This window comes from Vanellus vanellus (assembly GCF_965231255.1).
Source record: "Vanellus vanellus genome assembly, chromosome: Z".
NCBI lineage: Eukaryota > Metazoa > Chordata > Aves > Charadriiformes > Charadriidae > Vanellus > Vanellus vanellus.
In genome coordinates, this window is record NC_138908.1 from 57495113 (window position 1) to 57566715 (window position 71603).

Below are 71603 nucleotides of genomic sequence, written 5' to 3' on the forward strand. Positions count from 1 at the left end.
CAGTCCCATCTAGGGTCCCCCAGGTCCCCAGTAGCTGATTTGGCCTAAACCACAACACACATACATATCTTTTCCTCTGTAAAGCAACAAGCAGTTCTGAGTCATAGCAAGTGTTGTGCTGTAAAGCTATGCAATTTGCAGCCAGCCTAAGGGTTAACAGTCTAACTTTAACATTGAGGTTTAGTTAAGCACAGATAATTTTATGACATAATTACTCTATTGCTAAAGAATCTGCTACCTGGGCAACACATTGCCCTTCCTATGCTTGGTGAAACTGGAACATTTGGAAAAGCTGTCACAGATTCAAAGTTCAGAGCTTTAAGAGTTCAAAGATAATAAAGCATTAGATTTTTGAAGCTGTGACAATACTTCCAAATTTTTACTTGGGCCAATGCTGGAAATCTGAGCTGTGCTACAAACTTCTATCTTTAATTAGTGTAACCTTTATATTTTTATTCTAGTGGCTAGTAATCTCAGCTTGTACATTTCACCTTTCGGATCAGTGGCTCCCTGTATTTATGGTAATTATAATTTGGAGAATTTCTAGCTTTTTCATTGCATAGGTGACAGACAGGAGGAGGTAAATTCTTCCTTGCGCACATAGTTATTCGTAATGTAACTTTAAATTTAAAAAATGTAGTAAAAAAAAAATTATTTCCCATTCTACTGTTTTATTTAGTACTTCATTAGCTGAAAATAAAATTTTGGAAAGCTAGTAAATTATACGAAGGGCCTCGCCCTCTCCCATCCTCCCACCCTGGCAACTCCCAAAGCTGTTCTTTTGATGTATGCATTCAAAATAGCCATTTATCTTTTGAAGTGCCATCTTACAGAGCTGGGGAAAAGGTTTGTGTTTTTTTTTTTTATTGGTTGCTGTTTGTTTTGTTTTAAAGGGAAATAAAACCTTATTTAGGAAAAAAATACTTTATTTTTCAAAAACATGTTTAGATAGATTGCAACAAGAACAAAGTACAGAACAAAAATGACTCACACCGCCTGCAATAGTTAATAAAACACTAATCAAATACCTAACTTTTTGTCAAAGTCCTTTTGGGTCCAATATACATTTTTCATATTACAGAGGTAATGCCCACTTTATAGTGGCATCAAATAAAGCTTGTATGATCGTTACAACACAGTCACTAGTATTTACTCTCTCTATATATACCATCTTTTGACATAGTTTTATTTTACTCCAGACACACTGAATGTAGTTTGAAGTAAAATATAAATTTCTTTCCTCGTGTCAGGAGTTCAGCATTAACTTCAGCAGGTTTGCCTGGAATCTACCAAAGGCCTTTGTTGGGTAAACATTTATATCCTGGTAGAAACTTTTTGTACCTGTCAATCCAAGCAGTGCCCATACACCATTATACCCTCTTTCAAAAGGGAGCAGCTGCCCAAAATGTGATGGCATAACTGAATATATTTTTCTCCCTCAAAGCCTACAGCTTTTTTTGCTACCTTTCACAACTAATTGTGAACTGTAGTGTGTGGCATGCCAAACAACCCTAAAAACACTATATGTGATAAGTCAAAACTGTCAAGGGCGTTTCTCCTCCCATGCCCATCTTTGCAGAGGAGAAGAAAACAAGTCAGTAGAGGCTGTGTTCTCTTCTGCAGTATTCCAACATTAAGGAAAATTAAAAGACAAATATTTTTTTTCTTCCTGTGAAACTGTAATCTAGTCAGCATAAGCAGGAGTGAAGCATTTGACAAATACTATACGCATGCAATGTATAAACAAAAAATTATCATCACACCTTTACTTCTATTTCCATGCCAATATTGTCTCTGCAATTACCTCAAGAATCTAATGTTTCTGTTGTGATCATTTCTTTTGCACTGCAAAGCTCGTCTTGATCCATCTTGTTTTTCTGTCTCTACCTAAACCTTTCAGAAAAATCTAAGAGTGAAGTATGTAGATAAACAAAACTAGAGCACCCACTGCATTAAGGCTTGAGGGCAAAGGGATGTAAGAGGCACTTGTGCCCCTTTGCAGTGGAATACAGTGCAAAGAGCCCCAAGCCAGCTGACTCCAGCCAGCCATTCCCTGCAGCACAGAATACTGGCATTGCATTTATAAACAGCACAGGTCTAAACAGCATAAAGGCAGCTTTATTGTTTACATGCAACAGGCTTGGGTACCTCTGCACTGGAATCGTCACTGGTTTCCCTGTGCCAGAATAAGCACAAGGCAAGGCAGATTTTATCAGATCTTTCCAGTGTTTTCTGTCATCCCATTTCATGAAGTCTGCAGGTGCTTCTTATCTTATAGTTTTGCTAAGGTTGGAAAATCCAATGCCAACACACGTCATTAAGACTTTCTCCCCACCCATGTGCTCTTCCTCAGGGGTCTTTGTTTCAATTTTAAACATGATCTGGAAGAAGCTTCTCAGGTGTCGGAGAAACTCAATTCTGAGGAAGAGAAAACAACAGAGTTTAAGAAACAAGAGAGAAAGTCCATTACCAGTATGTACTAACGCTGATTCCAGCAACAACAATAGTGAATAAACCATGAAAATATTGTTTAGTACAGAGAAACAAGCCTACAGGCTCCAAACATTCTTCTCTCTTGTGCTGCAGAAGTGGTTAGTGACCCCTGCTGAAACCAGTGCACTCTCTGTGTGAGCAAAGAGAGGAGGAATGCTGGGTAACATAGCAAGATGAAATGGCAAGGGAAGAAGAAAGAAAGGAGAAAGAAGAGGTGTAGCCAGGCAAGGTCACTTACTCATGATGTTGAGTACTAACCTGTGGCACTTCCCCCCCTGCAATGTTTAAAGCAGAAATAAAAGATAAACAGGGGCAGGCAAGAGGCAGGCCTTGGGTGCACGCTTCAAAACCAGAGACATCAGATCCTAAAGCGCATATTCAATTTGTATTACTAACTTGTCCACTTCTTAGTTAAATGTTTCATTAGGATCACATTCAAACTCAGAATTCTTCCTGTTTTCTCTCCTGATTTTCAGGAAAAAAAAACAAACAAACTTTACTTTCATCATTTTAGAATGAGAGGCATGAAGAGACTAAACAGGCACAGTGCTCCTGAACACACACTGACTGAAGGGTGACAGGAAAAACTACTGAAAAGTATAAAAAAAGAACAAAAATAAAAACAGCCAGGAAAACATTCCTAGTGGCTTCCCCGAAACAGGGAACAAGCAATTACACCAAAAGGCTACAAATATAAAACTGGTAATTGCCCCTGACAGAAGTCTGGTTTCTTGCAGTCATGGCCACAAGCGAGTCTGCAGTCTTGAACTAAGGTTTAGACTCCTGCAGCAATTGGTATGTGCCCTTCTTAGGTTAAGTCTAACCTTTAAAGAAAGGGAATGTGCACATCCAGTCCACACATTTGTTTGGCTGGCAATCTGGAAAAAGCCCCTGCTCTGCATACTGAGAGCATAATCGCCAGCTAATCACACTTACATCATTACACCAAATCAAGAGAAAGTACCCACAAAATGGGAAGCAGGAGACCTACAGGGTAGGACTGTCCCCAGTGCAACATCAGGAGGCTTCTGAAAGCCTCCTGGCAGCTCCTATTCACAGAAATTGTGATTAAGCACAACAAGAGTTGCAGGAGCAAGAGCTGCCTTATCCACCTCAGCTGGGCATGCTGCTGCTCCTGCACTCCAGTACCTGTGTGGGGAGAGGAGGGAAACAGCAGGAGTCAGACAAGGAGAGGCTGCTGTTACCCACATTGGTCTGTGCTTAGCAAGATCTCACAGTTATTTCGGGGGCAGCCAGCTGGATGCCTCTGCAGGGTGAACACAGGCACACGGCTCCCCATGCTATGTACACCTTTCTACTTCATCCTCCTGGGCTGGTACCTTGCCTCAGCACAGGCACCAGTGCTCTTATCTCTCAAATGGATTAACAGCTGAAGGAACAAACTGAAAAGCGCCTTTTCTTCCACGCCTCCCCAAGTACAAGGTGTCTGGTTCCTGCTAAAATAGGCAAATGGGCATACGCTGGCACCAATGCTTCAGTAAAGCTGACAGACAACAAGCTCTGTACCAGTCTCCTCCCTAGCTGGGTCCTCTTCCCGAGCTCTGGCAGTGTAACAAGAAAGCAGCCAAGCCCAAAACAGCAGGAGCGGCGTGCTGAACTGCAACGAGGGCACAGAATGAACTGTACAAATGCCAGGGGCAGCGTGGAGCCAGAGGCTCGGGGAAAAATCCCAAAGGCTGATCCACAAACTCTGCAACATGTTGGTGGGATCAATTCAGTCTGTACCTCTCTGCACATACAGGGACCACCATGCTAGTCTTACCTCTTCTCCCTTTTGAATAAAGGCAGAGTGACAAAAAGCAAGAGAGCTTTGCCACAGTCCCCTCATACAGAGGAAAGTTTCACAGGAGTGGGAGCGGAGACTGCCTGGGGATGTTGGGGGAGAATTTAGGAGCAGCAAGAGGACAGCTCTGTCTTGCAGCAGTAGAAGCACAAGTGGTAAGAGCCCTGGAAATAGGAGATAAAGAGCAGGGAAAGGCAAGGGTATGTGACAGAAGTGCAGCAGAAAGCAGGTTTATATTAGCACCTGGCTGATACGGGTTGTGTGTGGGAAGGATTGCAACTCAAATCATAGTGAGGCTGCACCAAACATACACACACAGACTGGGAGGGGGTTAGAGATACAGAGAAGTTATTTTGCTGGAAATTTAGCCTGTGGTCAGGCAAGTAGAAGGCAGAACTGAACGCTTTTCCTTAGGCCCAGGTACAGCTACACGAGCTACACAAGGGGCCAGCTGTTTTTAAATAAAAAAACATTGTATTACCAAGGGAAAAACAAGACAAAAAAAGGTCTCTTTGTCTAAGTGCTGTCTTTCCCCAGAAGCCTGCTAAGCAACACCAAAAAGTACACAACCACTTCACGTGTCTTAGCTCGCTGTCAGGGCAAAGCGACCACCTTGCAGATGAGTGCGAGAGAAGACCTGTGCCTCAGCAATGCCTTCTTGGCACGACTACCCTGAGAACAGTGCAGGGCACAGCCTGGCAGCCCCGGTACTGCTCCCCACCAGGGACCCTACGCCGCCAGTGCCCGGGGTGGGTCCAGTGCAAGCCAGCCCTGACCTGCAGCTGCTGTCCACCACCACTCTCCTTCATGTACCCCTGGCCGATGCCAGTTCACCTGCAGGCAGTTTAGCCTGTTCTGCACGACTGATCTCTGAGAGCGAGGTGGCAACACGGCCAGCACCCTGCATTTGATTTTAAGCTCAGCTTGACAGAGAGGCGCTTACTTCTGTGAAATCCGGAGCATAAGATGAGAGAAGGGAATCCAGATGGCTGCAGGCCAAAGTGGCCTTCTTGCGACTGGTGTCCCCAGCACCTCTCAGGATAGCCCTGCTCATGGTGTTGCCCACCCCCCTTCCCACCGCCCCATGCCATTAGCAGGGGCCAAGGATGTTTCCCATGGAAATACCCAAATTTGGGAGACACTGCCTTATTCTGACAGACACATTCCAAAGCACCACGTCCCCACATGGTGCCCTCATCCACCAGCTGAACTGTCACATTCATGCTACATTGTGCTAGACAGGGAAGCCAATCTAGCATAACATGGCTTATAAATAGCTTCGGATTCTGCAGGGTGAAGGTGTTGAATGCAGAGATGTCACAGCCGCAGGAGAGAAAAGAAGGGACAATGAAGTGGAACGTGACTGTACTGCAGTTTACTTCAAAAGCCTGCGCATTCGATGAGTAGCTCGGGAGCCAAGTTTCCCAGCCCTTTATGATCTGCCTTAGTGAGGGCACGGGGGTGCTGCAGACAAAGCTGCGTGATCTCTGAATAGATCCTTGTAGGACTGATGAGTCACAGGTTCTCACAGAATCACAGATTTTGTGATCTCATGTGACACACACTGCTTCAGGATCTCCACTCCAGACCTTCATCCCTGTCGCATACTCCTAGCTTGGAAGAAGTGACGATCCACCAATTTGAAATCAGCCTGTTTACAAAATAAACTAGTGTGCTTGCCTGATTTTCATAGCATAAAAAAAAAAAAAGACAAAAAAAAAGACTGGACAATAACAACTGATTTGTTTGTTTCACATGCTTAACTGTACACTTCAAACACTGATATCTACTCTTTGTAAGCCCTTCACATGTCTACTTACTTTACAGTGGATTAATTTACCCCTGTGCCACAGGAGGCTTCCCTGTCTTCTGCTCAAAATCTGATGAATGTTGTTTCAAAGATACCAGGGGTTGAGAATAGCAGTTAGGCAACTTCTAGCTCTCATGTGATGGCACCACCATTCTTCAGTTATCACAGTACTGTACCTTTCATGTATACAGCACCGGTACCATGATAACCGAAAAAGGACAGTTCATAGCCTTTTGTTATTTGATGCCATTGTCAGATAAACAACCCTCCCTCCATTTGATTAAAGGAAAACTGCTCAGTGTCCAGGAATAACTGTGATCTAGTTGATCACTTGTCAGTCTGATAGAGTAAATGAAATTTTTGATACTGGATGCCCTTCCCCTAACCTGTGTGCTGCAACTAGCAATGTAAGAAATATAGTCTTTTTCTATCCTCTGAACCACTACCAGCCGCAGACAAAACTTTAATAAAAATTGAGTCTGAATGACTAGACAGAAGTCCACTGCCTGACAGGGCTAAAGCTTTGAGGTTGCACACAGCTCCATTAATTGAACTCGTAAGCTGTTTCCTACAGACAATCACGGCTTTAGCGTTTGGCTAGCCATTTGAAACATGCCATTTAATGCCACAGCTCAGAGAGAACACTAGGAAAACACAGTACTGTATGCCAGGCAACAAAAAGCACACTGAAGTACACACACAATCCAAGACAAAGAACCAACAAAAAACCTCATCTCTGCAATTCTCAGAACGCGCAATAATATAGAACAGTAAGGGAATCATCTTCTAACGTGTAGAAATAAGCACTAGGTAACTTCCACCACCTGTCTCATTTGAAGATGGGTACAAGTTGTTCTATTCATAGCCACAGGAAAAGTTTTCCCTATACAAAAAATAGCTATGCAATAAAACCAGTGAATTAAACAGGACTGGGTAATTAAACTGAACACAACAACTTACGTGTATGGAGACAGAGGTCCTAACAGGACTTTGGAAACATCCCGTTGTCCAAGGGTCATGAGGAGCAGAGCAAGGCTCTGATTTGTTGAATCTACACAGCCTCCCTGCAAACCAAAATGTTTTAATAATTAATCTCTGTACAAACCAGAAATTGGGATGGGAGGAGAGTAATGAAGGAGACAGATACACTTAAAAGGCTGAATTACCGCTTCCAATTTTCAAGGGCCAAAAAGATAAAAATCTAGATTTTGTAACAATAACAAATTAATTTCACATGGCAGGCTGGGAAAGGAACAGAACTAAACCAAAACCCAGTAACAAGGTCACATTAAAGATCCCTCCCATCTCTCCCAACCTGTTCTCTTCTAACAGCACATAATGTAAGCACTGAAGAATTCCTTTGCAATAAATTGAAAATAGGTATTAATTCTAGTTCATGTGCATTTGAAGATACCATGAATTGTAGCACCTTATGGTAACTATGAAGTTACATTCAGACAAATAGTTCAGCATTAACAGGTGCAAAACAGCAACTTAGAAGTTGTTTCACACACATCCACCTAAGCACTTGCGGCTAACTTTTGTGGTTAAAGGTAAAACACTTTCCTCCCCTTACTTGAAATTGGAAGATTTTGTTTTATTGCTATGTGAAAGAGCCATGCATAAAATTATGTATAACTACACATACTTTTGTACATATTTGACTGTAATAAGTCATACATGCATGGTAAATTGCTTTGTATGTGGAAGGTGTTAACTATGATGCACATGCAAGTTAGAATTGGAAGGGTTTATTTACAAAGCTTGAACATGAGTTAAAAGGGATACTTTCAGTCAAGACTGCTGTAGAGAGAATTTACCAACTATTACTATGCAAACACATTGAAAATAGAAAAAATATCTGGCATAACATTATTTTGGACTGTCCTCATATTCATCCTGATCCACAGCCATATGAAATCAGTGAACAGTTTCCTGCTGGATCAGGCCTAATGCTAAGCCCTCTGAATAGGCTCTCTAGAGAGAGCAAAACTAAAAATTCATCCTTTTGAAACCAAATTCTCTAATGAGGTAAACTGACCTTTGTGGGCAAGGAGTAACCTGTCATCATTTCAAGACATAACACCATCCAAAAAGGCAAGGGAGGGGCAAAATAAGTTTTGGACTATGTAGATTATGAAAACACAAAGATGTGACAACCTCAGCACATTTACTCAGTGAGAGGGCAGAAAGGAGGACCTTTCCAAGGAGAGTTACTGAAGGTTTAATTCTCAAGATGGCCCTGCTTCAGTGTGACAAGTCTCAGCTCTGTTCTTCTGGAACAAGCCTCTGCACTTTGTGCAACTAATGATACACCACAACGAAGGAAGTACCTTTATTATGTGCAGTACTGTGACCTAACTCCTAGCAGCATGCTTTTACAGCAGCCCTTGCCCTTTTAGCTGCATGGACCTGCCATGCCAAAGTGAAGTTCACGCATTCAACCTAATGTCCTCTGTGGGACTGATAAATATTGTGCTTTGTCTTGAGCAAATGGCGTACCTGCAGAACTTGCTGGTGCAATCTAGAGCCACAGCTCTCACCAGCTGTATTTGCCAATCTGAGCCATGTACAAGAAGTAGATGAGAGTTCAGTAATGAGTATACCTGACACAGGACTTCCTGTATTTGTAGTTCCATTAACAATTCTTTATCACTTGGATGAAAACATTACATTTTCTGAGCTTGTTTTTGTTTTTCTAAAGCTGAAAAAATTATACAACATCTATTTTTATGACCATATTTATACAAAAGCTTCAAGCAGCATGGAGACAACCACATCCTAAACGATATAGCAAAACATGATGCATCCATCATGTCCCAGCTGCTTACATAAGCTCTCTTGCTGCAGTGAGTCAGTCATCCCCACTATTGTTGTGCATTAGCAATGTGCTGTTATGCCCATTCTCACATAGGCAGTTGCCAGAAGGGAAATTAAGTGATTTGCTTGTAATCTAATGATGACAGAACAGTAACTTGTGCCAAATGAAGGACATACTGCTCCCAAGAAGGCCAACTTTTTTCTCTCAATCCACCTGCCACTTACTCAAGAGTCCAAAATAAAAAACAACCCTCCCACGAGAAATGGGATGGGCAAAGTCAGAGAGCCAAAGTACTGACATTTGTTCCAAAATAGCTGGCACTTGTTACCAACCTAGGATGCAGCTTCTAGTCCATATTAATTCAGTTTATGGCAGTTTCTCCATTATTGTTTCTATTGACGACAGAACCAGATCCAGCTGGACATGACAATTAGAGACAGATCACTTAAAATCCCATCCATTTTGAAATGTTGTTATACAAATACCACAGCTGACATGCAATACAAATATCACAACTCTGGGTATTGGACAACAGTGTTTCAAGCAGGATTATTTTTCTCAGCTTGACCCCAGCTTTGATTTAGTTTTGGTTAATTTTAGCATACACACAATTTTCTCCCTTGCCTATGTGTTACATATTTGCATGCCTCAATAATTTGTAATGTAACGAACAGAGGGTCTTTTTGGTTTCTTTCTTTGTTTGTTTGTTTTAGAAGAATGGAGCAAAGCCTTGTCACACTGAAGAAGGGCCATCTTGAAAATTAAGCCTTTACTGAAATGCTTCACTCACTTTAGCTCTAGTTAAATAAAACAAACAGCTTTACCCTTCCTGCCCCCCCAAGCACCCCTAACAACTCAACCTTTTTTCATTGAAAAGCTCAGTCTTAAATAGGTATTGCATCCTCCCCTATTTCTCATGATCCACAAGGAATATAAATATTCAGTCATTTTACAGTTCTTCCAGGCCTCACCATTCTGCCAATCACCTGCTATATAAAGCTCCCATAACTAATGCCTTTCAAAGACAAGAGGAAAATCTTTATTGGCCTTCTACAATTAAGCTTAGGTAAGAACTGCATACGGATTTGTAAAGACAATGCCAGCCAGTCACTCCATGCCCCCTTTTCCAGGGTCACTGTAATTAGCGCTGTGCCACTTATTATTAGTCAATTAGCTCTGACATCTTTCCATCAACAAGTGTACATAAAAAAGATCCACTGATTCCAAGAATCACATGCGACCTTTCTTTTTTTTTTTTTTTTTTGAAGGCTGAGTAAAAGGGATTGTTTAGCACTTAACATAGCAAGACTCAAATGCTTAGATTTCCTAGGTGGTAAAGTTCACATAAGAGCAAGCATTAAGCAAGCCCTTTAAGAGATGTCCCTGGGCCCCTTTAAACAGTAATGAACTCCAGCAGATTTGCAGGTGACCCCGACAGCTAAAACCCTTCTACAGAGAATTATCTCCAATGCTCCCAGGATGCTCTTTTCTGGTCAACCCTCCCTGGCTCCTGCAGCACAGTACCTACAGGCAAACACATGGATGGAGACACAATCTCATAAAGAGAGGATCTAAACATAGGGAGATAAATTCTCCCTTGAGCCCTGTATTCAGTGAGTAGCTGGTGTAAAGAGAGTGGGACTTAAAGAGTGCCTGTTCAGAGCAACCTATTCTTGCCCCATGCAGATTTCCAAAATTTTTGCTGTTTCACCAGACACCTTATCTAGGCAAAGAAACTTAAAAAAAAAAAATAATAGCATCTTCAAACTAAGCAAACATTGCATGCTTTGCAACATGTTTTTATATCCTCTTTGAGGTCAACACCAGATCAAACTGACCTAAGCTCAAAAAAAACCAACCCAAATCTCCTCCCCCAAAACACAGTAAGTAAGCACTAGCCAGGAATTTGGAAAGATGGGTTGTGTGAGCATGTGTGTCATACATAAATTCAAGTGCGCATTCCGAAAACTACAGAACAAACCCCATCGTATTGCCCATGACAAAGCGAGCAGGGAATTAATGAAGACTGAATAAGGTCTGAGCACTCCAGTGGATACTGGAGCTTGACACAATAGCCAAAAATGCTAACAAATAGGAACTTCCACTGTGTGCTGCTGCAGTGGAGGACCGCAAGCAGTCTGTATGCTGCCGAGCACTTGTCAGTCACTCTTGGACTGAAGCGACCCATGCATAAAAGCCTTCCAGGAGCACCGGCGGTACCATAGCAGGCCACAGCTAACAACCTCACTTACCCAGAATCTGAGCTTCAAAGACATTGAAACCTCATGGCCTATCAGTGTATCTCATTCAAAAACTTGCCTGACCCTGTTTCCTCCTCAAATGCTCTCCTTCTGTTGTCCTGAGATCCTCACTATCCTGGTGCTTTGCAGAATTTAACTCATCTCACTCAAATGGCTGCAGTACACTAAAGAAGAAAATTACCTGGTTCAGGCCATTCCAGCCCTCTTCATTTCGGAAGTTCTCTAACATCCATTTCTGAAGAAAGTACAATACCTGGACAAATTCCCTCACTAGTTTCAATCTGTCAAGTGCTCTATGTTTTCAAATGAAAACAAAAATACCTATTGCTGGTGATAAAAGCATGTGGAAATTGGATTTTTGATACCTCCAATCATCTGACTACCTAAAGGTGTTTTCCAAGAGATTTACACACAGCAACAAATGTACCAAATTTTAGGTTGGTTGGTTTTTTGGATTTTTTTTTTTTTGGGGGGGGGGGGGAGGAAGTGGAAAGATTTTACAATTCACCTTTTGAACAAAAATAGCTAGCTATCACTAGGTAATTGTAGAAACAGACAGATATTTTAGTCACTAGTTGTGATTGCATTCTCCATGCATGCTGGACTTTCAAATGCAAGGGGTCTGGACTTCTACCCAGGTCTTCCTTCTACCCAGGAAGAATATTTGTTTGTGGCGTTCCTATGAGATAAGAATCCTGAGCTAGAAAGGGAAAGTCCTCTAGCAACAAGGTGCATATACTGAATAAACAAAGACAAAATATTAATGGTAGACTGAAACAAGGGGGCAAGTTGGTAATTCAGACAGATGAAGGGTATGCAGCAGGGAAAGGAAAAGGTAACATGGGCACAGACGAACAATCTACTACAGGCATGGATGTGATTTATGAGGCTATGGGTATTTTTAAAATTGACTACATTAACTGAGACAGATCTCATTAATGGCATATTTAATACTTTGCAAAGTCCTATCAAGTTATTCCAGTTCAGAGCAATCACTTTTTTTAAAACAGTGAGTACAATTTGTAGATGACTGCCTCCTAAAGGCCAAATGTGTTTTGTCAATACTAATAGCTACTTATTTAACATTTGTGGAGATGCACAACAAAAGCAGGTACGTTCTTTAATAAATCAGAAACTCACTACGATGCTAATTGCCAAATCATTTGTAAGACTGAAAGCTGGTCATTCACTAAAAGTTTCACCACAAATGAAAAAAATTTTAATACAAGAAAAAATTACACTGCAGAAGACTGAGATGCACTTAAGATTCCTGTCCAAACACTGTCCTAGCTCCTTTCCAACAAATCATTCAGCCAATTCCTCATGCAACCAACAGATCTCAGCACAGTTGACTTTGTCATCATCACCATTAAGCAGCCACCATTGAGGCTAGCTGCCTTTTTTTTCCCCCCCCTTTTTCTTCCTCATATGTTCTCCCACTCATAATGCCCCATTTCAACCACTAGTTTAAGAGCATCGACTCTATTACTCCTCCAACTAAATATTAAAAAAGGTAAACTATGAAAAAAACGTTATCAGTGAAACCAACTGAATTCTGCTGAAGACAGAAAGCAACAAAAGAAAAATCTGCCACTGCTATGATTCATATTAACATCTCCTGGACATGGGAAATAACATGGCCCAGTAAGTCATTACACTGCTAACGGAACCCATTAAAACCACTCCTTACCTGGATGAAGACACTGGTAGCATCACATCCTTTCTCTGTTTGGATCTGAGCCCGTCTGAGGCTGCCCCCAAACCACCTCTTCCTTTACCAATATGTTATTACCTCCTTTCCCTACAGCTGCACACAGAAAAACATATTGGCCACTTACCCTGTAGACCTCCTCAAGCAACAGCTTAGCACAATTCTGGCCAAGTTCCTCGGGAAGCACAGCTGCTCCCTGGCCCTGAGGGTTTGAGGCTAGTTCAGCACTGAGAATAGTGCCGTTGATGGTTTCTGCAGTAAGGCACATGCCAAAACCTGGTGATCTGAAAGAAAGGGAAAAAGTACATTTGGTTTAGGGCAAAAATAGAGTAATGAACCAAGAACTACTCCCAGCCAACCTCCTTGTCAAGTCAACAAACAGCTCTGCTCACAGGACAATACTGGGAATCTGAACTTGCTGACAAATCTCCTGTTCTATACATTTGATTCACCCTGGAATAAACATTAACAACAGTATTTAAAAGTTAAACCCAGTACCACTTGCCCCAAACCCACTGTGCTGGCTATTCCTGGCACAAACTCTTCAAAAAGGAAAAAAGGAAGGAAAAATATAAAGGCTAAAACATCTAAAACTCAGAAATATCCCCCTCTATTAAGGAAAAGAGTGTCTTTCACATTTATTTAATTCATGTTAATGAATTCAACACTTCAAAGGTATCTGGAGTTTCTTCTCTGCGACATTCAAAACCAAAACTAACTTTCTTTAGGGATCAAGCTCTTTACCTGGAAGCTTCAATATTTAGCAAGATTAGACCATAGTCATTGTGGCAAGCAGGAGAATAAAAAAAGTTTGATCCTCGTTATTTGTATTTCTAAGCACTTCTTTTCCCTTTCAGTTCAATACCATACAAATCATAACAGTGTAAGAATTCTGAATGTACAATTTGAAGAAAGAAACAAAAAATTCAGAGCTTAGGCTCCTACAAAATGCTATTGTGAGAGTAAAGAAACATTTTTGCTACAAGAAAGTCACAGATGGCTGAGTACAGCTTGCTAAGAAATCAGAAAGTTGTAAGGAAGGGAAAAAAAAGTCACTAGATTGTCTTTTTTATAGGCTCTGGAACAGCATCAATAGCTAGCCATTTAAAATAAGGCTAACTTAACTTCCCACAGTTCTGGACTCCTGCTGCCTTTGTCACCCAAACTTTTTAATTAAAATAGTCCCACTGACCCAAAACTGTAAGGAATGTCACCAGCATCAACAAACCACAAAAATCAAACCCCAAACATCAATACAAACAAACACTCCCAGTGCCAGAAATACAGCAGTGCCTCCAGACGCATTAGGACGGGAATGAAAAGATATCAGTGGTTCCCACCCATATTTAACTGCCTGCACTTGCTGAGCAACACAGAAGGTATGTTAAAGATGTTTTTCTTCTCCTTTTCTTCCTCTGAGACACAGAGATCTAGACAGCATGACAAGAACAGGGTCAAAGATGCTATTTTTTGGACAAGTATCCTTTAATAACTATACCCACTGGCAGATTTTGTTAGTGTTCAGAAGCACGTGGCAATCTGCCTAAATAAGAATGAAAATCATCCAGTGCCGCATGTATGTGCAGACAATATTAGGAAGCATCTGCACAAACTTTTTGCTGCAAATGCTCAAAATAGAACCTGGAAGTTTCTGTTTAGAGAGACATTATAGGTGGCAGAAGACGCTCAAATAACATATGCCCTGAAGGTTTTGGCACTGTTGAAGGTATATAATTCAACTCTTCATATTCTGAAATTGAGACTTGGTTTGGGCTGGGACAAATAGGCTGAACTAGTCCTTGCTGGTCTTACTCATCACCAGAGGCAGCACTGGAAACAAGGCATATCGCTTTCCTTCCTTGTCTTGCCAAGATGCACACACACAGAGCCACTGGGAAGCAGGTAATAAGAAAGCTTTGCCAAAGTGCCACAACGTTAAATACTGCAATTGTACTGGCACCGTAATTATGCTGAATGTGACAGCACAGCAGCATTAGAAGCTACATGCACCAGCAAGGTGGAGAGGGATTCAGTTCCTCTTTCCATGCTATTATTTATCCCTCTGCTTGGGCTACCCATACAAGTAGTGAATCTAATTCTGCTGCCCCAATTCATTTGACTTTTCCACTTTTGTTTTTTATGTGTCTATAAATAAGACCCCAAAAACTCACAGCTCCTGGAAGCTTTCACAATTCTGATCAGCGCTAACAGTCTGGAGCCACAAGATTTACTAACCCGGGGTATTAAATAGGATGAAGGACTAGAAAAGAGGAAAACTACTTAAAAGCGAGTCATCAATTTGTAAACTTGCAACTAACAGGTTTCCTTTAAGGTAATATTTCAAAAAGCAGAAACAGTGAATGGGCATGCTTGCATTTGCACATACAGACAGAAGACAAGCAAATTAGTTATCCAGAACTCCTTCAACCTTGACCAAAAAGTGACAAGAGTACAATAAAGCTGACAGATATCAGTAAAATTGTCTGAATCCATCCATCACTTCTGTGTTCTGCTGGCAAACAAAATCTGTGGAAGTATAGTAAATTAATGTCTTAATTTTCCAGTCCTCACTAGTGAAAGGACACTTTTTTAGCTATTTATGTAACAGTAAAGCAGAAGACAACCCATACAGCTCAAACACTTTCCAGAACAGTTTGGTCCCATTGTTAATACTACCATTTCCGTAAGAAAGTGTATGGTCAAGTCTGAATTCAAGTTTTCACAACATACCATGACGCCTCTGATCTTAATCTCACTTCAAAGCAACAGGCTGAAAATTGAAGTGAGCTCAAGTTGCCTTTAGTGGCAATAAAGATGTACTACATTCCTTGTTAACAAGAACAAACGATCAAAAAACTACACACACAACTGCTATCCCTGTACCACGAGTAAAACAAATGTATGTAGTGAATAATTCCACTTTTTTTTTTCCCCCTGGAATTGAAATATTTATTTCAAGTCAGCAAAATAGAAGATCATGGTCTAAAATTCATTAAAAATACAGATCACAACACCCAAGCAGATGAATCAATGCAAAATTACATTTCTGTTCCCTGTGAATATTGGATACTCACTTTCCAGAGCTGACCCCCTTCATATGATCTGTGTAGATATAAATGTCTGGGAGGAATTTATTCAGGATGCTCCTTGCAGATTCCACCATTCTGTTTGCCATCTGTGGTGACACTCTGACAGAGTATCTACATTTCCAAGCTAAGGAATTAATTGTGGTCACAAAAGAAATTTAAACCAGAGACTGAACAAAAGCGACCAAGAGATCCCAATGCATTATTTCGGAAAATATGGTTTTGTCCTACACATCCATTCATGAGCGCTGGTCCATTTTGCTGTACTTAGGGAAGCACACGACTGTAGAAAGCACTTAACGCACTTTTCACTGATATACCTTGAAGTGAGGTACAAACAACATGTACAGAAGAACAGCTTATTATGACATCTACCTTAAAAATGCCCTTCAATAATTTTAAGTTCCTGTTCCATCATCCTGTGCTTTCCTATGATGGAGGAAGCCCTGTGTGCTCTGCTCCTCATATACTTATATGAAGAGTGACGGGTGAAATTTTTCTGAGTTAGCAACAAGAAATCCTGTCTTTCTATTTCTATCAGGGAGAAACTGGGTAGATGAAATTAAAGACAAATGTTTTAACAAATGAAAAAAATAATTTTAAAAGGCTAAAAAAGAAAAGGCAAATTTTTGCTCTCTCCAACTATTTTGCAGTGCTGTAAGGCTATCGGGTTCACTGGTTCTCTAGTCACTCAGCCTGTGAGGGTAACAGTTCCAGGGAAGAAGAAATTACCACCTTCCTGCTCACCTCAACACACCTCTTCACAGTACACAAGAGATGAACTGCCTTTGTGCCCTTTTACTCAGACGCTGCTCCGGTGATATTCCCAACAGATCTTCGAATGTACAAAACTCTTTGTGCTCCACATTCCACCCCAGCTATATATAATGCAGACTCATGCTCTGCACATTTAACTCCCCATCTGCACCTACATGTGCACAGCAATGCAGAGAAACACTGTCAAACCCCCCAGCTGGCAGAAGATAATTTCCTTTTCTACAAATTTCTATTGCATGCTCTTGTGGAGTAGGTAAAACAAAAGCTTTAAGATCTTAAGGACAAAACCAGTAAATAATAATCAGAAAACTGATTGTTCTGCACAGTTGGTAAGCTCAGTATTTTGGATGACTATGAAAAGTTGCCGCACGACAAGCTCCCCGGCTGGGAGGAAGCAGAACTGCTCAGATGAACCTTGAAGGGACAAAAATGCACACATAAAAGACCCAAGCACTTATTCTTCCAGATGTTTTGTTTTGTATTGGCTTGAAGAACCACTTAGCGCGAAAACTAAAATGAGACTGCTTCTAAACAGGCTTACTAAAGGCAAACCTTTATCCCTGAGAAGAAGCCCAGGAAAAGGAAAGAGGAAGTTCAAAAATATGTAGTTCACACACATTGACCAAATCCAGTCAAAGTGGCCCACAATGGCGTTGTGTATTAATGTGAATTTAGAAAGGTGCCGCTAAAGCTATGATCACTGCTTCCTCTTCACACAGAAACAGAAGACTGAACTAGTTAATACAGAGGTAGATGGGGGCATAAGGAAATTACTTTCTTGGTGCAAAGACCATGACTAACACCACCAAAAGCACACTGAGCTGCCTCCTTTGTTATCCTACAGCACGCATACCCAGTAAAGTTGCTCTCACTTGGCAATGCTGCACTCATCCAAATGCTGCAGTTGGAAACAGAGGTCAAGGCATGCTGTTTTCACACAAAATTATGACGGTATGCCGTACAGTAAAAGGAGGAACAGACTGCAAGTCTGCACCTCTGGCAGGAAACCTGCCCCATTCCTGCTTTTCTTTTGAGTAATCAGAGCCAGATCATGTTTAGGACTCATAATCACAAACTAAACTACAAGTTGGCAAATGCCCAAGAGAGCACAGAAGCTCATGAAATACAACCTTTAGTATACCTTGCCAATAAGAAAATAAAGGCAAAAATAAAGGCAAAAATAAAGGCAAAAATAAAGGCAAAAATAAAGGCAAAAATAAAGGCAAAAATAAAGGCAAAAATAAAGGCAAAAATAAAGGCAAAAATAAAGGCAAAAATAAAGGCAAAAATAAAGGCAAAAATAAAGGCAAAAATAAAGGCAAAAATAAAGGCAAAAATAAAGGCAAAAATAAAGGCAAAAATAAAGGCAAAAATAAAGGCAAAAATAAAGGCAAAAATAAAGGCAAAAACCCTGACCAAAACATTAACTAGATACACCATTGTTTGCAAAAGTGACTACTCCACAACAATATTTTGTGCCCTTATCTTTGTGCAGAAGTAAAACCTCCTCCACTTCCATCTCCAATGGTACTACTGAAGGCAAAGAGCTAACAAACTTCTCATAACAAAACAAAAAGCGCAGTTCACACGTGTGTACTGCAGTGTAAACTGAACTAAAAGTTAAGCTGCCATCCAACATTCTGCTAGACTCATTAACAGCCAAGATGTCACCTATTCAACGCGTAACAAAGTGACATTTGTTATTACGGGATTTACAAACAAGGTGAGATTCTTTTTAGTGCTGCTACATTATGTGATGGAAGGCGTTTTGTTTTTCTTGCTACTGAAAAAATTTTAAATACTGCTGTTCAGTTTTAAGCTTATTTACTTGTGTACTGATGCTTTTTGAACAGCAGTATTCAAAACACAGTAGTTTTGAGACATAGTCCTGAAATCTAGTTGTGTCATCCCTCTGTATAATGTCACCTTGTGTTATCTGGATATATGCTCAGCAACATGGGTGCACTTCACAGAATCACGGAATGGTCAGGGTTGGAAGGGACCTCTGGAGATCATCTAGTCCAGCCCCCCTGCCAGAGCAGGGTCACCTACAGCAGGTTGCACAGGACAGCGTCTGGGCAGGTTTTGAATGTCCCAAGTGTGGGAGAGTCCACCACCTCCCTGGGCAGCCTGTTCCAGTGCTCTGCCACCCTCAAAGTAAAGAAGTTCCTCCTCATGTTAAGATGGAACTTCCTATGTTGAAGTTTGTGCCCGTTATCTCTTGTTCCATCACTGAGCACCACTGAAAAAAAGACTGTTGTCACCTACCTGGCACCCTCCCTTTAAGTGTTTATAAGTATTGATAAGTTCCCCCCTCAGTCTTCTTTTCTCTAGATTAAAAAGAGCCAAGTGCCTAAGCTCCAGTCCCCTAATCATCTTTGTAGCCCTTTGCTGGACCCTCTCCAGCAGTTCCCTGTCCTTCTTGAACCGGGCAGCCCAGAACTGGACACAGGACTCCAGATAGGGCCTCACCAGGGCAGAGGAGACGGGGACGATAACCTCCCTCGACCTGCTGGCCACACTCTTCTTGATGCACCCCAGAATGCCATTGGCCTTCTTGGCCACCAGGGCACATTGCTGGCTCATGGGCATCCTGTTGTCCACCAGTACTCCCAGGTCCCTTTCCACAGAGCTGCTCTCCAGGAGGTCAGCCCCCAACCTGTACTGCTGCATGGGGTTATTCCTCCCCAGATGCAGGACCCTACACTTGCCCTTGTTGAATTTCATTAGGTTCCTCTCCGCTTCTGCGACTTCAAGTTGGGGGACTTACTTTTTTAAGGCAAACTCCTTTAAAAGAAGAAAAAAGAAAAAAAGAAAAAAAGGATACGCAGTTCCTCTGATGCGCTTGATTTTGCCAGGGTCTGTGAACTGAATAGGCTGCAAGACCTTTCTCACCGGGCAAGAAAACACTATTTCTCCTCCCCCTTTGGGAGGCATTCCTCTCCGGTTGATCTAGAAACAATAATGGAAGAAAAAAAGCAGGTTAGTAAAGAGCACAAAGAATGTACTTACACACTCAAAAAATGATAGCTTTTATTTCACATATAATAAAATGTTATCAATAGGGGTATTGCATGAACAGAGGCGAGAAAAAGACATCCTAAAGGCAGAAATGGATTTTGCACCAAACCTATAAGCAAAAATTTATTTATTTTCTCCTCCTCTCTCACAAGTACAGCAGGGCATGGCTTCTCAATGCAAAACTAAACCCAACCAAACAAACAAAACCCCAACACCTTTAGCAGGAAGGCAACATTGGCTTAAGACTGGTCTCTAACAGCAAATCTGTACCTCACTGCTGAAGAAAGCCTGGAAGTGATGCTTAGTATGTATATGGCGGACCAGAACACATTTATTCGCATAAACAGGCCAGGCCAGCCCAAGGGTGTCCCACCGCCCCAGCCAGCATCCACAAGGATGGGGATGGGACATGGGCCCATGGGTGGGTCTGGCTCAGGTGGCACATGGCCAGGGAGGGCAGGGCTGTGGGGAGCTGGGGACTGGCTCTGCTGTGGGGTTGCTGAAGCAGGGGCTGACAGTCCCAGGAGGATGACATGGGGTTCTGGGCCATGGGCGGGGGGCGGTGGCCAGGGGACAGGCAGAACTTGGTAGAGCAAGCAAAGACTAGTAATGCAGATAAGGGAAGAGTGTAGTTTTTAAAGAAAATTTTTTTCCTGTATTTTCCAAACTGGAAGCAAATCTCAGTGACCCAAACACAGATCCAGCTTCTCTACCAGTGAAGGAGGCAAAAGATCCTACTATTACTCCCTAGTCTTAAGCATAGGGCAGGAAGAGCAAGTGGAAGGAAAAAGAAATTAAATTAACTGAAGAGGAACAAGAAAGAAAAATGGCTTCTTAGCTTGCAAAGATCTTGAAGACTAAGAAAAGTCACTACCTTCTCTTTACCCTCTCTACCCATAGCCTTTGCACCTCTCTTCTACCACATCTTCAGTCACTGTGTAGCTGGTATGCCATTTAAAACATGCTACGAACAAGAGGCAATTTTAGAAACGTGTTCCTTTAGAAATGAGTAAACTGTCTTACCTTGATTTCCAGACTTTCACCATCAATTCCAAATTTCTTCAGTAGTGGTAGAGCTGTAGCCTTAAGGACATCAACCTACAGAACACAGAATTAAAAAAGCAGACTCTTTATTGGAATTACAGAAGTCAGTAATTTAAAAGTCATTGCATTATGAGGTATGTAACAAAGACAAGGCTTCTCCATACTAGGTATTCTATGGGAACACATGGGAATGCAGCATAGAGAGCTTCAGCTACTCTTAAGACTACCACAGTATCTCATTACTCAAACAATTTGCAAGAATAAATTACTGGGAGATGGAATTTCTTATTCTGGATTTCTTCCTCAGCCTGATTTTTATTTCTATTATGGTTCAGCTACAACAGCTCACCTGTTTCTCTGAACACAGACATTGAAAAAATTATATTCTTCTGTCATTGCTAAAAAAATCCTACAGCTAAACAAATGATGATTGTGAGAACCTTTGCATTTTGGAGCAGGCCCTTGATTTGGCAGGAAGAATCTCATCCTTTTGTCAAGAACTTCTTTTCATCTGTTTCTGAGAATCAGAAGCTTCTAGGTAACTTCTGTTGAAATACTCAGAAGAATCTGAAGTGGGTGACACATCATTCACACACTCCCTTTGAGCTAGATGCTTGCTAGATCCAGGTCTGAGCAGGATTTTCCTTGCCATTGCTCCTCCTAATTGCTGACCTGAGACAACAGCGACTGTGATCTTCCCTCTCCTGAAACTTCAGTAGCATTGCCGAAGGTGACAAAAATGATTTAGCGGAGGAACAGCACAGGGAGTTAGCCAAGACAAGCAGCTTGCGAGAGACAGGACCAGGAAAGCATTACCAAAGAGGAACTAAATTCAGGTGAAAGAAACAGGCATGGGGCAGACAGCAGTCGAGGAAGCAGAAGAAAAGCACCCTCCTTCCCATGCCTTCAGCCAGAAACCACAATTTTTGAGTTTCATTCTCTGTGCTGGCGGACAGTGAAAGCCACAGACAAAGCAGCAGCACATACCTCACCTACAAAGCTGTGAACAACGTGTTAGAGCTACCTGAGCAGCTACAAGTGTATGCTGCACTTCTCATTCTTCAAATCCTGCTGGCCAACTGTCCTGGTTTCGGCAAGGATGGGGTTAATTTCCCCAAGGAGCCGGCAGGGGAGGCAAGTATTCCATCCCACGTGACCCATGCCCCGCTATAAAAGGAGCTAGCCGGGGAGCGGGAGTCAGTCGCCACTCGGGGGCGGGCTGCGGCGGTGCGGGTCCGGTCGGTGCGCTTCGCGGCGGTACTGTAACCGCGTTCTTATATTCCTTTACCGGTGTTATTGTTTTTCTTTCTTTCTTTTCTTTCTTTTTCCCTTTGTCTGTTCTGTTAAATTATAATATTTCAACCCACGAGTTTTGCCCTTTTCTGCTGATTTTTCCCACGGCTGTGGGAGTCGAGTGAGCGGCTGCGTGGTTCTCTGTTGCTGGCTGAGGCCAAACCACGACACCAACATACTTTCTTTCTTACAGAGAAACGTTTGGTATTGTTTTTAATGGTAGTATCAATATTTGAATGTCTTTGTTAAAAAAACCCTACAAGTCGGTCAATTATTTTTTTATATTTATATAGTCTATATTTTTTTTACAGCCCCTATATTTTTTTTTTACAGTCTATATTTTTAATTCAGCCCCTCAGTAGTATTCAGTAATCACACAAATTTGACTTTTAGAGCAAAAACCTTTACTAACATGCATGTACACACAGAGACACATGTGCATACCACTGGTAGAAGTTCCAACATGCTGATCTGGATCTGATCTTTAATTGACGTTAAAGTAACACAATATTTCTCCCTTAGTTTTATGGTTTGAGAAACCCATAACAATTCATTGTTTAGACAATCATTCTATCACCTGATGACCCCTCCCCAGCCAGGAAGGGGAACTGGGGGAAAAGCAAGGAAACCTGGGGGTTGAAATATAAGCGGATTTAATAGAATAAGACTAGATAATTAACATTAATAGCACTAAAGAACCAACATTGATCCTGATACCAATATAAAATATGCACAGATTATACTCAGCCAATTCTACCAGTAGGAGGCTGTGCACTCCCAGCAGCGGACAGTAAATGTGGGACACTGAGAGCACTACAACTTCAGGAGGAAGGGAAGGGCTCAGGGTTCTGGCACCTGGGTGAGAAGTTCTCAGGATGGCAGCCGTCAAGGGAGACAGAGAGAACTTCGCAGCAAACTTCTAATTTATATTGACTGCGATGTTCATGGTATGAAATAACCCCGTTGGCCAGCTTGCGTCAAATGCCCAGGTCTCGCTCCTCCTCACCCCTGGCAAGCTTGAAAACACTGAGCCTTGAAACCCACACACCATAGCTGCCTATAAAGTAAATATTTTCACAAATTCAGACACTAGAGTCTTCTAAAAGTGCAGTCTTCCCAAGTATTAGAAGATAAATTAGTCCTGTGTCACTCAAACCAGCATACTTGGGAAACAAAATATACCAGTAAAAAAAGAAAAGCTTCACTGTGTAGGTTAGGAACTCCCTTTTCCTTCTTCATTTCTACTCTTGCAATTCTGGACTGAAGTCTTTATCTCTGGAGAAAGCACATTATGCCAGCATTAGGAAGCCAGATCAATTTTGGGTCTGGTTTGTCTGTTTTCAAAAATTTCAAGACTTGTCATAGTTTTTAGTCCTCAGACAAATTCCAGGCATGATACTTATCAGGTACCAGACAGACACATAATAAGAGACTGTCTCTGTTCCAAATTTGCAGCCTAAATAGAGAAGGTAATTTCCAGTATTTGAAGAAGTGGGAAAGGCTGTTCTGCTTAGCAGACAAGTGGGAGTTCAGGCAGGAGAGGTTAAGTACTTCACTCACAAGATGGTAGCAGAACTGAGACCTAAAACTATATTTCTAGTCTCTTGCCTATACGCAGCCATAAAGCCATTCTTCAGCTCGCCTTTGAAGGGCAGTTATTCTATCTCCAGAGCAGACAACGCAACACCAACTTGTACCACAGCAAATGCATCATACAACCAAGGGCATACCTCACCACAAATGCCAACAACTTGCTAAGTCCCGTAGACATTGATTGTTCACAAACTGCTGTAAATACAACCCTTTTTCCTTTAAAGAAATCTACGATTACTAAACAAAAAGAAAAGTAACTTTTAGTGATTTGCAGAATCTATTAGCTAGTGCAAAACTGAAAAAAAAAATCCCAAACCCAGACACACACCCTGCAGCACATGGCTACCTAGCAAAGGGGCAAGCATTAACTGGCCTGCGTAGTCATTAGCGCTGCACAGAAGAGCATTTATCCCTGACATATATACAGCCCTGTGTTCTGGGGACAAGAACCGAAACCAGAGTTTGGCAAGTTAAAAAAAAAAAAGACAGAAAAGTCAGTAGGAAAAACGCCTTGTTTTTCTGGGATTACAGACAACTGCTGAATTTTGATTAACATTGAAGATGATTGCTGGCAAGCCAAAACTTCATATGCTAGTCTCATGCCAGCATGAAAGTAATTTCTGTTTAAAGTCCCACGGCACAGCTGAAAAAAAACTTCAACACTTGCAAATCCAAACATTAAGAACAATTATTCTAAAACCACATTACTGCAGCACTACGTATCTGTCAGAATAACAACATGTATAGAAGGAAAGAAAAATAAGAGCTATTATTTGCATGCCACCGCCATTTCCTTCAAAAAGGCATTTTATAAAGACACCCTCCACATACATGCTCTCTCTAAAAAAAAACCTGAAACTACCTCAACTCTATATGCCATTCCCCCATGGCTGGTCCCACAAGCTATCCACGGTCAGGTGTCACCAGCGGTTGCGCAGAAAAATATAATGCAAATGCAGGCTGCCAGTGGCTGGTTCAGGCTGGTATTCCAAAGCCATGTCTCTTCCCAACAAGTGCGAGCAAAGTCATGTCCCTCTCACTCAGTGAGTGACTCACTTCCTTTCGCCTTGACCACTTCCACTCTCCCAACAGCAGATCTGCCACCTTCCCTCTTGTCCTACCGACAAGGTGGTCTCGGCAAAGAGCAACCTCAAAGCCACAACACAGCTATCACATCCAACAGATGTTTTTGAGGCTGTGTGAAAGCTGAAAGCTCAGTGCTGAGAGCGGATTTCAGAAGGCCCAGTGGGTCAGCCTACCTGCTCACTGCTACCATGAGGGAAAGGTCCCACTCCTCTGGCTGTACACACATTGCTGCTACTTACCCCGTGGATGCCTCCATGAGAAAATGCAGGGGTACAGCTCTCTGCCATTTTGCCAGTTAGTTGAACTGGCTTAGGAATGGCTCTGAAAAGTGTCCAGGGTACCGGAGTACGCAGGACTGTGTGGCTGAAAGAAGGAGATATGGAGGAGCATGGGCAGGACTACCTTCTTTCAAGCACAAAGAGGGTGCTATAGGATCATATGTGTGTATATGTACATATATATATTTTCACACACATATATGGATTTGTACATTTGTCTGCAGGTGACAGATGTTGAACACACTTATGCAAGGATACATCCCGCAGAGTTCATCTAGCTCCAAAATACACGCATTTACAAAATGTCATAAGGCTTTTACAAAGAAAAAGAATAAAAATTCTCCAACGATGGGAAGTGAGTGTCTTGCCTATTGTACCTACTAAGTTGAGATGGAGAGGTTCTTACATGAAGAGCAGCAGGGAAAATTTGCCTATTTTAAACTACCCATAAGGTATTTACATTGGTTTGCCTTTCCCCCTTCTCCTTGGAAAGCCAGAAAGGGTACAGATGGATGGACAAATTCAAGCATCCCTTTTCAGGCAAGCATAAGTAATAAATGTTCACCTAGTTTCTAAATACCCTCTGCTACTGAAATATAAAAGCCCAACTCAATATAAGACCAAGTTTCCATCTACTTAAGCCCATAAACCACCGAGGGTAGTACTTAAACTTGTGCTTTTAGTCTCAGCAACCTGCAGAGCCGTATGATCTTGTAAAACTCCCTAAAGTAGTTTATTGGTGGGCACAAAGTTTAATATTTAGTCAGGCTAGTTAAAAAGACATAAACCAGTTTTAGGAATCGCTCTTCAGTTATTGCCACTTAAAAAGTTACTACACATGAGCTGAGTCACAGCAACTACAGTTGTGCTTCTACAGCACAATGAACTTAAGATATAACTTCTTAGCACGCACATTTGCATTTTATTGAAACTTCATGTCAGGTACTGTGGTCAGCTAATACATGCCAACACCCTTCTGTGTCTGAGCTTTGGCCAGTGCAAGATCCCTTCAAGCACAAACTAACTGGCTCAAATTCTCACACCCATTTCAACTGAAATTGTTTAAACACTGTTGGCCCACATGACCGATGCCTGAAAAGGGATAATTTCCAGCATCAAGACTCAATTGCTTAAACAAGCATCCAAACTTACTTGAAAGTAACACTAACATTGGACTGCTGTCTCCAAATCATTCAAGAATTTCTCCTGTGTGATTAAAAAGATGCAGTCAACCAAAAGAGACTTCTTTGATTCCTACTACTTATAATTTCTATTAGGTTCTTCTAATCATGGTGACTGAAAGGTTAGAGAAACTTGCTTCTCATTTCAGGAGTTTTTTCCTTTTTTTTTTTTCTTGACAGTGCTGTGTATATCCCACTTCAATCATCCTTTGACTCGTGTGCATCTCACGGAGCCACAGGTGAGAGAACAAGTTTTTCAAATGATAAGAGAAGCACAGTTGAAAAGCCATAAATACCAGCAGGACTTGGAAGCTCATCTAATATCTGCCATTATACCTAATAGTATTTGTATTCATTTAAACTGGTTAAGTTTTCAGATGACAATGTTTCCTTAGTCTATTCAGAGGAAAACTGGAAATCTCCAATCACCACTTGAAAGGTAAACAGCAGCACTGTTCTCCAAAAGCCATTATGTTTCATTATGTTTGGTTGGTTTTTTTTTTTTTGGGGGGGGAGTGCATAACCACTAACCATTACTTCAGTGTTTTAATCCCGTGTTATCCACAGCTCATTTTTGTAATAACACTGTTAAAGCAAAGGACTCTAAGTCAGCAGTAGTAGAAACCAAGGCAAGCATTTCATAGTCGTTTGATCTACCATGCCTTCTAGCATCTTTCAGAAGAATGAGAGAGTTATTACATATTTTTGCAATTATATTTTCATAATTGCCATGTGACTTCAGTTTCTAACAGAAAAGTGGCTTCACAGCAACACTGGTATAACTATGTCCAGCATCTAACAGAAGAGAAAGATTCCTTCCTTGTCACACTCAAATTTTAAAGACAATTTGCTCTTTTTGCAGTAAATACATACGCAGGGTGGGAGAAAAAAAAAAATCTAATTTTTAAGAGAACAGGAGAAGCAAACCAGTGGCAGGGCCTCACATTGCATTTAAAAGGAATTTCCGGGGGAGAAGACCGAAGCAGTACAGAATGGAAAGTCAAAAGGTGGATTATAAACTGCAGTTTGGAGCGTGATGCAGAAAAGCAGCAGAAAAGCAGATGCTTGTTTGATTCAGAGAGTTTCCTGGCAGATGTAGTAACACTGGATACTTCCGGATGTGAGAGATCACAGAAATGCAACGTGTTTTAGAAACTTCTTCCTAATCTTTCTTTTTCTTTTTTTCCAGAAGAAAAATAAAAATACTCTTCTGGTACTTAAATTTTATTACTTACTGAAGGATCTACTTGATCATTTGTTACTCCCCTCAGGACAATCTTCAATGGATGTTTCATGAAAGGTGCCAAGCAGAGCAGACTTTCCAAATAGTAGCCAATACTGCGACTGGGGCTGCAGTCATGTTCCAACGAGCCTCCATACAGAAGACCGGGCTGATAATACAAGGTAGTACCTGGGGAAGATGCCAGTAGAGCAAAGCAAATCAGAGCGCTGTCAGCACACTGGTCATTACTAAAGCATAGACACTTTGCAGCTATGTATGCAGACAAATTGGAGAAAGAAGAATTTATGAAAGCTGGTAGCACTTCCAGCAGGCTGCTTCTATGTCTGCAGCTAATAAATCGGCCAATGCATAGGTGTCTGTCTGTCTTGTGCATCATTTCTCCTTTCCCCTCCTCCCCAAAAATCAAGGAATTTAGCAATCCCAAAAATATCGATACAAGCAATTATTATCCTCCACAGCAGATAAATCTTCACCAGACCATCAGGTCATCACTGTCTCAGCATATCTGGTGGTAGTTCATCTGCTTTACTGACCAACCATAACCCTTAAAATCCTTAGGGGAAAAAAAAAAAAAAAAGATGAGGATAAGAACCAGATGAGATTTTTATGCGAGATGCTTCTCGCTCAAACCAACCCCTTTGTAAGAGACTACTTGTAAACTCCCCAAACAAAGACTGAGAGAAGCAGCCTGAGCAGAGATAAGGAGAGGGGGGAGTCCTTCGGAGCTTCACTAGGGAACGCCTCAAACACTTGCAAGCACCTTGAGATACAGCTGTAGTTGAGGGGTGGATAATGTGGAGTCTGGATAACTAGGCTTTGTGCTCAAAGAATTGATAATGCTAACACTTGCTTATCTCTTGTATGATTCAGGCGAGAAAACTTTGAATAAGACAGGATGAGTCTGGGGGGGGAGAGGGAAGTCTTGTGAAGACAGGACTTTCTGCTCAACTTTTAAAGCTTGTTAGTTCTCTGTTTTTGGGACCATTGAGTCCAATGAATGACCTTTATCCACGAAATATGCTGCATATGCTAATGAAGATTATCAAGATCATGCTAAACACATACGACTATAGCACTCATCTCTCCACCCAGATCATGCTATACATAACCTGGGGGGGTGGAACCTGAGACAAAACTGCCAGCATAGCTGTATGGCAGGTTGTACTGCTACTGCAAACATAAAAGGGGAAAATTAGTACTACAAAGGGGGGATCCATGCAGAGGAGCACTCCTATGAACCAGAGACCCCCGTTGGGAACCAGGACCGATGATTTCTTTATCTCTCTCTCAGTCTCTCTCTCTCTCCCCACCCACTTTCCCCCGCCTCTGTTTTCTCTTTTCCCTTAGAATTGTTCAGTAACGCAAGGTGTACCTCACCACTTGCCATAATTTGTTTTACCACTTGCCGCAATTTGTTGTATGCCTAACCAATTATCATGGACCTACTTAAGACATATATTGATCACTGTGGGGATCTAATTAATGTTTTTGTATGGACCTTGAGAGTTGTATCACCTTAGTCCACACTGCTGGGGATTTGTGAATCTGAGTCACTTCCCACCCCTGCCTCTTTTCTGAGTGGGGTGTGACACCCTTTTCTGAGGGTGACTAGACAAGCAGCCTTGCTCAGAAGCTTGCCTCTGTAGATGGCAAACCTTGCCTTCTACAAAAATCCATTCTGGTTCAGAGGGACCTTCCCCCACTACAAAATCCTGCATACCAAACAAAATACTAATTTTAATTCTTAAGGAATACAGTTTGCTTAATTCTCTGCATTATGGTGGAGTGATGATCTTCTTGCACGTGATCAATTACTACAAAAATTCTCAGCTTGGTTATTTCTGGTCTTCTCAGTCAATTCTATCTGAACACATACTTCATTAAGCCAAAACTTTGATTTCACTGCAGCAACTGATACAGCCTGGAAGACCAGAACAGAGGAGGAAGAGAAAACAGATCTCACCTGTTTGGTTTATTTCAATCCGAGAGCCATTGGTCACTTTGTCAATCAAGCGAATAAAACTTGCTTCAAAATCTGAGGAATAGAACAAAGACAAAATTTTAAAATTCCTTAAATTTATTCCTGGGGAAAAAAAAAAAAAAAGAAGCTTCAACACAATACTTGTACATTTTCCCTTTCCTGCCTCTTACAACAGTAAGTCTACCCTCACCTACTTGTTGTGGTATAATTCTATCACATGAGAAAAGGTAATTCACTATAAAACCAGAGATGTTAATTTGAGCCCCCATGCTTATAGGCATCTCAAATCAATTGAGGTGCCCCCAGATGTGACCATTGGACTAGCGACACTCCTCTCCCCGACACACAGACAGCAATACAAGTTGACACTTCTGACCACAGTGGCCTGAGGGATCAATCAAGCCCAGGATAAAACCTTTGACAACTTACATTTTGCTCAGTATGAAGCAAAATATACGAAACCTAGCAAACAGGATGTCGTATATTTAAGCATGGTAAGCTAATAACATCTTATTCTCTGTAAAAGTCTTAGTTTAAAAGAAGGGGACATTCAGATGTGAAGTTCTGCTGCTGCACAGCAGTTCCACAAACACAATTAGCCATCTGCAGACTTTCACATTTTCCATTTCCAAAACCGTAAACAAAATTATGTTCCGAAACATAATAAAAGCTAGAGGAACACAAGTCTCCCCATCACCTCCTTTCTTGCTTACTGTGTACACTATAGCAGTTCGCGTGGAACTAATTTCTCAGTTTCTCTTGTTTGTGTGCGCTCTCACTCAGAGACATGGGAAAGAATAAGCATATTTAACAAAAAAAAAAAGGGGGGGGGGGCATGGAGAAAGGGAAGGAATATGCCAGTATTCTAGTATTTAGGTATCCCAAGCTGCTACAGACTTAATATCAAGGAAAATATGTGAACATATGCAGAGTTCAAAACCCAGGTAGTTTTAAGGACCAACAGCACCTGCATAACAGTCGGCAGGTTGTGCTTCCTTAGCAGTAACCCTGCGTTACTTCTTAAAACAGCAATTGGATTTTTCTTCCTATGTAAGCTTCTAGGATGCGTAAACATTTAAATCAAAGAGCTACCTGCAGAAATTACAGTTTGTCAATATTTGCATGATACAGTTGATGCCCCAGTCACACAGTGCCGGTTCTGCTCTCCGTTACCATAATTTCTAAACTTAAATTTATATGAGAGCTCTGGGACCTCTTCCAGGGCAGGAGTGCATCCTTGCAAATACACATTTCCCTCTGGGAGCACAAACCTGTAGAAAAGTTTTCACTGCAAAAGTTCCAGTCATGAAAAGCAGAGAACTGGATGTTGTATCATCAACACAAATCAGGGTTTGTTGTTACTATTTTTCTGTTACAGTCACAGTTTACATTTTAACCCATACTTGAAAAAGGCAATTCAAACACCTCTTAAAAAAAAAGTGTAAGCCAGTTTTACCTTACTGTAAGCTGCTGTGGTAGATGAAAGCGCAGAAAAAGTTTGAAATTAGATATCTGTGGTGTTAATGCTTCCTTCAGTCCTTTGTTGGCTGCAGCCTAAATCACACACAACTTCAACACCACCAAACATGCCATGGCAATAATAAATGCTTTGGGTCACAGTATGTGTTAACTTAAGCACGCACAAGCATTTTGACAGTTTCGGAGAATTTCTAGCTATAAGCTGCAGCCTCCTCCAGAGGCAGACTAGTGTCTACACTGGTCCTAACCCTGTTCTGAACTTCACACCTTGTCCAAAAAATAACTGAATGCCACAGCAATGTCTCTTCCCCTATCTCCACCCTACTGTCTTCTTACTTCAGACACATGAGGAATTTTACTTTGGGGTGCGGCAGCTCCTGCACAGGAATGAAGAGGGTACTGCCTAAGCAAGGTTTCCTCCAAAGGAAACTGCAGGCTCGGAAGCTTTCATAAACGGCAAGCAAACGGCTTTCCCGTCTCCCTCCCTTACCACTATTTGGGGGAAACTCGGCTAAAAATCAGAGGCTCACGCGCGACCCATTAAGGCTGTGGGAATCCGGACTCCGCAGCGCCCCCGAACTCCACAACTGTTGACTGAAAAGCCCGCTTTTACCGAGACACGGGCTAGCTCCGGGGCTGCCGTCGGAGCCCACGCAGGACCCAGCGAGCGGGTCAGCCCCACGCGTGGCACCTCCTCCCGCTCCCCGCAAAGGCCCCACGGCAGCAGCGGAACGAGACGGGCTGCTCCCGGCGACACCGGGCCAGCCCCGTCCTGAGGGGGCGGCACAGTCCCCGGGGTGACACTCTCCTCGCTTCGCCCCCTGCCGCCGCCCCACCGAGCTCCCACACCGGCACAGCCGCCGCCGGGCTCCCGCCGCCGCCGCCGCCGCCCCTCATGCTCCCCCCGGTGGCGGTACCCCCGCTCACCGCGGAGTCCGGGGTCCTCCTCCTTGGCGCGGATCTTCCGGATTTTCAGCGGCCGCCCGCTGAGGGTGGCCAGCACCAGCCGCTGCCGCAGGAAGTTGCACCCCGCGTAGCTGAGGCACTGCGCCGGGCCCGCCGCGCCGCCCGCCATGCCGCCGAGCCCACGTGGTTGGAAACAGGAAGCGCTGGGGCAGCGGCGGGGGCAAAGGGCAAAGGGCGGGGCGGGGGGCGGTGGCGGCGGTGGTCGTCTCCGTCCTTCCCCGTGATTCCTCTCCGGGCTGTCCGGAGGTGAGCTACGCGGGGGAGTGAGTGTAGTTCCCAGTCCTCAGGCCGGGCTGTTCTCTTAGCGACGGTGGCGGATGGTGGCTGCCCTTAAATAAGACACTGAGTGAAGGTTTCAGCCCGCGTTTTAAGGGAGGTGTGAGTTACGGTGGAGGTGTGACAGCGTCGGTTCGTGAGCTGCATTTATGTGCACAGGCAAAGAAGTTTCTTGCAATAGAATAGTTCCAGGTGGAAGGGACCTACAACGATCCCCTAGCCCTGCTGCCTGACCGCTGCAGGGCTCACCAGAAGTTAGCACAAATTATTAAGGGCATTGTCCAAATGCCTCTTAAACACTGACAGGCTGGGGGCATCAACCACCCCTCCAGGAAGCCTCTTACAGTGCTTGACCACCTTCTTGGTAAAGAAATGCTTCCTCATATCCAGTCTGAACCTCCCTTGGCACAGCTTTGCACCATTCCCACGCGTCCTGTCGCTGGATCCCTGGAGAAGGGAGCAGCGTTCCACCTCTTCACTACCCATCCTCAGGAAGCTGTAGAGAGCACCAAGGTAACCGCTCAGCCTCCTTTTCTCCAAACTAGACGAGCCCAAAGTCCTCAACCGCTCATCATAGGACATGGCTTGCAGCCCTTTCAGCAGTCTCATTGCCCTCTGGACACATTTGAGGACCTTCACATCCTTCTTAAATGGTGGGGCTGAGAGCTGCACATAGTACTCCAGGTGAGGCCGCACCAATGCTGAATAAAGCGGGATAATCCACTCTTTTGACCGGCTGGTGATGCTGTGTTTGATGCAGTCCAGGATGTGGTTTGCCCTCTTGGCTGCCAGGGCACACTGCTGGCTCATATTGAGCCTGCTGCCCACCAGATAGATCCCTTTCTGCAGCCAATCCTCTCCCAATTTATACTTGTGCCTGGCATTACTCCATCATAGGTGCAGAATATTGTATTTGTTCGTGTTCAGTTTCATGCCACTGATGATTGCCCAGTGCTCCAATCTATCCAGATCCCTCCACAAGGCCTCTCATCCCTCAAGAGAGTCAACAGCACCTCCCAGCTTGGCATCATCAGCTATTAACAGAAAAGGTCAGATCATTTTCCTTACAAATGACAACACTTTTTTTTCTTAATGAGTTGTTTGTTTTTTTTTTTTTTTTTTCCCAGAGACTAAATCTTTTTTTTTTTTTTTTAAACCATGATAGGGATGCTTTACAGGAACTGTGCAGGAACTAGACTTTTGTTAGCTGCTTGCCAACTCAGCTTTTCTGATCAGTGTGCAATAAGAATCATTTGTTGTTTTGATAAACAAGTCTACAATCTATGTATCATAGAATAATAGAATGGCTTGGGTTGGAAGTGACCTTAAATATCATCTAATTCCAACCTCCCTGCCACTGGACCAGGTTGCTCAAAGCCCCATCCAACCTGGCCTTGAACACTTCCAGAGATGGGGCATCCACAACTTCTCTGGGCAACCCATTCCAGTGCCTCACCACCCTCAGAGTAAAGAATTTCTTCCTAATATCTAACCTAAATCTACAGTCTTCCGGTTTAAAACCATTACCCCTTGTCCTATCACTACAGGCCCTGATGAAGAGTCCCTCCCCGTCTTTCCTGTAGGCCATCTTTCAGTATTGGAAGGCTGCTATAATAAGCCAGTTTTGCCTTTCTGTAAGCTGCTATGGTAGATGAAGGCACAGAAAAAGTTTCAAATGAGATTTCCATGGTGTTAATGTTTCCTTCTGTCCTTTATGTTGGCTGCAGCCCAAATCACTTTTTACCTCCTTAGTCACACATTTATTACTGTAGTAAGGAGGATTTCAAGGCTATAGTCATCAGGACATCATAGTAGTCCCTCAGCAAGAACGTTTATCTGTTTCATAAAGGTCTTTTTGGAAATAAGACCAATATTATATTTGTGCAGGCTTTTTAGCAGTGAGAGCCCACATTTGATAATTGGTGTTAACCCATGAGTGGTTCACAAGCTATTCATATCCCCTTTGATACACTAATTTCCACAAGAACTGTGAAGAAAGTTGCTGTGTTTTGTTTGTTTAAAATAAACTGGAGTGCTGTCCCACACTAGCCTGCTCCATTTCCTCCTTAGCTAGCTGAGGCAAGGAAACAGCAAACTGAAATTCCTTGGCTGCAGAAGGGTAGTAATACAATCCAACAGAGGTGATGAGTCTTTTTGCCTTCTGCTAGTATGTCTATTACTGGTAATTTTAAGGCCTCAAACAAGATGTAATCTTGATCTGTACTCTGTGCACATAGTGAGAAACTAGGTGTTCTCCCCTGAATTCCAGCAGAGAAACATGATGAAAGAAATATGAAAAAAGAATTAGCCAGCATCAGCAGCTGAGATGCTACAGGTCAAATCTTACAACTGTGAGGCCTTCCAGTGAAACAAAGGAAGATCAAGATGAGGTCCTGGATTCTCTGGCTCAATCTATTTAAAGAGGGTAGCTTGTGTGGTGATAAATTATGAAATAGGCAGCAGAGGGAAGGGTAGGTGGATCTTCCCAGGAATTAGTTGGGAAAGCAGTTTTGGAAGAGCATGATGTGTTTCCAGAGTAGGATGAGGCAGGTTGAAGACTGGGGAGAGCAGTAGAGGGGTCATGTGTTCATTTTCCCTTCACTGAAGTGGTGGCCTGGCTTTGTGAGGTTCCTAAGAGGTACCTGGCTATCTATTTTGGGGCAGAATTTAAGAAATGTAAGGAAAGACTCTGTTTTCTTTAGGAAAGAATAACTACCTAGCTGGGATCAAGGAAGGGAGAACAGAAAGTTCCTACAGTAAATAAAGGTTGGCTGGGCAAAGAGCAGCAAAGAAAAGTTGCAAGCGTCAGAATGTATGTTGTCCCAGCACACTGTCTGTAAGGTTCTGAAAGGCTAACAGTGCAGTTGGAAGTATAAATGCTAGGAAGCAAGGGAATGGCTATATCTATGCTTTGACATAAAGGGCTTTTCATTTCCTCCCAGGATCCAGATCTGTGGCAGCATCAGCAGTCCTGAAGTGACAACACTGATTTGGCAGTTGTTCAAAACATCAAAAAACCTCCTTCTTGGTGTGCCCCTAAATGAGAGTAAAGCTCGGTTGCTTGTCAGTTCAGACATGTGATGGTGCTATGCATACATAATTGGTGAGCCATATAGTGACATTTAGATTTACAGAAGTAAGTGTGCTCTAATACAGAACCAATGTAATAACCCCAAGCCTGGCTGGACAGGGATTCCAACCAAAAACTTCTTGTTTACAGTGTTAATACGCAATATGGTATTTATATGCTCAGTCTTCTGGGAGTTATAGGAGTTGTATGTTTGAGACAAATGAATACGATGGGTTTTGAATAGGAACATTTAATAGGGAGACAAATATGTCCTTGAAACAATATTAATCCTCAAATGTACCATGTAAAACTACCTTAAGACACCTGACACTCCTGTTCTGGATGGAGACTAAAAAGCACACAGCGAACACACTCCTTTCTCTTACACAGGCTGCAGCGGGTAGACCCCAGCAGACTCATACCCAGCCGCTGCCCAAGCAATGGCAATCCAGGAGGTTCTTGGATTGTATTGACGACAGCTTCCTTCTCCAAGTGCTAGAGGAGGCAACAAGGAGAGGAGCTATGCTGGACCTTGTCCTTTCCAACAAGGAGGGGCTGGTAGGCAGGGTCACACTCCAGGGTAGGCTGGGCCGCAGTGACCACAAAATGGTGGAGTTCAAGATCCTCGAGGCAGCGAGGAAGGTGCGCAGCAAGCTGACCACCCTGGACTTCAGGAGAGCTGACTTTGGCCTCTTGAAGACTGTGCTTGGTATGGTGCCATGGGATGAAGCGCCGGAGGGAAGAAGGGCCCAAGAAAGTTGCTTAATACGCAGGCATCACCTCCTCTAAGCTCAGTAGCGATGCATCCCTACAGAGTAGGCGACGGGCAGGAAAGCCAGGAGGCCCGCATGGATGAACAAGGAGCTCCCGGACACACTCAGAAGTAAAAAGGAGGCCTATAGGGGGTAGAAACAGGGCTGGGTGGCCTGGGAGTGTCGTGGTTTGGCCTCAGCCAGCAACAGAGAACCACGCAGCCGCTCGCACGACTCCCACAGCCGTGGGAAAAATCAGCAGAAAAGGGCAAAACTCGTGGGTTGAAATATTATAATTTAGCAGAACAGACAAAGGGAAAAAAAAAGAAAGAAAAGAAAGAAAGAAAAACAATAACACCGGTAAAGGAATACAAGAACGCGATTACAGTACCGCCGCGAAGCGCACCAACTGGACCCGCACCGCCTCGACCCGCCCCCGAGTGGCAACTGACTCCCGCTCCCCGGCTAGCTCCTTTTATAGCGGGGCATGGGTCACGTGGTATGGAATACGTGCCTCCCCTGCCGGCTCCTTGGAAATTAACCCCATCCTTGCCGGAACCAGGACATTATCCACCCCTTATTCCATACCATCTATGTCATGCCCAGATCTTTCAGTTCCCATAGTCTATGAGCCATCCCTTAAAAAATGTCCATTAAGCTCACGTAGTCCATGACGGTAGGCTCCAGCAGTGAGAACAGTCTCTCAGGGCACATAAGATGATGTGTAGTGCTGAACTGGTGGGTGCTGTATTTGAAGCTCGTGACTGGGGAATGCAATACAGTCCATGCCCACGGTCCACAGGTTGAAGATGTCGATCTCAAGGAAAATTGCTGGGCGCCAGATACTGAGATCAGTTCTTATTACATCATAAAATTATTCACTGGCTATTCTCACCCAAAATCAAATCCCCATAAGGTACACATCGGACCTCCCCATCCTCTCGCATCACCCACCAAGTGCACCCGGGTCCTTGTGCAAAAGCAATCCCACGGATGGGTTTGCCTTTGCCTGAGGCAGGGCTAACCCAGACTGTCTTTCCTAACATATTCTTCATATGCACTACAGGGACTTTATCCCCTTCTACTGTACGTGGAAGTTTTGATTGGGCAGGGCCAGCTCGATTGGCAGATCCCCTAGTGTTAACTAACCAGGTGGCTTTTGCTAAATGGGTATCCCAATGTTTGAAGGTCCCACCCCCCATGGCTCTCAGGGTAGTCTTTAGCAGTCCATTATATCGTTCTATCTTACCCGAGGCTGGTGCGTGATAAGGAATGTGATATACCCACTCAATGCCATGCTCTTTGGCCCAGGTGTCTATGAGGCTGTTTCGGAAGTGGGTCCCGTTGTCCGACTCAATTCTTTCTGGGGTGCCATGTCGCCATAGGATTTGCTTTTCAAGGCCCAGGATAGTGTTACGGGCGGTGGCATGGGGCACAGGGTATGTTTCCAGCCATCCAGTGGTTGCTTCCACCATTGTGAGCACGTGGCGCTTGCCTTGGCGAGTTTGTGGGAGTGTGATATAATCAATCTGCCAGGCCTCCCCATATTTATATTTTAGCCATCGTCCTCCGTACCAAAGAGGCTTTAACCGCTTGGCTTGCTTAATGGCAGCACACGTTTCACATTCGTGGATAACCTGTGCAATAGTGTCCATGGTCAAGTCCACCCCTCGGTCACGAGCCCATCTATATGTTGCATCTCTTCCTTGATGGCCTGAGGCATCATGGGCCCACCGAGCTATGAATAGTTCACCCTTACGTTGCCAATCCAGATCCACCTCAGCCACTTCAATTTTAGCAGCCTGATCTACCTGCTGGTTGTTTTGATGTTCCTCAGTGGCCCGATTCTTGGGGATGTGGGCATCTACATGACGTACTTTCACAACCAGATTCTCAATCCGGGCAGCTATATCTTGCCACAGTTCAGCAGCCCAGATGGGCTTACCTCTGCGCTGCCAGTTGTTCTGCTTCCACTGCTGTAACCACCCCCACAGAGCATTTGCCACCATCCATGAATCAGTATAGAGGTAAAGTACCGGCCATTTCTCTCGCTCAGCAATGTCCAAAGCCAGCTGGATGGCTTTTACCTCTGCAAACTGACTCGACTCACCTTGTCCTTCAGTGGCTTCTGCAACTCGTTGTGTCGGACTCCACACAGCAGCCTTCCACTTTCGATGCTTTCCCACAATTCGGCAGGACCCATCAGTGAACAGGGCATGTTTCTTCTCATTTTCTGGCAGTTCATTATACGGTGGGGCCTCTTCTGCACGCGTCACCTCTTCCTCTGGTGATATTCCGAAATCTTTGCCTTCTGGCCAGTCCATGATCACTTCCAGTATGCCTGGACGACTGGGGTTTCCCATTCGAGTTCGCTGGGTGATCAGTGCAATCCACTTACTCCACGTAGCATCAGTTGCATGATGTGTGGCAGGGACCCTTTCTTTGAACATCCAGCCCAGTACTGGCAGTCGAGGTGCTAAGAGGAGCTGTGCTTCAGTGCCAACCACCTCCGAAGCAGCTCGAACCCCCTCGTATGCTGCCAATATCTCCTTTTCTGTTGGGGTATAGCGGGCTTCGGATCCTCTGTATCCCCGACTCCAGAACCCCAGGGGTCAACCTCAAGTCTCCCCTGGTGCTTTTTGCCAGAGGCTCCAGGTAGGGCCATTCTCCCCGGCTGCAGTGTAGAGCACATTTTTAACGTCTTGTCCTGCCCTGACTGGCCCCAGCACTACTGCATGAACTATTTCCTGCTTAATTTGTTCGAAAGCTTGTCGTTGCTCAGGACCCCACTTAAAATCATTCTTTTTCCGCGTCACTTGATATAGAGGGCTCACAATCAGACTGTAATTTGGAATATGCATCCTCCAAAAACCCACAACACCTAAGAAAGCTTGTGTTTCCTTTTTACTAGTCGGTGGGGACATAGCTGCTATTTTGTTGATCACATCCATTGGGATCTGACGGCGTCCATCTTGCCACTTTATTCCTAAAAATTGGATCTCCTGTGCAGGTCCCTTAACCTTACTTCATTTTATGGCAAAGCCAGCTTTCAGAAGGATTTGAACTATTTTATTCCCTTTCTCAAAAACTTCTTCTGCTGTGTCGCCCCATACAATGATGTCATCAATGTACTGCAAATGTTCTGGAGCTTCACCCTGTTCCAGTGTGGTCTGGATCAGTCCATGACAAATGGTGGGGCTGTGTTTCCACCCCTGGGGCAGTCGATTCCAGGTGTACTGGATGCCCTTCCAAGTGAAAGCAAACTGTGGCCTGCACTCTGCCGCCAAAGGGATTGAGAAGAATGCATTGGCGATATCAATCGTTGCATACCACTTGGCTGCCTTCGACTCCAGTTCGTATTGAAGCTCTAGCATGTCTGGCACAGCAGCGCTCAGCGGTGGTGTGACTTCATTCAGGCCACGATAATCCACTGTTAGCCTCCACTCTCCATTAGATTTTCGCACTGGCCATATGGGACTATTAAAGGGTGAGCGAGTCTTGCTAATCACTCCTTGAGTCTCTAGTTGACGAATCAACTTATGGATGGGAATCACAGAGTCTCGGTTAGTACGATATTGCCGTCGATGCACCATTGTGGTAGCAATCGGCACCTATTGTTCTTTGACCCTCAACAACCCTACCACAGAGGGGTCCTCTGAGAGACCAGGCAAGGTGGATAACTGTTCAATTTCTTCCGTCTCCAAGGCAGCTATGCCAAAAGCCCACCGGTATCCTTTTGGGTCCTTGAAGTATCCTCTCCTGAGATAGTCTATGCCAAGGATGCATGGAGCCTCTGGGCCAGTCACAATGGGATGCTTTTGCCACTCATTTCCAGTTAGGCTTACTTCAGCTTCCAGTACAGTCAACTCTTGTGATCCCCCTGTCACTCCAGAAATACAAATGGGTTCTGCTCCTCTGTAATTTGATGGTATTAAGGTGCATTGTGCACCAGTGTCCACCAGAGCCTTATGCTCCTGTGGCTCAGATGTGCCAGGCCATCGAATCCACACAGTCCAATAAACCCGGTTGTCCCTTTCCCCCACCTGGCTGGAGGCAGGGCCCCTCTAATCCTGATCATAGTATACGTTACTCACTTGTTGCAAAAATGATTTGGAAGTCCCTTCAAGAGGATCGGAGGTTAGATCAGGCCTTCCATTCTGTCTGGGGAACTGTCTGCTGGAAACAGGAGCTGCACTTTTTCTGGAGGGATCCCCTTTTGTGTTTGTTCTTCCTTGCAGCTCACGTACCCGTGTCCGTAGTGCTGAGGTAGGTTGTCCATCCCACCTCCTCATGTCCTCTCCGTGGTCACGCAGGTAAAACCACAGGGTGCCTCGTTGTGTGTACCCCCTATACTCTTCCTCTTGAGTAGGGAAACGCCTGCTCCTAATAGCTGAGATGCTGGCCTGTACAGGTGGGGAGTAGGACATACTCTCTTCAAGTTGCTGGACCTTCTGGGACAGTTTCTCCACAGCTGAAACAAGGGGGGAAGACAGGCTTTCTTCATATTGACGGAGTCATCCAGCCACCTCATCCACCGTTGGTCCCTCTTCACCTCTCCATTCCATCACTGCCAAGGAGTTGGCATATGATGATGGTGCGCTCCGTACAAACTTCCGCCATATGGGCCTTGTGCACTGGACTTCATCAGGATCTGTGGGTAACTGCGCATTATCTGGGTCAAAGTAAATCATCTCTCGTACGGCTAATTCCCTTAGGTACTGGATACCTTTTTCCATGGTGGTCCACTTGCTTGGACGACATACAACATCTTCGCTGAAAGGATACCTTTCCCTTACACCTGCCAGGAGTCGCCTCCAGAGGCTGAGGGCTTGTGTCTTTTTCCCAATTGCCTTGTCAATGCCTGCCTCCCTAGACAAGGATCCCAGCTGCTTAGCTTCCCTGCCCTCTAATTCCAAGCTACTGGCCCCGTTATCCCAGCATCGGAGCAGCCAGGTGACAATGTGCTCACCAGGAAGTCGACTAAAATCTTTTCGCATATCTCGCAGCTCACTCAGGGATAGGGATTGGGTTATTACCTCTGGTTCTGTCTCTTCCTCCTGTTCCTTTGATGGCCCTGGTTCATCATCATCCTTTACTATGCGAACTGATTTCTTGGTGTATTTCTTCTTCTGTATAGGAGCAACTGATACTGGCACAGGTTGGTTGTCCGGTTCAGCTGCAGTGCCTGCCACTGGGGTTTGAGTGGCTGCATTGCCTGTCACCAGGGTTTGAGTAGCCACAGTGCCTGCCACTGGAGTTAGAGTAGCCTCATTGTCTTCCACCGGAGTTGGAGTAGGCATAGTGCCTGCCACTGGAGTTGGAGTAGGCTCCTTGTCTGCCACCGGGGTTGGAGTAGCCTCCTTGTCTACCACCAGGGTTGGAGTAGCCTCCTTGTCTGCTGGTCTGGCTTTCCCCTCTTTCCCCTGAGGGTCCTGCATAGTACTGAGCAGTGTTTGGTAGATACTGGCCAGGGCCCAACACAGTGCCATAAGTTGTGCCTCTCTGGAATAGCCACAGCATTTTCATTTGAAATATTCTATTACTTTATCAGGGTCCTGTAGTTGTTCAAGGGTGAAGTCCCAAACCATTGGAGGTGAGAAGTTCTCTAGATACCTGCCCATGTTCTCCCACATCCCATGCCACCCCTGACTATCTGGCATTGGGACAGATTTCTGAGTGGTAGTCTTAAACAGCTGTTTTACCCTAAAAAAGACTTGAAAAACATTCAGGAGACATAGCAATAGGAACACGCTGGTTTGAGCATCCCAAGGATATTCAAAATTCTCAAGAGGTGTTATACCTGGCCCAAAGGAGAAAAAGGAGGCAAAAGAGCTGGGGAAAGTATCTCCCCCTGTTTCTCCCATAGATTGGGTGTGATTATTGATAACTTCTGAGAGACGGTAACCAAGGTATGGACAGGACAGCAATACTACATAGAAACCCCAACAAAGCCACTTGGATAGTGATGTTACCATATCATAAGTTGATATTGCACAGGACAGCAAAATTATAGTCCTGATCCCTCTCCCTGAGATAACAAACAGCATCACAGGGAGTACATACAGCATATAAGAATTTACATAACACAGCCATGTAAACAAACGAAGCAACATTGTAACCGGCAACTATTTAACTAATAGGAGAAATACATATAAGAAATCCGTTTTAACAAGCTCTGGTCAGATCTGTTGTTATTACAACCCTTCGAGCCCCACGTTGGGCGCCAAAAAGGACTGTCGTGGTTTGGCCTCAGCCAGCAACAGAGAAACACGCAGCCGCTCGTACGACTCCCACAGCCGTGGGAAAAATCAGCAGAAAAGGGCAAAACTCGTGGGTTGAAATATTATAATTTAACAGAACAGACAAAGGGAAAAAAAAAGAAAGAAAAGAAAGAAAGAAAAACAATAACACCGGTAAAGGAATACAAGAACGCGATTACAGTACCGCCGCGACAAGCCCCCGAGTGGCGACTGACTCCCGCTCCCCGGCTAGCTCCTTTTATACGGGGCATGGGTCACGTGGTATGGAATACGTGCCTCCCCTGCCGGCTCCTTGGAAATTAACCCCATCCTTGCCGGAACCAGGACAGAGGAATACAGAGAAATTGTTCGAGCGGCCAGGGATCAGGTCAGGCAAGCTAAAGCCCAGGCTGAATTAAAGCGGGCCAGTGGCATCAAGACAAAGAAAAAAACCTTCTAGAAGTGTGTCAGCAAGAAAAGAAGGACTAAGGAAGATGTGGGCCCTCTCCGGAAGGAAACGGAAGACCTGGTCACCCGGGCAAGAGACAAAGCCGAGGTACTCAACAACTTTTTTGCCCCGGTCTTCACTGGCAAAGACTGCAGCCACACTACCCATCCTGCAGCAGGCAACGGCGAGGACTGGGAAAATGAAGAAGCGCCCACTGTAAGTGAAGATCAAGTATGAGGCCACCTAAACCTGGCGAGGGTCCTGATGGGATACACGCGTGGCTCCCGAGGGAACTGGCAGACGAAGTTGCTAAGGCACTGTCCATCAAATCTGAGAAGTCATGGCAGTCTGGACCTGTTGGAGCGGGTCCAGAGGAGGGCCACCAAGATGATCAGAGGGCTGGAGCACCTCTCCCATGACGAGCCGCTGAGAGAGTTGGGGTTGTTCAGTCTGGAGAAGAGAAGGCTCCGGGGAGATTAAGTTCCAGCTGGCCTTTGGCCCTTCTCATTTTCTCCCCGCATAACCTCATGACCATCCCAAATTCCCGCCAAAGCTCTCTGTTCAGCCAGGCCGGTCCTCTTCCCTGCGGGCTCGTCTTTCGGCGCATGGGGACAGCCTGCTCCTGCACCTTCAGGAAGGTATTCTTGAAGAGTATGGAGCCTTCCTGGACCCCTCTGCACTTCAGGACTGCCTGCCAGGGGACTCTGTCAACCAGGCTCCTAAACAGGCCAAAGTCTGCCTGCCGGAGGTCCGAAGAAGCAGTTCTGCTGACTCCTCTCCTCAGTTCTCCAAGAATGGAGAACTCGGTATCATTTTCTGCTGCCTGTGCCCAAGACAGCCTCCAGCCTACGAAAGCACACAGCGAACACACTCCTTTCTCTTACACAGGCTGCAGCGGGTAGACCCCAGCAGACCCATGCCCAGCCGCTGCCCGAGCAATGGCAATCCAGGAGGTTCTTGGATTGTATTGACGACAGCTTCCTTCTCCAAGTGCTAGAGGAGGCAACAAGGAGAGGAGCTATGCTGGACCTTGTCCTTTCCAACAAGGAGGGGCTGGTAGGCAGGGTCACACTCCAGGGTAGGCTGGGCCGCAGTGACCACAAAATGGTGGAGTTCAAGATCCTCGAGGCAGCGAGGAAGGTGCGCAGCAAGCTGACCACCCTGGACTTCAGGAGAGCTGACTTTGGCCTCTTGAAGAATGTGCTTGGTATGGTGCCATGGGATGAAGCGCCGGAGGGAAGAAGGGCCCAAGAAAGTTGCTTAATACGCAGGCATCACCTCCTCTAAGCTCAGGAGCGATGCATCCCTACAGAGTAGGCGACGGGCAGGAAAGCCAGGAGGCCTGCATGGATGAACAAGGAGCTCCCGGACACGCTCAGAAGTAAAAAGGAGGCCTATAGGGGGTAGAAACAGGGCTGGGTGGCCTGGGAGGAATACAGAGAAATTGTTCGAGCGGCCAGGGATCAGGTCAGGCAAGCTAAAGCCCAGGCTGAATTAAAGCGGGCCAGTGGCATCAAGACAAAGAAAAAAACCTTCTAGAAGTGTGTCAGCAAGAAAAGAAGGACTAAGGAAGATGTGGGCCCTCTCCGGAAGGAAACGGAAGACCTGGTCACCCGGGCAAGAGACAAAGCCGAGGTACTCAACAACTTTTTTGCCCCGGTCTTCACTGGCAAAGACTGCAGCCACACTACCCATTCTGCAGCAGGCAACGGCGAGGACTGGGAAAATGAAGAAGCGCCCACTGTAAGTGAAGATCAAGTATGAGACCACCTAAACCTGGCGAGGGTCCTGATGGGATACACGCATGGCTCCCGAGGGAACTGGCAGACGAAGTTGCTAAGGCACTATCCATCAAATCTGAGAAGTCATGGCAGTCTGGACCTGTTGGAGCGGGTCCAGAGGAGGGCCACCAAGATGATCAGAGGGCTGGAGCACCTCTCCCATGACGAGCCGCTGAGAGAGTTGGGGTTGTTCAGTCTGGAGAAGAGAAGGCTCCGGGGAGATTAAGTTCCAGCTGGCCTTTGGCCCTTCTCATTTTCTCCCCGCATAACCTCATGACCATCCCAAATTCCCACCAAAGCTCTCTGTTCTGCCGGCTCATCTTTCGGCGCATGGGGACAGCCTGCTCCTGCACCTTCAGGAAGGTATTCTTGAAGAGTATGGAGCCTTCCTGGACCCCTCTGCACTTCAGGACTGCCTGCCAGGGGACTCTGTCAACCAGGCTCCTAAACAGGCCAAAGTCTGCCTGCCGGAGGTCCGAGGAAGCAGTTCTGCTGACTCCTCTCCTCAGTTCTCCAAGAATGGAGAACTTGGTATCATTTTCTGCTGCCTGTGCCCAAGACAGCCTCCAGCCTACTAAAGCACAGAGCAAACACACTCCTTTCTCTACACAGGCTGCGGCGGGTTGACCCCAGCAGACCCATGCCCAGCCGCTGCCCGAGCAATGGCTACTTTGGCAAGGCCAAAGGCGCAGGATGTGTTGCGGAGCATGATGTTACACGGCATGGAGTGCCCCTTGGGTCGGTTTGGGTTGGCTCTCCCTGCTGTGTTCCCTCCCAGCCTCTGGCCCAGCCTCGGCCTACTCGCTCGGGGACACTGGGAGAGAAACAGAGGAAGCCTTGGTGCTCTGCGAGCGCTGCTCAGCACCAGCTAAAACCGCCGTGTGTTTTCAGCGCTGTCTCGTGAGAAACGCAAAGCACAGCGCCAAGTGGGCGGCGGAGTCTCCCTCTGCCTCCCCGGAGCTCTGTCGCTGATGTCACAGCCATGACCTCACACCGTGCGGGCCCAGGCCTTTGTGAGGTTGGGCACTGTGGGCATAAGCTGTGGGCCTGGAAGGAGCTCGCAGTGTGCTGCTGGCTGTGTGCCTGTGGCAGGCGTTCTCCCAGCTCTGTCCAGGAGGAGGTCTGCCCGGACAGGCAACACTCCTGCGGCTGAAGGAGGGCACCGAAGCTTGCGGGACAGCCTCGTTGCTCGCCAGGATGAGGAGGAGAAAGGCTCCTCCAAGAGCACGAGGGGCTGGCCGTCCGAGGAGAGGAGCCAGGGGCAGCCAGGCTGCACGCTGCAGGGCTGCAGAAGAGGAGCGTAAGTTCCGTGCTGCCTTTCCCCCCATGGTTGCACCAAGCCTGCCTGGCTCGGCCGGGAGCCACGGCCCTGCAGAAGCAGCATCACCCTGCCCCGAGGGAGGCCCGGGGCCACCTCGCCTGCGTGAGCGTGATGGAGCTGGCAAGGATGTCTGTCTCTGTGGGATACTGCAGTAACCACGGGGTACCCCAGCGCTCGTGCCACCCTCCTTCCCCAGGCACGCCATCGGTGCCCTGCCTGCCTGCGAGGAGATCCTGCCCGGCCCTGTGTCCCCCGCTCCGCTCCCAGGGTGCAACCAGCTGCCCGCCTCTACAGGGCATAGCCCTGGCCCTGCCCCAGGGAGGGAGGACCAGCGCCCAGCTCCCTGCAGGGAGCTGGCATGCTCTGGACCCGTGTCCTCCAAAAGGCTCCTCAGGCTTTTCTCCGTTTCTTTGCGCAGGGTTGCTCTTCCGTCTGGTGATGGCTCTGGTCTCCCTCCAGAGATGCCTCAGCACAGGCATCTCCACGCTGTGAGTACAAGATGTGTGCAGTGGGGAGGTGGAGATGAGGGGTGCCAGTGGCTCAGGACGAGCAGGTGGAGGCCGGTGGTGCTCTCCACCAGGAGACCAGGCCTGGCTCCTCCAAAATGACTGCTCCTCTGCTTGTAAATGAAAATCCCCCTGTGCGGGGCACTGCCCTTGGGCACTGCTAACCTTGGGACGTACTCTTTCAGGAAAGAGATCTTCACCTTGAAAAAGAGGAGGCTCTTACAGCTTGTGTTCTTGATGAGCCTAGCTGCTCTCAGTGAGTATTCGCCTGCTGCCAGCGGAGGCAGGGAGGCACGGAGTGCCAGCTTCAGGGTGAGGGAGAGGAGGTAGTGGGACCCTTCCAGCCTCCCACGTCTGCAGCTCAGGGAGCTCTGAAGATGCTCGCTGCACGCAGAGCAGGGAGGGCAAATGGGGCGTAGCTGTGGGCACCGAGCGTGCGCAACAACCAGGGCTGTGCAGAGCCCTGAGGCCCAGGGAGAGGGTCCCTGCTTAGAGCCGCAACCTCTCTCTGCACCCTTTCGCCATGTCCTCAGCCAGCCTGTGGCCACCGGGGTGTGGGAGGAGACCGTATGGCTACAGGGATCCTTGGAAACCCGAGTCAATTAACTCTCTCTTGGTGATGTGAATTACAGCTGCTGCCTGGTGCGGGATGCTGATGCTTGTGTATCTGCAGTGGGCAGAGGCTGTGCCGCAGGTCAGTGACTGCTGCTGTGGGACAGGAAAGGCCCACAGCGGAGCCCCGCAGGCTGTGGGTGGGTGGTTGGGTGGGTAAAACACCCGGTCCTGCGGTTGCAGGCGGTGACCCAGAGAATCAGCAGCGGCTTCTGCTGTGCCTTCCTAGAGCCGCCGGCTCTGGACAGCCCCGGCAGCTCTGGGACTCAAACGGAGAGCCGTTCTCTTTCAGGTGCTGCTGGGGCAGGCGGCAGCCGACGGGAGGGCCCCGCGGTAAGAGCCCTCTCCTCTCTCCTGACCTGGAGCACTTTTGGTGGGGTAGCAGCAGATGAGGCCGTGCTGTTTGCACTCACTCGCACAGCACCCAGGGCTCGTGCCTTTCGCTCCTGCCTGGGCCTTTTGCTAAACATGGAGCGGGGGGAAGCGTTCACAGGCCAGGGAAAGAAAAGGTGGCTCGAGCACCTCTGTCTCTGCTCCTCCCGAGCTTGGAGGCTCTGGGAGGGGCTGGGCAGCTCTCTGACAAGATCTGCTTTCCTGGTGACTGCAGGGAACAATCCCCAGAGGCAAAACAGCTGGTGAACGAGGTGGTGTGCCTGGCTGCAGGGATCGACGCTATGCAGGTGATCATGCACCCTGGGAAAGAGGGCTGGGACAGCGGGGCCCCACACAAGACCCTTCTTGGGCCAGCTGGTGGGCTTTTCCTGCTGGGCCCATGCACCCATCCCTTGCCAGGGGCAGCCTGCTGAGCTCCACTGTAAAGCCCCTTCCCCTGGCCAAGGTTGTTGTGGTCAATTCCCCCGTTCCTTTGTGTCTTTCCAGAAAGTTCAGCAAATGAGAGAGACGATGTCTGCAACCACGTGTGTGTCTGCCTGGGCTCTGAAAGAGGCAGGTACGGATGGACGCGGGCAGGCAGGTCTCTCATCACACTGAACTCCTGCTGAGTGCTCCCAAAAGGAGACTCTGCGCTCCAAAGCACGGGGAGATTGGGTGAAACCACGGGACCCAAGAGCATGCCTGTGGCAGAGCGGCACCCTTGGGCTCACCCCAGCCCTGCTGTCAGCCCCCTCGCTGGGTGTCCCTGGTGTGCCCCTGGCGTGCCCCTGACTGCCTTTCTGCCCTCTCCCTCTCCGCTGAGCTTTCCTGGGGAGCGAAAGCGAGCGGCCGGGTTGTCCTCTGCTGTCCGCACAGTGGGGCCTCGCCTTGGCTCGGCAGCCCTTCCCGTGTGCGCTTGCCGTCTCCCAGCACCCGCAGACCTTCTCTTTGTGCAGCTGGGAGAGAGGTGCCATCACCGGCCATGGGCTCCCCTCCTCTTCCTGGGGCACGTCTCAGCGTGCAGTGCTGTGTGTGGGGCTGGCAGGCAGCCTTACCTGATCCTCCTACCTGCAGCCACCAGGTCCTCCCAACCTGGGGCCTCCTGCAGTTGTTACCTGAAAAAGTGGTCTAAGTCCCGGTTCTCCCGAAAGACAGAGACTGTGTTTAGAGAGGAGGCATCGGTTTATTCTGGCCCTGGTGCTTCCACACATCATGCCCACCCCGTGCCACTTTCCTCCTCACATTCATACACGAAAGTTACAAGGTAGGACACTCCCAGTAGCAACGATTGGTGTCTAATTTACATATGATTACAATATTTGCTGTGTCATTCTCAGTCACTGCACCTGCGCAAGAGAAGGGTCTCCACCTGGGCAAGGGTCTTCTTGGCCGTGGGCATGATTTTAAGTATTATAATGAAGGTAGTTTAGCTTAGGACCCTCAGAATTTTCACTGTTCTGCCATGTTGGCTAGACCTTTCGAAACGTGGTAGATTAGTAGCATCCTCAAGGTTCCTATGCTCATCTGCTCCAGGATGTTTCACTTCAAAGAAAGACAACAATACTTGTTTTCCTTGATTAGGTGTTCTTTCTCATACGACTCAAGGAAAGAACCCTCGTTACCCATGAGGATGTCTCAAAAATTGCTCTACTAATTAGCCCATATACTTGTGAAGGAACATTCCCAAGGCTGACCATCTGGCCAAGTACATAAGAAAATAACCAGAATATTGGATGAGGGAAAGGCTGTTGATATTGTATACCTGGACTTTCGAAAAGCATTCGATACTGTCTCCCATACAATTGTTGTGAAAAAACTGGCTTCGCATGGCCTGGATGAGCATACGATCCGCTGGATCAAGCACTGGCTGACTGGAAGGTCCCAAAGAGTGGTGCTCAATGGATTTAAATCCAGCTGGCGGCCGGTCACAAGTGGTGTGCCTCAGGGCTCAGTGTTGGGACCATTTCTGTTTAACGTCTTTATTGATGATCTCGATAAGGACATAGGGTGTATCATCAGCAAGTTTGCAGATGACACCAAGTTAAGCAGGAGTGTTGATTCCCAGGAGGATAGGGAAGCACTACAGAGAGACTTAGATAGATTGGATCATTGGGCCAACATCAATGGTATGAGTTTCAACAAGGGCAAGTGCCAGGTTCTGCACTTGGGCCACAATAACCCCATGCAGCGTTACAGGCCTGGGGAAGTGTGGCTGGAAAGCTGCCTGGCAGAAAGAGACCTGGGGGTTCTAATTGACAAGCAGCTGAATGTGAGCCGGCAGTGTGCCCAGGTGGCCAAGAAAGCCAACGGCATCCTGGCCTGTATTAGAAATAGCGTGGCCAGCAGAAGTAGGGAGGTGATTGTGCCCCTGTACTCAGCACTGGTGAGGCCACACCTCGAGTATTGTGTCCAGTTTTGGGCACCTCAATACAAGAGAGATATCGAGGTGCTGGGGCAAGTGCAGAGGAGGGCAACGAAGCTGGTGAAGGGCCTAGCAAACAACTCATATGAAGAGCGGTTGAAGGAGCTGGAACTGTTTAGTTTGAGGAGGAGGAGGCTGAGGGGAGACCTCATCACTCTCTACAACTATTTGAAAGGACACTGTAGAGAGGTTGGTGCTGGTCTCTTCTCACAGGTAATTAATGACAGAACAAGAGGGAATGGCTTCAAGCTCCAACAGGGTAGATTTAGACTGAACATTAGGAAAGACTTTTTCACAGAAAGGGTGGTCGGGCATTGGAATAGACTGCCCAGGGAGGTGGTTGAGTCACCATCCCTGGATGTGTTTAAGAGACGTTTAGATGTGGTGTTGGGGGATATGGTGTAGGGGAGAGCTTTGTAGAGTAGTGTAGATGGTTGGACTCGATGATCCCAAGGGTCTCTTCCAACCTAGACAATTCTATGATACTATGATTCTATGAAAGTGGTTGTACGCGAGACCCTGTATCAGAAGTTCAGCTCATGCCAATAGTTATCAGGCCTAACATACTTTAATGCTCACAACTTTAATGCTAAGAAAAATGCCTCAGGTTCTAACTACAAGACAACACATTCGGCTCTGCTCTTCTCCCTTCAGGGGCTGCCCTCAACCTGCACAGAGCGTCCAGCAGCTCTGCGTGGCTCTGCAGCGTGTTTGGGTTCCTGTGTGCTCCACCCCTTCTGGACACCTTTGTGCAGGTACAGGAGGAGAAACCGTCAGTGCGGCTTCTCTTGCCTCTTGGAAAGTGTGGGCCAAGCCCTGGGGCGTCTCCCCTCAGGCCAGTGGTATTGCTCGAGACCACGGCACTGCTCCGGTGCCTGGCTCCTGGGGTCTCACACAGGGCTCGGCTCCCTCGGAAACAGCACGTGCCCTCAGAAAGGGGCTGTGCTGAGCTGAGCTGGCTGCCCGCCCTCCCTAGTCACAGCCGGGTGAAGGGACTTGTCCTTTGGGACCGCGTTTCCTCGCCACAGCTCTGACGGTCCCTCTCCCGATGGGGCAGTGGGTGGTGGGGGGAGGCTGCAGAGCTGCTGGCCAAACAGAGAGGTTTCTTGAAAGCCCTGACTCTGGTGCAGGGTACTGGATGTTTTCCACCGGCTGGCTGTTTTCCTCTTTTCCAGGCCGGGAAGATGGCAGGGCGCTTCTGTCTGCTACCCAACACGCCATTCATTTTGAGCACAAGCACAGCCCACAGGCGCAGCGGGCCCCATCACGCCCTCGTGTTCCCATCACGGCCTCACATTCCATGCTCTTGCTCTCTGCTTTCAGCCGGATGCTTCCCCGGGATACTGCTGGCCTTTCCAAGGGTCTCGGAGTGAGGTGCTAATCCGGTTACCTGCACAGATACGACCGACGGCTGTCACCCTGCAGCACACCTCAAGGATAGCCTCTCCGTGGGGGACTGTCGGCAGCGCCCCCCGAGATTTCACTGTCTCTGTAAGTCCCTGCCGGGCCCTGGGGGCTGGGACCTGTCCGCGGGGAAAAGCTGTAACGGGGACTTGCTGCTGTCTGCACATGTGCCGAGATTTGTGTGCTCCCAAGCACTGCCCTTCCCTGAGGAGACATGTCAAGGGACATGCGGGGTGGTGTCACCCCTCCTAAGACGCGCTCCGTGTGTTTTGGCCCAGCACCCCTGGGCCCCGGAGCAGCACACAAGGAGGAGAGTCAGCCCCACCGCATCCTGCGCCAGACCGTGCTGGAGCCGCAGGAGTGGGGTGCAGGTGACGAGCCCGGATCTGTCACGAGTTGTTTCTTTGTGATCGGGTCGAGCCTGACCTGCTCCCTGTGCTTTATCTGCAAGGGCCTGGATGAGGAAGGGGAGGACGAAACGCTGCTGGGGATATTCACCTACACGGTGCAGAAAGAGCCGAAACAGACCTTCCCTCTGCAGGTACAGTGCGTGCATGTTAGCAAGAGGCCAGGGCAGAAACGCCGGTTTGCCAGCAAGTTGCTTGCAGAAGGAATGTGGACGGTCCCTGCTGGGGCGGGGGCCTGACTGTGGCCAAGAGAAAAGTTGGTGGGATCTGGAGGGAGAACGGCACGCGGCAGGGAGGCAAAAGCAGAGCGAAGACAGAGTCAGCCCTGTGACTGTGTCTGTGTCGGTCCCTGCTGCTCCCCAGCTGCACCCGCCGGGCAGGCGGTGGCAGGGAGGAGGCCCAGCACCTTGGCCCGGCAGCAGGACTTTCCCCGGGCCCCACTTGCCTGGCACCAGCGAGCTGCAGGTTTCCACAGCTGCCCACCACGCTCCCTGAGGCCGGGCGTTTGGTCTGCGGGGGCACAGGGCTCCTTTGACACCTGGGTGGGAGGAGGGAAGGAGGGAGAAGCTGCCTCTGTGGCCAGGGCGGGAGCTGGTTGCGGAGCAGAGGCCGGCCTGTCAGAGGAAGATGCACGGAGCCTGCTCTCGCGCTTGCAGCCCGCAGTGACGCTGCTTTTTGTCGCGGTTTCTTTGCAGAGTGAGATGCCCAGAGCCTTTCGGTTTCTGAAACTCGGCATACAGAGCAACTGGGGAAAACCAGGATACACCTGCATTTATCGAGTGCAGGTGCATGGGAAAATCGTGGGACGAAATGCCATCAGCCAGACACCTGTGTAGAGCTGTTTCTTCCTTCAATAAAAATTAAAGCGGCAAATGGAGAAACAGACCAGAGGGAGGTGGCTGTTAGTCGGGTGCAGAGCAACGTCGTTTCAGAGGCCCTCTCAAGGCTGCCAACCTCTGCCATTCGCAGGCTGAGACCTTCCTCAGGCTTTCTGCTTTCTCTCCACCACGGGGACGTTTCCTAAGCGAGCAAAAGGAGATGACGCTCCCGTAGCCGGTCCTTGCCTAAGGTCCTTGCCAAAATCCTTTGGCACCAGGGCCGCCCCCACATCTCGCCCCAGGAAGGATTCGTCCGGAGCCTGGCAGCGTTTGGGGGTGATGTCCCGTTCCATTCAGGGGACACCTTGGCTCTGGGGACTGGGTCTAGTGGGGGCCCACGTGGGGTGCAGCCATGCCTGGGACCTGCATCCAACAAAGGATGGAGATTCAAGAGGTGGGTTCACCTGGTGAGAGGAGCTCAGCCATGGTCTCTACCCGGCAGAAAGCTACGTCCTCTGCACTTGCCAGAGCAGACGTAGCAACACAGATGGTGCTCCCTCGGAAGCATGCAGGCATTCAGGTCGCAGGCTGCAGGGAGTGCCACAGCCTTGCACAGCTAGCGAGCGGCAGTGGTGAAGACAGGTGTGTGAGGTGTGAGCAGGTAGATGATCTGCTCAGTCTGGTGGCAGAGCTCATAAATGAAGTCAAAAGACTAAGGAGTATCAGGGAGTGCGAGAAAGAAATCGAGTGGCGGGGCCGTGCTTTGAGGTCCCCGAAAGAGAGACCGGGCCAGTCACCAGAAATAAAGCAAGATCGCAGAGCTCTGATCTCCTTGCCCTGCAGGGCTGAAGGCACTGAAGGCAGCGGCCTACCAGAAAACGGTGCATGGAGGCAAGTCTGTGCGAGGGCTGGCAAGTGAACCCCGTCCTTGCCCACCTCCCCTCCCCAGGTGCCTCTGTACAACAGGGATGAGGCCCTGGCCATGGTAGACCAGCCAAAGGACAATGAGGCTGACGGTGCAAATACACCAGAGGAGTTGCCGGGACCGGAAAGGCCTGCTCCCCGTATGATGACCACCTCTACGAGGAAGAAAAGGCGGGTTATAGTTGCGGGCAACTCAGCTCTGAGGGGGACAGAGGGTCCGATACGTAGGGCAGACCCCACTCTTAGGGAAGTCTGCGGCCTCCCTGGGGCCCGACTTAGGGACATCCTGAAGAAACTCCCTGGCCTGGAGCGGCCCTCGGATTACTACCCACTGCTTCTGTTCCATGTCGGGGGCGATGAAAGCGCACTTCAGAGTGCGAGGATGATGAGAAGAGGTCTCAGGGCCTTAGGACAGCGTGGGAATCCAGAGCACGGGTTATTTTTTCTTCGCTGCTTCTGGTTGGGGCAATGACATTGAAAGAGAGAGCTGAGCTCGGTCTGTTAATATGTGGCTCCGTGGCTGGTGTCACCGCCACAGTTCTGGGTTTTTTGACAATGGAGTGGCCTCTCCGGCACCAGGCCTGCTGGCATCAGATGGGGTTTGTGTCACTCAAAGGGGGAGAAGGGTCTTTGCCCAAGAGTTAGCGGGGCTCATTGACAGGGCTTTAGGCTCGCCGGGGAAAGGGGGTATTATCAGTCTTGCCAGTGGCAAGCCAAGGGTCGATGCTCCAAGGATAGAGGAACAGCGTGCTGCCGAGGGCCTGCAGCCGTTTGCTCTGAGATGTGCTGGCTACGCTGCAGCACCCTTACAGTCTGACGCAGATGAGCCAGGAGCTCCTGGGGTAACACAGGAGGCAATGAGGGGGCAACATTAATACGTGGCAAAGGAATGTCGCCTGGAGAGCAGTGCAACGGAATTGCAACTGCTCCAGCCAAGTCAGCCTCAAGGAGGACAGGGCTGGAATGCCTCTGTGCAAATGCAGGTAGGGTGAGGAGCAAACAGGAGGAGCTAGAGACGTGATCGCGCCTCCAAGGCTACGATCTCATTGGCACCAGGGAACCGTGGTGGGATGGCTCCCGCGACTGGAGTGCTGGCATGGAAAGGTACAGGCTCCTGAGGAAAGACAGGCAGGGGAAAGGAGGAGGCGGTGCTGCCCTATGTGGTGATTTGGCCTCAGCTGGCAACAAAGAACCACGCGGCCGCTCGCTCAACGCCCCCAGCTGAGGGGGTAAAAGGGGAGAAAAAGGCAAACCTCGTGGGTGTACATAAAGGCAGTTTAACAGAACAGCAAAGGAAAGAGAAAACCAGTAACAATACCCCCGATAAAGGAACGTAGAAACGCGGTGACGGTACCACCGCTCCCCCACCAGACCCGGACCGCCCCAGCCCGCTCGCAGCCGCCATTTCCTCCCGCATCCTGCCCTGTCCCCGGCCAGCTCCCCCCTAGAGCCGGGGCATGGCTCAGGTGGCACGGAATACCTGTGTCCGGCACGGAATACCTGTGTCCCCTGCCGCTCCCAGGGGAAATTAACCCTGTCCCTGCCAGAACCAGGACACCCTATATGTCCCCGACCAGGTGGAGCACATGGAGCTTGGCCTAGGGATGGATAAAGAGCTGACTGAGAGCCTATGGGTCCGGACTAAAGGGAAGTCAGGAGCAGGGGACACTGCAGTGGGGGTCTGCTACAGACCACCTGACCAGGAAGACCGAGCGGATGAGGCCCTCTATAGACAGATCGGGGTGGCATCACGTTCACAGGCCTTGGTCCTCATGGGTGACTTCAGCCACCCCGACAGCTGGTGGAAGGGTAACACAGCAGGGCAATGGCAATCCAGGAGGTTCTTGGATTGTATTGACGACAGCTTCCTTCTCCAAGTGCTAGAGGAGGCAACAAGGAGAGGAGCTATGCTGGACCTTGTCCTTTCCAACAAGGAGGGGCTGGTAGGCAGGGTCACACTCCAGGGTAGGCTGGGCCGCAGTGACCACAAAATGGTGGAGTTCAAGATCCTCGAGGCAGCGAGGAAGGTGCGCAGCAAGCTGACCACCCTGGACTTCAGGAGAGCTGACTTTGGCCTCTTGAAGAATGTGCTTGGTATGGTGCCATGGGATGAAGCGCCGGAGGGAAGAAGGGCCCAAGAAAGTTGCTTAATACGCAGGCATCACCTCCTCTAAGCTCAGTAGCGATGCATCCCTACAGAGTAGGCGACGGGCAGGAAAGCCAGGAGGCCCGCATGGATGAACAAGGAGCTCCCGGACACACTCAGAAGTAAAAAAGAGGCCTATAGGGGGTAGAAACAGGGCTGGGTGGCCTGGGAGGAATACAGAGAAATTGTTCGAGCGGCCAGGGATCAGGTCAGGCAAGCTAAAGCCCAGGCTGAATTAAAGCGGGCCAGTGGCATCAAGACAAAGAAAAAAACCTTCTAGAAGTGTGTCAGCAAGAAAAGAAGGACTAAGGAAGATGTGGGCCCTCTCCGGAAGGAAACGGAAGACCTGGTCACCCGGGCAAGAGACAAAGCCGAGGTACTCAACAACTTTTTTGCCCCGGTCTTCACTGGCAAAGACTGCAGCCACACTACCCATCCTGCAGCAGGCAACGGCGAGGACTGGGAAAATGAAGAAGCGCCCACTGTAAGTGAAGATCAAGTATGAGACCACCTAAACCTGGCGAGGGTCCTGATGGGATACACGCGTGGCTCCCGAGGGAACTGGCAGACGAAGTTGCTAAGGCACTATCCATCAAATCTGAGAAGTCATGGCAGTCTGGACCTGTTGGAGCGGGTCCAGAGGAGGGCCACCAAGATGATCAGAGGGCTGGAGCACCTCTCCCATGACGAGCCGCTGAGAGAGTTGGGGTTGTTCAGTCTGGAGAAGAGAAGGCTCCGGGGAGATTAAGTTCCAGCTGGCCTTTGGCCCTTCTCATTTTCTCCCCGCATAACCTCATGACCATCCCAAATTCCCGCCAAAGCTCTCTGTTCAGCCAGGCCGGTCCTCTTCCCTGCCGGCTCGTCTTTCGGCGCATGGGGACAGCCTGCTCCTGCACCTTCAGGAAGGTATTCTTGAAGAGTATGGAGCCTTCCTGGACCCCTCTGCACTTCAGGACTGCCTGCCAGGGGACTCTGTCAACCAGGCTCCTAAACAGGCCAAAGTCTGCCTGCCGGAGGTCCGAGGAAGCAGTTCTGCTGACTCCTCTCCTCAGTTCTCCAAGAATGGAGAACTCGGTATCATTTTCTGCTGCCTGTGCCCAAGACAGCCTCCAGCCTACTAAAGCACAGAGCAAACACACTCCTTTCTCTACACAGGCTGCGGCGGGTTGACCCCAGCAGACCCATGCCCAGCCGCTGCCCGAGCAATGGCTACTTTGGCAAGGCCAAAGGCGCAGGCTGTGTTGCGGAGCATGATGTTACACGGCATGGAGTGCCCCTTGGGTCGGTTTGGGTTGGCTCTCCCTGCTGTGTTCCCTCCCAGCCTCTGGCCCAGCCTCGGCCTACTCGCTCGGGGACACTGGGAGAGAAACAGAGGAAGCCTTGGTGCTCTGCGAGCGCTGCTCAGCACCAGCTAAAACCGCCGTGTGTTTTCAGCGCTGTCTCATGAGAAACGCAAAGCACAGCGCCAAGTGGGCGGCGGAGTCTCCCTCTGCCTCCCCGGAGCTCTGTCGCTGATGTCACAGCCATGACCTCACACCGTGCGGGCCCAGGCCTTTGTGAGGTTGGGCACTGTGGGCATAAGCTGTGGGCCTGGAAGGAGCTCGCAGTGTGCTGCTGGCTGTGTGCCTGTGGCAGGCGTTCTCCCAGCTCTGTCCAGGAGGAGGTCTGCCCGGACAGGCAACGCTCCTGCGGCTGAAGGAGGGCACCGAAGCTTGCGGGACAGCCTCGTTGCTCGCCAGGATGAGGAGGAGAAAGGCTCCTCCAAGAGCACGAGGGGCTGGCCGTCCAAGGAGAGGAGCCAGGGGCAGCCGGGCTGCACGCTGCAGGGCTGCAGAAGAGGAGCGTAAGTTCCGTGCTGCCTTTCCCCCCATGGTTGCACCAAGCCTGCCTGGCTCGGCCGGGAGCCACGGCCCTGCAGAAGCAGCATCACCCTGCCCCGAGGGAGGCCCGGGGCCACCTCGCCTGCGTGAGCGTGATGGAGCTGGCAAGGATGTCTGTCTCTGTGGGATACTGCAGTAACCACGGGGTACCCCAGCGCTCGTGCCACCCTCCTTCCCCAGGCACGCCATCGGTGCCCTGCCTGCCTGCGAGGAGATCCTGCCCGGCCCTGTGTCCCCCGCTCCGCTCCCAGGGTGCAACCAGCTGCCCGCCTCTACAGGGCATAGCCCTGGCCCTGCCCCAGGGAGGGAGGACCAGCGCCCAGCTCCCTGCAGGGAGCTGGCATGCTCTGGACCCGTGTCCTCCAAAAGGCTCCTCAGGCTTTTCTCCGTTTCTTTGCGCAGGGTTGCTCTTCCGTCTGGTGATGGCTCTGGTCTCCCTCCAGAGATGCCTCAGCACAGGCATCTCCACGCTGTGAGTACAAGATGTGTGCAGTGGGGAGGTGGAGATGAGGGGTGCCAGTGGCTCAGGACGAGCAGGTGGAGGCCGGTGGTGCTCTCCACCAGGAGACCAGGCCTGGCTCCTCCAAAATGACTGCTCCTCTGCTTGTAAATGAAAATCCCCCTGTGCGGGGCACTGCCCTTGGGCACTGCTAACCTCGGGACGTACTCTTTCAGGAAAGAGATCTTCACCTTGAAAAAGAGGAGGCTCTTACAGCTTGTGTTCTTGATGAGCCTAGCTGCTCTCAGTGAGTATTCGCCTGCTGCCAGCGGAGGCAGGGAGGCACAGAGTGCCAGCTTCAGGGTGAGGGAGAGGAGGTAGTGGGACCCTTCCAGCCTCCCACGTCTGCAGCTCAGGGAGCTCTGAAGATGCTCGCTGCACGCAGAGCAGGGAGGGCAAATGGGGCGTAGCTGTGGGGCACCGAGCGGGCGCAACAACCAGGGCTGTGCAGAGCCCTGAGGCCCAGGGAGAGGGTCCCTGCTTAGAGCCGCAACCTCTCTCTGCACCCTTTCGCCATGTCCTCAGCCAGCCTGTGGCCACCGGGGTGTGGGAGGAGACCGTATGGCTACAGGGATCCTTGGAAACCCGAGTCAATTAACTCTCTCTTGGTGATGTGAATTACAGCTGCTGCCTGGTGCGGGATGCTGATGCTTGTGTATCTGCAGTGGGCAGAGGCTGTGCCGCAGGTCAGTGACTGCTGCTGTGGGACAGGAAAGGCCCACAGCGGAGCCCCGCAGGCTGTGGGTGGGTGGTTGGGTGGGTAAAACACCCGGTCCTGCGGTTGCAGGCGGTGACCCAGAGAATCAGCAGCGGCTTCTGCTGTGCCTTCCTAGAGCCGCCGGCTCTGGACAGCCCCGGCAGCTCTGGGACTCAAACGGAGAGCCGTTCTCTTTCAGGTGCTGCTGGGGCAGGCGGCAGCCGACGGGAGGGCCCCGCGGTAAGAGCCCTCTCCTCTCTCCTGACCTGGAGCACTTTTGGTGGGGTAGCGGCAGATGAGGCCGTGCTGTTTGCACTCACTCGCACAGCACCCAGGGCTCGTGCCTTTCGCTCCTGCCTGGGCCTTTTGCTAAACATGGAGCGGGGGGAAGCGTTCACAGGCCAGGGAAAGAAAAGGTGGCTCGAGCACCTCTGTCTCTGCTCCTCCCGAGCTTGGAGGCTCTGGGAGGGGCTGGGCAGCTCTCTGACAAGATCTGCTTTCCTGGTGACTGCAGGGAACAATCCCCAGCGACAAAACAGCTGGTGAACGAGGTGGTGTGCCTGGCTGCAGGGATCGACGCTATGCAGGTGATCATGCACTCTGGGAAAGAGTGCTGGGACAGCAGGGCCCCACACAAGACCCTTCTTGGGCCAGCTGGTGGGCTTTTCCTGCTGGGCCCATGCACCCATCCCTTGCCAGGGGCAGCCTGCTGAGCTCCACTGTAAAGCCCCTTCCCCTGGCCAAGGTTGTTGTGGTCAATTCCCCCGTTCCTTTGTGTCTTTCCAGAAAGTTCAGCAAATGAGAGAGACGATGTCTGCAACCACGTGTGTGTCTGCCTGGGCTCTGAAAGAGGCAGGTACGGATGGACGCGGGCAGGCAGGTCTCTCATCACACTGAACTCCTGCTGAGTGCTCCCAAAAGGAGACTCTGCGCTCCAAAGCACGGGGAGGTTGGGTGAAACCACGGGACCCAAGAGCATGCCTGTGGCAGAGCGGCACCCTTGGGCTCACCCCAGCCCTGCTGTCAGCCCCCTCGCTGGGTGTCCCTGGTGTGCCCCTGGCGTGCCCCTGACTGCCTTTCTGCCCTCTCCCTCTCCGCTGAGCTTTCCTGGGGAGCGAAAGCGAGCGGCCGGGTTGTCCTCTGCTGTCCGCACAGTGGGGCCTCGCCTTGGCTCTGCAGCCCTTCCCGTGTGCGCTTGCCGTCTCCCAGCACCCGCAGACCTTCTCTTTGTGCAGCTGGGAGAGAGGTGCCATCACCGGCCATGGGCTCCCCTCCTCTTCCTGGGGCACGTCTCAGCGTGCAGTGCTGTGTGTGGGGCTGGCAGGCAGCCTTACCTGATCCTCCTACCTGCAGCCACCAGGTCCTCCCAACCTGGGGCCTCCTGCAGTTGTTACCTGAAAAAGTGGTCTAAGTCCCGGTTCTCCCGAAAGACAGAGACTGTGTTTAGAGAGGAGGCATCGGTTTATTCTGGCCCTGGTGCTTCCACACATCATGCCCACCCCGTGCCACTTTCCTCCTCACATTCATACACGAAAGTTACAAGGTAGGACACTCCCAGTAGCAACGATTGGTGTCTAATTTACATATGATTACAATATTTGCTGTGTCATTCTCAGTCACTGCACCTGCGCAAGAGAAGGGTCTCCACCTGGGCAAGGGTCTTCTTGGCCGTGGGCATGATTTTAAGTATTATAATGAAGGTAGTTTAGCTTAGGACCCTCAGAATTTTCACTGTTCTGCCATGTTGGCTAGACCTTTCGAAACGTGGTAGATTAGTAGCATCCTCAAGGTTCCTATGCTCATCTGCTCCAGGATGTTTCACTTCAAAGAAAGACAACAATACTTGTTTTCCTTGATTAGGTGTTCTTTCTCATACGACTCAAGGAAAGAACCCTCGTTACCCATGAGGATGTCTCAAAAATTGCTCTACTAATTAGCCCATATACTTGTGAAGGAACATTCCCAAGGCTGACCATCTGGCCAAGTACATAAGAAAATAACCAGAATATTGGATGAGGGAAAGGCTGTTGATATTGTATACCTGGACTTTCGAAAAGCATTCGATACTGTCTCCCATACAATTGTTGTGAAAAAACTGGCTTCGCATGGCCTGGATGAGCATACGATCCGCTGGATCAAGCACTGGCTGACTGGAAGGTCCCAAAGAGTGGTGCTCAATGGATTTAAATCCAGCTGGCGGCCGGTCACAAGTGGTGTGCCTCAGGGCTCAGTGTTGGGACCATTTCTGTTTAACGTCTTTATTGATGATCTCGATAAGGACATAGGGTGTATCATCAGCAAGTTTGCAGATGACACCAAGTTAAGCAGGAGTGTTGATTCCCAGGAGGATAGGGAAGCACTACAGAGAGACTTAGATAGATTGGATCATTGGGCCAACATCAATGGTATGAGTTTCAACAAGGGCAAGTGCCAGGTTCTGCACTTGGGCCACAATAACCCCATGCAGCGTTACAGGCCTGGGGAAGTGTGGCTGGAAAGCTGCCTGGCAGAAAGAGACCTGGGGGTTCTAATTGACAAGCAGCTGAATGTGAGCCGGCAGTGTGCCCAGGTGGCCAAGAAAGCCAACGGCATCCTGGCCTGTATTAGAAATAGCGTGGCCAGCAGAAGTAGGGAGGTGATTGTGCCCCTGTACTCAGCACTGGTGAGGCCACACCTCGAGTATTGTGTCCAGTTTTGGGCACCTCAATACAAGAGAGATATCGAGGTGCTGGGGCAAGTGCAGAGGAGGGCAACGAAGCTGGTGAAGGGCCTAGCAAACAACTCATATGAAGAGCGGTTGAAGGAGCTGGAACTGTTTAGTTTGAGGAGGAGGAGGCTGAGGGGAGACCTCATCACTCTCTACAACTATTTGAAAGGACACTGTAGAGAGGTTGGTGCTGGTCTCTTCTCACAGGTAATTAATGACAGAACAAGAGGGAATGGCTTCAAGCTCCAACAGGGTAGATTTAGACTGAACATTAGGAAAGACTTTTTCACAGAAAGGGTGGTCGGGCATTGGAATAGACTGCCCAGGGAGGTGGTTGAGTCACCATCCCTGGATGTGTTTAAGAGACGTTTAGATGTGGTGTTGGGGGATATGGTGTAGGGGAGAGCTTTGTAGAGTAGTGTAGATGGTTGGACTCGATGATCCCAAGGGTCTCTTCCAACCTAGACAATTCTATGATACTATGATTCTATGAAAGTGGTTGTACGCGAGACCCTGTATCAGAAGTTCAGCTCATGCCAATAGTTATCAGGCCTAACGCACTTTAATGCTCACAACTTTAATGCTAAGAAAAATGCCTCAGGTTCTAACTACAAGACAACACATTCGGCTCTGCTCTTCTCCCTTCAGGGGCTGCCCTCGACCTGCACAGAGCGTCCAGCAGCTCTGCGTGGCTCTGCAGCGTGTTTGGGTTCCTGTGTGCTCCACCCCTTCTGGACACCTTTGTGCAGGTACAGGAGCAGAAACCGTCAGTGCGGCTTCTCTTGCCTCTTGGAAAGTGTGGGCCAAGCCCTGGGGCGTCTCCCCTCAGGCCAGTGGTATTGCTCGAGACCACGGCACTGCTCCGGTGCCTGGCTCCTGGGGTCTCACACAGGGCTCGGCTCCCTCGGAAACAGCACGTGCCCTCAGAAAGGGGCTGTGCTGAGCTGAGCTGGCTGCCCGCCCTCCCTAGTCACAGCCGGGTGAAGGGACTTGTCCTTTGGGACCGCGTTTCCTCGCCACAGCTCTGACGGTCCCTCTCCCGATGGGGCAGTGGGTGGTGGGGGGAGGCTGCAGAGCTGCTGGCCAAACAGAGAGGTTTCTTGAAAGCCCTGACTCTGGTGCAGGGTACTGGATGTTTTCCACCGGCTGGCTGTTTTCCTCTTTCCCGGGCCGGGAAGATGGCAGGGCGCTTCTGTCTGCTACCCAACACGCCATTCATTTTGAGCACAAGCACAGCCCACAGGCGCAGCGGGCCCCATCACGCCCTCGTGTTCCCATCACGGCCTCACATTCCATGCTCTTGCTCTCTGCTTTCAGCCGGATGCTTCCCCGGGATACTGCTGGCCTTTCCAAGGGTCTCGGAGTGAGGTGCTAATCCGGTTACCTGCACAGATACGACCGACGGCTGTCACCCTGCAGCACACCTCAAGGATAGCCTCTCCGTGGGGGACTGTCGGCAGCGCCCCCCGAGATTTCACTGTCTCTGTAAGTCCCTGCCGGGCCCTGGGGGCTGGGACCTGTCCGCGGGGAAAAGCTGTAACGGGGACTTGCTGCTGTCTGCACATGTGCCGAGATTTGTGTGCTCCCAAGCACTGCCCTTCCCTGAGGAGACATGTCAAGGGACATGCGGGGTGGTGTCACCCCTCCTAAGACGCGCTCCGTGTGTTTTGGCCCAGCACCCCTGGGCCCCGGAGCAGCACACAAGGAGGAGAGTCAGCCCCACCGCATCCTGCGCCAGACCGTGCTGGAGCCGCAGGAGTGGGGTGCAGGTGACGAGCCCGGATCTGTCACGAGTTGTTTCTTTGCGATCGGGTCGAGCCTGACCTGCTCCCTGTGCTTTATCTGCAAGGGCCTGGATGAGGAAGGGGAGGACGAAACGCTGCTGGGGATATTCACCTACACGGTGCAGAAAGAGCCGAAACAGACCTTCCCTCTGCAGGTACAGTGCGTGCATGTTAGCAAGAGGCCAGGGCAGAAACGCCGGTTTGCCAGCAAGTTGCTTGCAGAAGGAATGTGGACGGTCCCTGCTGGGGCGGGGGCCTGACTGTGGCCAAGAGAAAAGTTGGTGGGATCTGGAGGGAGAACGGCACGCGGCAGGGAGGCAAAAGCAGAGCGAAGACAGAGTCAGCCCTGTGACTGTGTCTGTGTCGGTCCCTGCTGCTCCCCAGCTGCACCCGCCGGGCAGGCGGTGGCAGGGAGGAGGCCCAGCACCTTGGCCCGGCAGCAGGACTTTCCCCGGGCCCCACTTGCCTGGCACCAGCGAGCTGCAGGTTTCCACAGCTGCCCACCACGCTCCCTGAGGCCGGGCGTTTGGACTGCGGGGGCACAGGGCTCCTTTGACACCTGGGTGGGAGGAGGGAAGGAGGGAGAAGCTGCCTCTGTGGCCAGGGCGGGAGCTGGTTGCGGAGCAGAGGCCGGCCTGTCAGAGGAAGACGCACGGAGCCTGCTCTCGCGCTTGCAGCCCGCAGTGACGCTGCTTTTTGTCGTGGTTTCTTTGCAGAGTGGGATGCCCAGAGCCTTTCGGTTTCTGAAACTCGGCATACAGAGCAACTGGGGAAAACCAGGATACACCTGCATTTATCGAGTGCAGGTGCATGGGAAAATCGTGGGACGAAATGCCATCAGCCAGACACCTGTGTAGAGCTGTTTCTTCCTTCAATAAAAATTAAAGCGGCAAATGGAGAAACAGACCAGAGGGAGGTGGCTGTTAGTCGGGTGCAGAGCAACGTCGTTTCAGAGGCCCTCTCAAGGCTGCCAACCTCTGCCATTCGCAGGCTGAGACCTTCCTCAGGCTTTCTGCTTTCTCTCCACCACGGGGACGTTTCCTAAGCGAGCAAAAGGAGACGACGCTCCCGTAGCTGGTCCTTGCCTAAGGTCCTTGCCAAAATCCTTTGGCACCAGGGCCGCCCCCACATCTCGCCCCAGGAAGGATTCGTCCGGAGCCTGGCAGCGTTTGGGGGTGATGTCCCGTTCCATTCAGGGGACACCTTGGCTCTGGGGACTGGGTCTAGTGGGGGCCCACGTGGGGTGCAGCCATGCCTGGGACCTGCATCCAACAAAGGATGGAGATTCAAGAGGTGGGTTCACCTGGTGAGAGGAGCTCAGCCATGGTCTCTACCCGGCAGAAAGCTACGTCCTCTGCACTTGCCAGAGCAGACGTAGCAACACAGACGGTGCTCCCTCGGAAGCATGCAGGCATTCAGGTCGCAGGCTGCAGGGAGTGCCACAGCCTTGCACGGCTAGCGAGCGGCAGTGGTGAAGACAGGTGTGTGAGGTGTGAGCAGGTAGATGATCTGCTCAGTCTGGTGGCAGAGCTCATAAATGAAGTCAAAAGACTAAGGAGTATCAGGGAGTGCGAGAAAGAAATCGAGTGGCGGGGCCGTGCTTTGAGGTCCCCGAAAGAGAGACCGGGCCAGTCACCAGAAATAAAGCAAGATCGCAGGGCTCTGATCTCCTTGCCCTGCAGGGCTGAAGGCACTGAAGGCAGCGGCCTACCAGAAAACGGTGCATGGAGGCAAGTCTGTGCGAGGGCTGGCAAGCGAACCCCGTCCTTGCCCACCTCCCCTCCCCAGGTGCCTCTGTACAACAGGGATGAGGCCCTGGCCATGGTAGACCAGCCAAAGGACAATGAGGCTGACGGTGCAAATACACCAGAGGAGTTGCCGGGACAGGAAAGGCCTGCTCCCCGTATGATGACCACCTCTACGAGGAAGAAAAGGCGGGTTATAGTTGCGGGCAACTCAGCTCTGAGGGGGACAGAGGGTCCGATACGTAGGGCAGACCCCACTCTTAGGGAAGTCTGCGGCCTCCCTGGGGCCCGACTTAGGGACATCCTGAAGAAACTCCCTGGCCTGGTGCGGCCCTCGGATTACTACCCACTGCTTCTGTTCCATGTCGGGGGCGATGAAAGCGCACTTCAGAGTGCGAGGATGATGAGAAGAGGTCTCAGGGCCTTAGGACAGCGTGGGAATCCAGAGCACGGGTTATTTTTTCTTCGCTGCTTCTGGTTGGGGCAATGACATTGAAAGAGAGAGCTGAGCTCGGTCTGTTAATATGTGGCTCCGTGGCTGGTGTCACCGCCACAGTTCTGGGTTTTTTGACAATGGAGTGGCCTCTCCGGCACCAGGCCTGCTGGCATCAGATGGGGTTTGTGTCACTCAAAGGGGGAGAAGGGTCTTTGCCCAAGAGTTAGCGGGGCTCATTGACAGGGCTTTAGGCTCGCCGGGGAAAGGGGGTATTATCAGTCTTGCCAGTGGCAAGCCAAGGGTCGATGCTCCAAGGATAGAGGAACAGCGTGCTGCCGAGGGCCTGCAGCCGTTTGCTCTGAGATGTGCTGGCTACGCTGCAGCACCCTTACAGTCTGACGCAGATGAGCCAGGAGCTCCTGGGGTAACACAGGAGGCAATGAGGGGGCAACATTAATACGTGGCAAAGGAATGTCGCCTGGAGAGCAGTGCAACGGAATTGCAACTGCTCCAGCCAAGTCAGCCTCAAGGAGGACAGGGCTGGAATGCCTCTGTGCAAATGCAGGTAGGGTGAGGAGCAAACAGGAGGAGCTAGAGACGTGATCGCGCCTCCAAGGCTACGATCTCATTGGCACCAGGGAACCGTGGTGGGATGGCTCCCGCGACTGGAGTGCTGGCATGGAAAGGTACAGGCTCCTGAGGAAAGACAGGCAGGGGAAAGGAGGAGGCGGTGCTGCCCTATGTGGTGATTTGGCCTCAGCTGGCAACAAAAAACCACGCGGCCGCTCGCTCAACGCCCCCAGCTGAGGGGGGAAACGGGGAGAAAAAGGCAAACCTCATGGGTGTACATAAAGGCAGTTTAACAGAACAGCAAAGGAAAGAGAAAACCAGTAACAATACCCCCGATAAAGGAACATAGAAACGCGGTGACGGTACCACCGCTCCCCCACCAGACCCGGACCGCCCCAGCCCGCTCACAGCCGCCATTTCCTCCCGCTTCCTGCCCTGTCCCCGGCCAGCTCCCCCCTAGAGCCGGGGCACGGCTCAGGTGGCACGGAATACCTGTGTCCGGCACGGAATACCTGTGTCCCCTGCCGCTCCCAGGGGAAATTAACCCTGTCCCTGCCAGAACAAGGACACCCTATATGTCCCCGACCAGGTGGAGCGCATGGAGCTTGGCCTAGGGATGGATAAAGAGCTGACTGAGAGCCTATGGGTCCGGACTAAAGGGAAGTCAGGAGCAGGGGACACTGCAGTGGGGGTCTGCTACAGACCACCTGACCAGGAAGACCGAGCGGATGAGGCCCTCTATAGACAGATCGGGGTGGCATCACGTTCACAGGCCTTGGTCCTCATGGGTGACTTCAGCCACCCCGACAGCTGGTGGAAGGGTAACACAGCAGGGCGTAGGCAATCCAGGAGGTTCTTGGATTGTATTGACGACAGCGTCCTTCTCCAAGTGCTAGAGGAGGCAACAAGGAGAGGAGCTATGCTGGACCTTGTCCTTTCCAACAAGGAGGGGCTGGTAGGCAGGGTCACACTCCAGGGTAGGCTGGGCCGCAGTGACCACAAAATGGTGGAGTTCAAGATCCTCGAGGCAGCGAGGAAGGTGCGCAGCAAGCTGACCACCCTGGACTTCAGGAGAGCTGACTTTGGCCTCTTGAAGAATGTGCTTGGTATGGTGCCATGGGATGAAGCGCCGGAGGGAAGAAGGGCCCAAGAAAGTTGCTTAATACGCAGGCATCACCTCCTCTAAGCTCAGGAGCGATGCATCCCTACAGAGTAGGCGACGGGCAGGAAAGCCAGGAGGCCCGCATGGATGAACAAGGAGCTCCCGGACACGCTCAGAAGTAAAAAGGAGGCCTATAGGGGGTAGAAACAGGGCTGGGTGGCCTGGGAGGAATACAGAGAAATTGTTCGAGCGGCCAGGGATCAGGTCAGGCAAGCTAAAGCCCAGGCTGAATTAAAGCGGGCCAGTGGCATCAAGACAAAGAAAAAAACCTTCTAGAAGTGTGTCAGCAAGAAAAGAAGGACTAAGGAAGATGTGGGCCCTCTCCGGAAGGAAACGGAAGACCTGGTCACCCGGGCAAGAGACAAAGCCGGGGTACTCAACAACTTTTTTGCCCCGGTCTTCACTGGCAAAGACTGCAGCCACACTACCCATCCTGCAGCAGGCAACGGCGAGGACTGGGAAAATGAAGAAGCGCCCACTGTAAGTGAAGATCAAGTATGAGACCACCTAAACCTGGCGAGGGTCCTGATGGGATACACGCGTGGCTCCCGAGGGAACTGGCAGACGAAGTTGCTAAGGCACTATCCATCAAATCTGAGAAGTCATGGCAGTCTGGACCTGTTGGAGCGGGTCCAGAGGAGGGCCACCAAGATGATCAGAGGGCTGGAGCACCTCTCCCAGAGTTGGGGTTGTTCAGTCTGGAGAAGAGAAGGCTCTGGGGAGATTAAGTTCCAGCTGGCCTTTGGCCCTTCTCATTTTCTCCCCGCATAACCTCATGACCATCCCAAATTCCCGCCAAAGCTCTCTGTTCAGCCAGGCCGGTCCTCTTCCCTGCCGGCTCATCTTTCGGCGCATGGGGACAGCCTGCTCCTGCACCTTCAGGAAGGTATTCTTGAAGAGTATGGAGCCTTCCTGGACCCCTCTGCACTTCAGGACTGCCTGCCAGGGGACTCTCTCAACCAGGCTCCTAAACAGGCCAAAGTCTGCCTGCCGGAGGTCCGAGGAAGCAGTTCTGCTGACTCCTCTCCTCAGTTCTCCAAGAATGGAGAACTCGGTATCATTTTCTGCTGCCTCTGCCCAAGACAGCCTCCAGCCTACGAAAGCACAGAGCAAACACACTCCTTTCTCTACACAGGCTGCGGCGGGTTGACCCCAGCAGACCCATGCCCAGCCGCTGCCCGAGCAATGGCTACTTTGGCAAGGCCAAAGGCGCAGGCTGTGTTGCGGAGCATGAGGTTACACGGCATGGAGTGCCCCTTGGGTCAGTTTGGGTTGGCTCTCCCTGCTGTGTTCCCTCCCAGCCTCTGGCCCAGCCTCGGCCTACTCGCTCGGGGACACTGGGAGAGAAACAGAGGAAGCCTTGGTGCTCTGCGAGCGCTGCTCAGCACCAGCTAAAACCGCCGTGTGTTTTCAGCGCTGTCTCGTGAGAAACGCAAAGCACAGCGCCAAGTGGGCGGCGGAGTCTCCCTCTGCCTCCCCGGAGCTCTGTCGCTGATGTCACAGCCATGACCTCACACCGTGCGGGCCCAGGCCTTTGTGAGGTTGGGCACTGTGGGCATAAGGTGTGGGCCTGGAAGGAGCTCGCAGTGTGCTGCTGGCTGGTGTGCCTGTGGCAGGCGTTCTCCCAGCTCTGTCCAGGAGGAGGTCTGCCCGGACAGGCAACGCTCCTGCGGCTGAAGGAGGGCACCGAAGCTTGCGGGACAGCCTCGTTGCTCGCCAGGATGAGGAGGAGAAAGGCTCCTCCAAGAGCACGAGGGGCTGGCCGTCCGAGGAGAGGAGCCAGGGGCAGCCGGGCTGCACGCTGCAGGGCTGCAGAAGAGGAGCGTAAGTTCCGTGCTGCCTTTCCCCCCATGGTTGCACCAAGCCTGCCTGGCTCGGCCGGGAGCCACGGCCCTGCAGAAGCAGCATCACCCTGCCCCGAGGGAGGCCCGGGGCCACCTCGCCTGCGTGAGCGTGATGGAGCTGGCAAGGATGTCTGTCTCTGTGGGATACTGCAGTAACCACGGGGTACCCCAGCGCTCGTGCCACCCTCCTTCCCCAGGCACGCCATCGGTGCCCTGCCTGCCTGCGAGGAGATCCTGCCCGGCCCTGTGTCCCCCGCTCCGCTCCCAGGGTGCAACCAGCTGCCCGCCTCTACAGGGCATAGCCCTGGCCCTGCCCCAGGGAGGGAGGACCAGCGCCCAGCTCCCTGCAGGGAGCTGGCATGCTCTGGACCCGTGTCCTCCAAAAGGCTCCTCAGGCTTTTCTCCGTTTCTTTGCGCAGGGTTGCTCTTCCGTCTGGTGATGGCTCTGGTCTCCCTCCAGAGATGCCTCAGCACAGGCATCTCCACGCTGTGAGTACAAGATGTGTGCAGTGGGGAGGTGGAGATGAGGGGTGCCAGTGGCTCAGGACGAGCAGGTGGAGGCCGGTGGTGCTCTCCACCAGGAGACCAGGCCTGGCTCCTCCAAAATGACTGCTCCTCTGCTTGTAAATGAAAATCCCCCTGTGCGGGGCACTGCCCTTGGGCACTGCTAACCTCGGGACGTACTCTTTCAGGAAAGAGATCTTCACCTTGAAAAAGAGGAGGCTCTTACAGCTTGTGTTCTTGATGAGCCTAGCTGCTCTCAGTGAGTATTCGCCTGCTGCCAGCGGAGGCAGGGAGGCACGGAGTGCCAGCTTCAGGGTGAGGGAGAGGAGGTAGTGGGACCCTTCCAGCCTCCCACGTCTGCAGCTCAGGGAGCTCTGAAGATGCTCGCTGCACACAGAGCAGGGAGGGCAAATGGGGCGTAGCTGTGGGGCACCGAGCGTGCGCAACAACCAGGGCTGTGCAGAGCCCTGAGGCCCAGGGAGAGGGTCCCTGCTTAGAGCCGCAACCTCTCTCTGCACCCTTTCGCCATGTCCTCAGCCAGCCTGTGGCCACCGGGGTGTGGGAGGAGACCGTATGGCTACAGGGATCCTTGGAAACCCGAGTCAATTAACTCTCTCTTGGTGATGTGAATTACAGCTGCTGCCTGGTGCGGGATGCTGATGCTTGTGTATCTGCAGTGGGCAGAGGCTGTGCCGCAGGTCAGTGACTGCTGCTGTGGGACAGGAAAGGCCCACAGCGGAGCCCCGCAGGCTGTGGGTGGGTGGTTGGGTGGGTAAAACACCCGGTCCTGCGGTTGCAGGCGGTGACCCAGAGAATCAGCAGCGGCTTCTGCTGTGCCTTCCTAGAGCCGCCGGCTCTGGACAGCCCCGGCAGCTCTGGGACTCAAACGGAGAGCCGTTCTCTTTCAGGTGCTGCTGGGGCAGGCGGCAGCCGACGGGAGGGCCCCGCGGTAAGAGCCCTCTCCTCTCTCCTGACCTGGAGCACTTTTGGTGGGGTAGCGGCAGATGAGGCCGTGCTGTTTGCACTCACTCGCACAGCGCCCAGGGTTCGTGCCTTTCGCTCCTGCCTGGGCCTTTTGCTAAACATGGAGCGGGGGGAAGCGTTCACAGGCCAGGGAAAGAAAAGGTGGCTCGAGCACCTCTGTCTCTGCTCCTCCCGAGCTTGGAGGCTCTGGGAGGGGCTGGGCAGCTCTCTGACAAGATCTGCTTTCCTGGTGACTGCAGGGAACAATCCCCAGAGGCAAAACAGCTGGTGAACGAGGTGGTGTGCCTGGCTGCAGGGATCGACGCTATGCAGGTGATCATGCACCCTGGGAAAGAGGGCTGGGACAGCAGGGCCCCACACAAGACCCTTCTTGGGCCAGCTGATGGGCTTTTCCTGCTGGGCCCATGCACCCATCCCTTGCCAGGGGCAGCCTGCTGAGCTCCACTGTAAAGCCCCTTCCCCTGGCCAAGGTTGTTGTGGTCAATTCCCCCGTTCCTTTGTGTCTTTCCAGAAAGTTCAGCAAATGAGAGAGACGATGTCTGCAACCACGTGTGTGTCTGCCTGGGCTCTGAAAGAGGCAGGTACGGATGGACGCGGGCAGGCAGGTCTCTCATCACACTGAACTCCTGCTGAGTGCTCCCAAAAGGAGACTCTGCGCTCCAAAGCACGGGGAGGTTGGGTGAAACCACGGGACCCAAGAGCATGCCTGTGGCAGAGCGGCACCCTTGGGCTCACCCCAGCCCTGCTGTCAGCCCCCTCGCTGGGTGTCCCTGGTGTGCCCCTGGCGTGCCCCTGACTGCCTTTCTGCCCTCTCCCTCTCCGCTGAGCTTTCCTGGGGAGCGAAAGCGAGCGGCCGGGTTGTCCTCTGCTGTCCGCACAGTGGGGCCTCGCCTTGGCTCGGCAGCCCTTCCCGTGTGCGCTTGCCGTCTCCCAGCACCCGCAGACCTTCTCTTTGTGCAGCTGGGAGAGAGGTGCCATCACCGGCCATGGGCTCCCCTCCTCTTCCTGGGTCACGTCTCAGCGTGCAGTGCTGTGTGTGGGGCTGGCAGGCAGCCTTACCTGATCCTCCTACCTGCAGCCACCAGGTCCTCCCAACCTGGGGCCTCCTGCAGTTGTTACCTGAAAAAGTGGTCTAAGTCCCGGTTCTCCCGAAAGACAGAGACTGTGTTTAGAGAGGAGGCATCGGTTTATTCTGGCCCTGGTGCTTCCACACATCATGCCCACCCCGTGCCACTTTCCTCCTCACATTCATACACGAAAGTTACAAGGTAGGACACTCCCAGTAGCAACGATTGGTGTCTAATTTACATATGATTACAATATTTGCTGTGTCATTCTCAGTCACTGCACCTGCGCAAGAGAAGG

The 71603-nt window shown here is 49.6% G+C and overlaps 1 protein-coding gene across 1 annotated transcript; it reads right to left on the minus strand.

Moving 5' to 3' along the window:
- Window positions 1-877: 877 nt before the first annotated feature.
- RCL1 (RNA terminal phosphate cyclase like 1) lies at window positions 878-32037 on the minus strand (the record flags this gene model as incomplete). Its single annotated transcript, XM_082497216.1, has 9 exons — window positions 878-2418; window positions 7068-7171; window positions 13028-13184; window positions 15975-16100; window positions 19591-19715; window positions 20808-20882; window positions 27495-27670; window positions 29466-29537; window positions 31890-32037. The coding sequence occupies 9 exons, from the start codon at window positions 32035-32037 to the stop codon at window positions 2268-2270; spliced, it is 1134 nt and encodes a 377-aa protein (XP_082353342.1). The 3' UTR covers window positions 878-2267.
- Between the last annotated feature and the right edge of the window lie 39566 nt (window positions 32038-71603).